Genomic DNA, 72,089 nt, shown 5'->3' on the forward strand with positions numbered 1-72,089 from the left:
AAATATGTAGGTGATACAGTTTATTTGGCTTTATTTCCACAAACTAAAGTGGCTTTGATATACAACTGGCACAGATATTTAATTATGGTCAGATAGAATGGCTTACGACTAACATTTCCCCTCCCACCCCAAATTTCATTTGGGGTAAATTTCATCTAATATTTAAATAATTTATATTTAACAGTATGGCAATAAACCTATTAATTAATGGACCATGGATTATATTTAACAGGTGTTCATAGTTTATGGGCATTTTTAGTTCATTTTCTCCTGCTTTTCCTCGTCCCATCCTTCTCTTCACCCCCGCATCACCCTTTCTCACTCTCTCCACTCCCCCCACCATTCACTATTAGACTTTAGAAATGACCAAATATTCCATGAAGTTATGGAATCATGTTTATATAGCATGACACTATCCATTCAATTCTTAGCATAAAGTATAGGTAATGAATAAATACTTGCTGCATGAGTGAAGGACATACTTCTTTGTGGGTATTTCTAAAAGTAAAAGAGCTTTGAATTGCTTACGAATATTTTCTCAGCTCCTCCCTACATGGGAAATTAATATTCTTGCATTTAGAAATATGTGCTTATCAGGTTTTTCAAATTTCAAAAGTCCTTATCATGCCTACTTCTAATTCAGTTTGTTTTTAAAGTACATTTTTGTTCCCTTAAATAAAGCATTGACTATTTGCATGCCACATCTTGCCAGGAAATGTGATTTCACTAATGCTCAGGGATTACAGAATTTCAGATATAAACCTCAGTGTTTAGGAAATGTTATCTAAAAATATGTGGTTATCCTTACCTTTCATCAGAGGGCAAGAGCCTGAAGTGTGAGCTGAGACTGATCAACAGACATTTGTGTACGCGTATTACAGTGTTTTAAAATTGCCGAGCTAACATTTAAAAATTGGGAAAGTTTACATAAAGGTCTAGATTTTTGTTTCCTATTAAATTACAGAAGAGCTGGCAATGCTGGGCTCACATTTCCAGGTTGGAAACTTTTATCTAACTTAAGCAATCATAATTCCTTCCTGGAACAAATCTAGGTAAAATGAGAGTGAGGGAGGAGGTGGAGATGAGAGAAGAGCCATTTTAATAAGCTAACCTTTTCTAATCTGCTAGTTTACTCTGTATTAATAGCTACTTACACTTCTTTCTTAATTTTCTGTGTTTGTATTTTCCTCTCTTTTATTAAAATTGCAGGTGTATTAGCCTGGGTTCAAGATAGAGGCAAGAGAAAGACAGAGACAGAAACAGAGAGATTATAAGGAATTGGTCCATGTGGATATGGAGACTGAGAAGTCCCAAGTACCTACAGCCTGAAAACTGGAGACCCAGGAAAGCCAATGGTATAGATACAGTCTGGATCTGAAGGCAGGAGAGGATCAATGTCCATTAGGCAGGTGACATGGGAGAGTATGGAAAAACATCAGGCAGAGATAGGAATTCCCTCTTATTTGTGGAAACTTTCAAGTCCTTGATGGTGTCACTAATCCCTGAAATCCCTCCAGAAATGCAGTATTGCTTTCAATTTATTGTTTTCCTAGGTAGAGGCAGTTTAATTGGATTCAAATCAGCCTCTCCCACCATAATAGCCCTCACTCCAAAGGTCAAGGAACTAATTAAGGAATTTTGCAAGCTGCTAAGTATATTTATTCCAATTATGTATTCTGGAAAAGGGGAAATAACCACAGGATAGGTTCAGGGAACCACTGGGCCCACTGTGAGATGGACCTGAGCTAAAACCCCATTGATCACTTGACCTCCATAAGCCCCTACTCTGACTGTTGGACCATAGTGATATTTTAGGTCTACTAGAATTAGTGTCAGTTCAGATCCAGTGTCAGGTAGTCCCTGAAATGTGTATTTCCAGTCCTGGAATACAAAGTTAACCTAGCAAAAGACTGTAGGTCCCTTTGGAGAAGACGGAGAGAAAGATTAATAGTATATATTTTTTGCAGTCCTCAAGGGGTCCTGGCCTCCCCTGAATTCAAGGAGATCTGGGTCTCTTTCAGTGCACTCACAGAAACCTCAGGTTATTTTTTTGGTGCTTGAGCTGGAAATTCAAACCTCTGAGCTCATCTTTTTATTTCTCCATTTTGTCCAGTGACAGAAGGAACAAACAGCCAATCTTATTATATTTGTTAGTTTTCCAAAAATGGTCAAAAGTATCACATACATAGTTACCAGTTCCTTGCTCCTTATAAGTGGTTCATTGGACGTATCCAGTTGAGATACTTTGCAAATCTCTATTGACAGATTACACAATGGACTGTCAGTGCTCTCTCCGCTACTGGAAATACAGTCATTAGTATTTTCAAATCTAATCAGATTACAGAGTCAATTCCAGAAACATAAAAACCAGAACACTCAGCCATAAAATCCTGTTCCTCTGGAACCACACTTGAGATAAAAATCTGTTTTAGTATGGTTCTCCAGAGATATAACATCTGTAATATATCTCATATATTATGTGTATATATAAATGTGTATAATATGTACATGTATAATATATATTTATATATATGAAAATAGGTAATACATACATTTATTTCTCCTTATATTTTTTTCTCCTTATATTTTAATTAATTTTATTTCTGACAAGTTTTACCTGCCCAAGATATTATAATCATTAAGAGAGAGTGACTGGAGCTAAACCACCAGGGTGTGAACTCACCTCTGAATTACTAGCTATTTTATTCCGACCAAGTTGCTTAACTCTGTATGTCTGTTTTCTCCTAAGTAAAAGAGAATGACACTAGTGGAGCTACCTTCATAGGGTTATTGATAGTATACAACGAGTGATACTTGTAAAGCACTAAGTACAATGTTTGGCATAGACTAAGTGCTCTCCATGTTTGTTAATGATTGATTCACATATACATATATACTCCACATCAATGCTTTATGGCTTTTCAGTATTGTTGAGTTTCATTTTGAACGAGACTGTGTGTGTATGTGTGTGTCTGTAAACCCATTGAAGATAACTGTGTTTCAGAAAATCAAGTTACAACAAAGAAACAAGATAGAAAGAGAGAGAAATAAAGAGGAGAAAGAGAGAGAGGCAGAAAGGCAACCTGCACTAAGTTGAGATGCCAGGAAAAGCAGAATCTAGAATAGAAACCTGTAAGTGTTTGAGGATATCATGTGGAAAGCTTTGAACATTTAAAGATTATGGAACTAGGAGTATTAGCCAAATTTACATATAAGGACGGAGTAGTGATGTGGTTTAAATGTAAATTCTGGAGCCAGATTACCTGCATTTGAATTTTGACTGTCATTTACTAGCTTTGCAAATTACTAAACATCTCTGTACCTGAGTTCCCTATTCGTAAAATGGGGATAATAATAATAGTTACCTCATTGTATTGATTTGAGGTTAAAATAAGTTACTGCATGTAAAGTTATTAGAATAGTGATTGGAACGTTACAAGTGATAGGTTAGCCATATTAGTAGTATTTTCAATTATTTATTGTTATATATGAGGGGAAGAGGAATTCCAACACAGACTAAGTTAAAAACCACTATTTTAATCATCATTGCCTACTTGCAGAATCATTAAATTTCCATTGTCCTTAATTACTTCATATTGATCTTTGTTTTAAAAAGAGTACTTCTTACTATATATCTTCCATATTAAAGACACTTTATTAATTTAAAAATATTTATTGGAGATTTATTACATCCTAGACATCTTTTGAGATACCATGGACTCAGGAAAAAAAGAAATAGAAAAAAATCTCTGACTTTATGGAGTGGAAGAGATGAAAAACAAACATAATAGATAAAATTTAGGATACATTAGACAATGATAAGTTTTTAAGTTTTAGCCACAGGAAAAAAAGAAATAGAAAAAAATCTCTGACTTTATGGAGTGGAAGAGATGAAAAACAAACATAATAGATAAAATTTAGGATACATTAGACAATGATAAGTTTTTAAGGAGAAAAAATAAAACAGAAGAGTGAAAGAAAGTGTTGAGAAGTTATGAAATTGTATATAAGATGGTCAGGGAAGTGCTTATTAAGTAGATAATTTTAAAATGAAAATTTAAATGAGGAGGTTCCATGTATGTTTTGGGGTAGAGCATTCCAGGTAAGAGGAACAGAAAATACAAAAGTCCTGAAAGGGAAAAAGTGTAGCTGTAGTATAATGAAAATGAGTGGGAATTGGAGGAGATAAGGTAAGAGAAGTAAAGGAAGTCTAAATGACCTTGTAGGTTATTGTAGAGTTTGACTTTTACTCAGAATGAAATGGGAATCACTCAAATCATTCTGAACAGAGGATGGCTATGACCCAACTTAAATTTTTAAAAGATCATTTTGCCTACTCATTTGAGAATAGACAGTCATGTGACATAACCAAGAAAGTAAGAGTTTAGCTCAAAGGCAATAAAATACACTGGGAAAGTACAATGGCTGCCTGGATCAGGGTGGTAGCTTTGGAAATGATGAAACACCAAGTGAAGGAGTTGAAGTATATGTTTGTTTCTTGTCAATTAACCGTGTTGCCAAATGTTCACATCAAATATATATGGAGAACAGGGAATTACGTAGCAACATCCAAAACCAAAATTCTAATGGATATTTTGAAAGTCATTTGGCACGTGAATCCACTTATGTCCTAACCCTCACCTCACCAAAAAATTTGTGTTCTGTAGGTATAACAATATTCAAATCTTTCTTGAGGCATATGTTTGTACATACTATACCCTATGCTTACAATACATTTCCTTATATACTTTGCTTCTATATTAACTTTAAGCACCTTGATACCCTCTAGTCGTAGCCTTTTTCTTACACTATCTGGATCCAATTGTCCTCTGGTGTGCTACAAAGTCAACTTATATATATTTCCATTTTAACTTTCTTTATAGACTCGAGAAATTCTTTCTTTACCTACTAATAGGAAATTTCCTGGGAAGTAAGATTAAGACATTGTGCAGCCTTAACCTAGCATAGTTCTTGGCAAAAACTATTAATTACATTTAAGTTATTGTAATAAATATTAACACTAAATACGGCAGAGAAGTGTGTGAAGGGGTCATATTATTTCAGCAAATACTTTTGGTTTTCCGCCATCTCTTTCCAGTCACCCTTTCCATGCATGACAGTGAGGCTTCTTCCCTAAGATTGGACCCAAGGGTTTTCTCTATTATCAGGAATATGCTTTCTTTTTTTTTTTAACTATGGTGTACTCTGATAATTTCATTTTTTAAAATTTTATTGGTAATTGGTATCTAGTCTCATAGTGTAGTGGTCAGAAAAGATACTTGATACAATTTCAATTTTATTAAATTTACCAAGGCTTGATTTGTGACATGAGATATGATCTATCCTGGAGGATGTTCCATGAACAATTGAGAAGAAAGTGTATTCTATTGTTTTTGCATGGAATGTCCTATAAATATCAATTAAGTCCATCTTCTTTAATGTGTCATTTAAAGCCTGTGTTTCCTTATTTATTTTTATTTTGGTTGATCTGTCCATTGGTGAAAGTGGGGTGTGGAGACTAAACAATATGCTACTAAATAACCAAGAGATCACTGAAAAAATCAAAGAGGAAATCAAAAAATACCTAGACACAAATGACAAAACATGGCAACCCAAAACCTATGGGAGTCAGCAAAAGCAGTTCTAGAGGGAAGTTTATAGCAATACAGTCCAACCTCAAGAAACAAGAAAAATCTCAAATAAACAACTTAACCTTATACCTAAAGTAATTAGAGAAAGGAGAACAAAAAAAACCCCAAAGTTAGCAGAAGGAAAGAATCAGATCAGAAATAAAAAGAAATGAAGGAAACGATGGCAAATATCAACAAAACTAAAAGCTGGTTCTTTGAGAAGATAAACAAAATTGATAAACCATTAGCCAGCTTCATCAAGAAAAAAAAAGACTCAAATCAACAAACTTAGAAATGAAAAAGGAGAAGTAACAACTGACACTGCAGAAATACAAAGGATCATGAGAGATTACTACAAGCAACTATATACCAATAAAATGAACAACCTGGAAGAAATGGACAAATTCTTAGAAAAGCACAACCTTCTGAGAATGAACCAGGAAGAAGTAGAAAATATAAACAGACCAATCACAAGAACTGAAAGAGAAACTGTGATTAAAAATCTTCCAACAAACAAAAGCCCAGGACCAGATGGCTTCACAGGTGAGTTCTATCAAACATTTAGAGAAGTACTAACACCTGTCCTTCTCAAACTCTTCCAAAATATAGCAGAGGGAGGAACACTCTCAAACTCATTCTACGAGGCACCATCACCCTGACACCAAAACCAGACAAAGATGTCACAAAAAAAGAAAATTACAGTCCAATATCCCTGATGAAAATGGATGCAAAAATCCTCAACAAAATACTAGCAAACAGAATCCAACAGCACATTAAAAGGATCATACACCTTGATGAAACAGGGTTTATACCAGGAGTGCAAGGATTCTTCAATATATGCAAATCAAACAATGTGATACACCATATTAACAAATTGAAGGATAAAAACCATACGATAATCTCAATAGATGTACAAAAAGCTTTCAACAAAGTTCAACACCCATTTATGATAAAAACTCTCCGGAAAGTGGGCATAGAGGGAACTTACCTCAACATAATAAAGGCAACATATGACAAACACACAGCAAACATTGTTCTCAATGGTGAAAAACTGAACGCATTTCCACTAAGATCACGAACAAGACAAGGATGCCCACTCTTGCCACTGTTATTCAACATAGTTTTGGAAGTTTTAGCCACAGCAATTCGAGAAGAAAAATAAAATGAATCTAATCAGAAAAGAAGAAGTAAAACTGTCACTGTTTGCAGATGACATGATACTCTACATAGAGAATCCTAAAGATGCCACCAGAAAACTACTAGAGCTAATCAATGAATTTGGTAAAGTAGCAAATTACAAAATTAAGACACAGAAACCCCTTGCATTCCTATACACAAATGATGAAAAATCTGAAAGAGAAATTAAGGAAACACTGCCATTTACCATTACAGCAATAAGAATAAAATACCTAGGAATATACCTACCTAAGGAGACAAAAGACCAGTTTGCAGAAAACTATAAGACACTGATGAAAGAAATTAAAGATGATACAAACAGATGAGATATATACCATGTGCTTGGATTGGAAGAATGAATATTGTGGAAATGACTCTACTACCCAAAGCAATCTAAGATTCAGTGCAATCCCTATCAAACTACCAATGGCATTTTTCACAGAATTAGAACAAAAAATTTCACAATTTGTACGGAAACACAAAAGATCCTGAATAGCCAAAGCAATCTTGAGAAACAAAAACAGAGCTGGAGGAATCAGGCTCCCTGACTTCAGACTATACCAGAAAGCTACAGTAATCAAGACAGTATGGTCCTGGTACAAAAACAGAAATATAGATCCATGGAACAGTATAGAAAGCCCAGAGATAAACTCATGCACATATGGTCACCTTATCCTTGATAAAAGAGGCGAGAATATGCAATGGAGAAAAGACAGCCACTTCAATAAGTGGTGCTGGGAAAACTGGACAACTACATGTAAAAGAATGAAATTAGAACACTCCCTAACACCATACACAAACATAAGCTCAAAATGGATTAAAGACCTAAATATAAGGCCAGACACTATAAAACTGTTAGAGGAAAACATAGGCAGAACACTCTATGACATAAATCACAGCAAGATCCTTTTTGACCCACCTCCTAGAGAAATGGAAATAAAAACAAAAATAAACAGTTGGGACCTAATGAAACTTAAACGCTTTTGCACAGCAAAGGAAACCATAAACAAGACGAAAAGACAGCCCTCAAAATGGGAGAAAATATTTGCAAACAAAGCAACTGACAAAGGATTAATATCCAAGATATACAAGCAGCTCATGCAGCTCAATATCAAAGAAACAAACAACCCATTCCAAAAATGGGCTGAAGACCTAAATAGACATTTCTCCAGAGAAGTTATACAGATTGCCAGCAAACATATGAAAGGATGCTCAACATCTCTAATCATTAGAGAAATGCAAATCAGAGCTACATGAGTTATCACCTCACACCAGTCAGAATGGCCATCATCAAAAAATGTACAAACAACAAATGCTGGAGAGAGTGCAAAGAAAAGGGAGCCCTGTTGCACTGTTGATGGGAATGTAAATTGATACAGCCACTATGGAGAACAGTGTGGAGGTTCCTTAAAAAACTAAAAATAGAATTACCATATGACCCAGCAATCCCACTACTGGGCATATACCCTGAGAAAACCATAATTCAAAAAGAGTCATGTACCACAATGTTCAATACAGTTCTATTTACAATAGCCGGGACATGGAAGCAACCTAAGTGTCCATTGACAGATGAATGGATAAAGATGTGGCACATATATACAATGGAATATTACTCAGCCATAAAAAGAAACGAAATTGAGTTATTTGTAGTGAGGTGGATGGAACTAGAGTCTGTCATACAGAATGAAGTTAGTCAGAAAGAGAAAAACAAATACCATATGCTAACACATATATATGGAATCAAAAAAAAAAATGGTTGTGAAGAACCTAGGGACAGGACAGGAATAAAGACCCAGACATAGGGAATGGAGTTGAGGACACAGGGAGGTGGAAGGGTAAGCTGGGATGAATTGAGAGAGTAGCATTGACATATATACACTACCAAATGTAAAATAGATAGCTAGTGGGAAGCAGCCACTTAGTACATGGAGATCAGCTCGGTGCTTTGTGACCACCTAGAGGGGTGGGATAGGGAGGGTGGGAGGGAGACGCAGAGAGAGGGGATATGGGGATATATGTATACGTTTAGCTGATTCACTTCGTTATACAGCAGAAACTAACACAACAATGTAAAGCAACTATGCTCCAATAAAGATGTTAACAAAAAATTTTTATTGGAGTACAGTTTGATTTACAGTATTATGTTAGTCTCTGCTGTACAGCAGGGTGAATCAGTTATACATATATCCACTCTTTTTTATATTCTTTTCCCATATAGGTCATTAGAGAGAGTATTTGAGTTCCCTGTGCTATGGAGTATGTTCTTATTAGTTATCTATTTTATATATAGTAATATGTATATGTGAATCCCAATCCCCCAGTTTATCCCTCCCCACCCCTTCCCCCTTGGTAACCAGAAGTTTTGTGACTCTGTTTCTGTTTTATAAATAAGTTCATTTGTACCAGTTTTTTAGATCACATATAAGTGATATCATATGATACTTCTCTTTCTCTGTCTGACTTACTTCACTCAGTATGACAGTCTCTCTCTGTGTGCAGAGTAGGTCGATGATGCTACAGACAGCCATTGCCAGGAGAACGACCAAAGACTAGCAAGAATTGTTGAATGAGTGCACCATCCTTCTTGAGTGAGGCAATTCTGGAAGAAGCTTTACACAATTTCCGGTCCCCAGCATGATTGAGGTCCATTTGCTAATAATGATAATACATTCTTTAATTCACCTGTTTTAGTTTCTTACTGATGCTCAAACAAATTGTTCCCAAGCTTAGTGGCTTAAAACAGCACAGATTTATTATGGTACAGGCTGGTGGTCTAAAGTCCAAAGTAGTTCTCAAGGGCTAAAATCAAGGTGTCAGCAGGGCTGCATTCCTTCTTGAGGCTCTAGGAGAGAGTCCATTTCCTCACTTTTGCCAGCTTCTAGAGGCCACTTGCATTCCTTGACAGGTGTTTCCTTCTTCAGTCTTTAAAGTCAGTAAGGTATTACCTTCAAGTATCTCTTTGACTCTAATACTCCTGCCACCTTGTGGTATATTATACCTACCCAGATGAACCAGGATAATCTTCCCATTTCAAGATCCTTAACTTAATCACACCTGCAGAGTTCCTTTTTCCTGTGAATATGAGCTGACATATTCACAGATTCACGGATTAGAACTCAGACCTCTTTAGGGAACTATTATTTTTCCCAATACCACATTTTAAATTGACTTCTTTTTTCTCCCTGAATTCTCTACTTTCCTAATAGTTCTGCCTGAGATCATCTCCCCAAAATCTCTTTCACTCAAATTTTAGTCTTATCATCTGCTTTGCAGAAACTAACCAGACAAATGTCACTAAAAAATTAAGTCATTCAATATTGAGTCAATACATATTTATCGAGCAACTGTTAAAACTTCTGGGGACAGATCACAAACAAGATATAAAAATCTCTATATTTTTGTAGTTTATACTCTAGTGAGGCATAAGTAATAAACAGATATATAACTTCATGAAATAATCAAGAAAAAATCAAATAGTCACATGTGCTTTCTAGAAAATTTAAAGTAAGTGAATGTGATTGTAATGCAAATAATGGTTAGGTAGCCATTTTAGATGGGGTGGTTAGAGAAGAGCTGTCCGGGAGGTGGCATTTAAGGTAAGATCAAACAACATGAGGGTGTTAGCATTGTAAGATTTAAAAGGAAGACTCTTCCAGGCAAATTAGAAAGCTAGGTTAAAAGCTTTAAAGTAAGAATTATATTGGCTTCATCAAGGACCAGAAATGTACTGCTAATGGGACTAGATTATAGTGGTAAAGGAGTATTAGAAAGAGATGCAGTCAGAGGAGTAAGTAACAGCCAGGTAATGTAATGTTATGTGTTTTAAATGTGCTGGGCAAGTGTCAGAAAGTTTAAATAATAGATGAGTCTGTTTAAAAAATTTGTTTTGAAACAAATCACTTTGGCTCTGCAGAAGCAATGGATTTTCGGGTTTAAGAGTGTAAACAGGGAGACCAGATAGCAGCCTATTATAAAGAATGAGGAGAGAGATTTGGGGAGCTTGAATTAAGCATGCAGTGGTTAAGATAAATGGACAATGGAATAAGGGAAGGCCAGAGAATTCAATGTAATGATCCAAAAGAGGAGATACAATTAATTGGGTAAAATGGAAAGGAATAAGCCTTGGTGATACTACTAAAGATTAGAACAGGTTTAGAAGGCGTATGAGAGTAAAATAAAAGTAACTTGTCATAGGGAGTTTGTTCAAAATTGAAGATCAAAACTATCAAAATAGTAAAGAGAAAACTTTTAGCTATGAAATGAAATGAATATATTTTCACTCAACAGTGAAAATCTGAAAGATTTTACACTAAGATCAAGACAAGGATGCCCGATCTTACCACTTTTATTCAACATAATACTGGAAGTCCTAGTCAAATCAGTTAGGCAAGAATAAGAAATAAAAGCCATCCAAATTGGAAAGAAGTAAAACAACCTCTATTGGCAGATGCTATAATATAGTATATAGAACACCTGCAGACTCCACCAAAAAAACTATTGGAATTAAGAAGTGAATTCAATAAAATTGCAGGATACAAAATCAAAATAGAAAAATCTATTGCCTATCTATACACTAATAACAAATTATCTGAAAGAGGAATTAAGGGGAAAAAAACATTTACAGTTCATCAAAAATAAGAAAATATCTAGGAATAAATCTAACCAAGGAGGTGAAGGACCTGTACTCTGAAAACTATAAGACATTGATGAAAGAAAGTAAAAATGAAACAAACAAATGGAAAGATACACTGTGCTGATGGATGGGAAGAATTAATATTGTTAAAATGCCATACTACCACAGGCAGTCTACAGATTCAGTGTAATCTTATCAAAATACCAATGGCATTTTTCACAGAAATAGAACAAATAATTCTAAAATTGTTATGGAAACACAAAACACCCTGAACAGCCAAAACAATCTTCAGAAAGAAGAAGAAAGCTGGAGGTATCGTGCTTCCTGATTTCAAACTATACTACATAGCTACAGTAATCAAAGCAACATGATAACTGGCACAAAAACTGACATATAGATCAATGGAACAGAGTAGAGAGCCCAGAAATAAACCCACATTTATATGAGCAAAAAATCTATGCTATGATAATGGAGACAAGAATATAGAATGGGGAAAAGACAGCCTCTTCAATTAATGGTGTTATGAAAACTAGAGAGGTACATGCAAAAGAATCAAACTGAATGTAAGATCTGAAACCACAAAAGTCCTAGAAGAAAACATAGGTGTTTACAAGCTCCTTGACATCAGTCTTGGTGATAATTTTTTGGATTTGACACCAAAAACAAAGCCAAGAGAAGCAAAGATAAACAAGTGAGACTACATCAAACTAATAAGCTTCTGCACAGCAAAGAACACCATCATCAAAATGAAAAGACAACTTACTGAATGGGAGAAAATATTTGCAAATCATAGATACGGGTAGTTAATATCCAAAATCTATAAACAACTCATACAACTCAACAATAACAACAACAAAAATCAAACAACCTGATTTTAAAATGAGCAGAGGATCTGACTAGACATTTTTCCAAAGAAACCACACAGATGACCAACAGGTACATGAAAAGATGCTCAACATTACTAATCATCAGGGAAATGTAAATCAAAACCACACTGAGGGCTTCCCTGGTGGCACAGTGGTTGAGAGTCCACCTGCTGATGCAGGGGACACAGGTTTGTGCCCCGGTCTGGGAGGATCCCACATGCAGCGGAGCGGCTGGGCCCGTGAGCCATGGCCACTGGGCCTGCACGTCTGGACCCTGTGCTCCACAACGGAAGAGGCCACAACAGTGAGAGGCCAACGTACAGCAAAAAAAAAAAAGAAAAAAGAAAAAAAAAACCCACAATGAGATATCACCTCATACCTGTTAGAATGGCTGTTATCAAAAGACATGAAATAATAAGTGTTAGTGAGAATGTGAAAAAAAGGGAACCCTCGTGTACTATTAGTGGGAATGTAAATTGTTGCAGCCACTATGGAAAACAATATAGAAGTTCCTCAAAAAATTAAAAATAGAACTATCATGTTATCCATCAGTTCTCCTTCTGGGTATTTATCTAAAAGAAATGAAATCACTAACCTGAAAAGATATCTGTACTCCCATGTTCATTGCAGCAGTATTTACAGTAGCCAAGACATCAAGACCATCTACATGTCCACCAGCAGTTAAATTGATAAAGATGTGGTATACACACACACACACACAAGAATATTATTCAGACATAAAAAAGAAAGAAAGCCTGCCATTTTTGACACCATGGGTGGATCTTGAGGGCATTATTCTAAATGAAATAATCAGAGAAAGACAAACACCATATGATCTCATTTATATGTGGAATCTTTAAAAAAAATCTCATAGATGCAGACAACAGTTTGGTGGTTGCTAGAGGCTGGAGATGGGGAATGGGCAAAATGAGTGAAGAGGGTCAAATGGTATAAACTTCCAGTATAATATAAATAAGTCATGGGGATGTAATGTTCAGCATGGTGGCTATAGTTAAAATACTGTGTTATACATTTGAAAGTTGCTAAGAGGGTAGATCTTAAAAGTTCTCATCAGGAGAGAAAAAATTGTAACTGTGTGTGATGATAGATATTAACTAGATGTATTGTGGTGATTATTTTGCAACATATGCATATATTGAATTATTACATGCACCTGAAACAAATATATGTCAATTATATCTTATTAGAAAATATAGTAAGAGTGATATTATTATAATAAAACAATATATCTAGTGTTATATTAATAGTATTACAATAAAATAATGTATCTCAGAAAAATAGTATTATAGTGTTATATTAATATTATAGTATTATAATATTTATTATGATAAATTATAGTATTATAGTAAAGCAATATATCTACAGAAAAATGGTTCAAAAACGATTTGAGGGCTTCCCTGGTGGCACAGTGGTCGAGAGTCCGTCTACCGATGCAGGGTATATGGGTTCGTGCCCTGGTCTGGGAAGATCCCACATGCCGCGGAGCGGCTGGGCCCGTGAGCCATGGCTGCTGGGTCTGCGCGTCCGGAGGCTGTGCTCCTCAACGGGAGAGGCCGCGACAGTTAGAGGCCCGCGTGCCGCAAAAAAAAAAAAACAAAAAAAAAACTATTTGATTTTTAACTATTTTATTTGTATTATAATAGTATTAATATTAGTATTGATTAATAGCATTATTATAAAACAATATATCTACAGAATAGTCATTAGTATTAATAGTATTATAATAAAATGTTAATAGTATTATAATAAAACAGTATACAGAAAAAAGTTCAATAACTTTACCTACTGATTAATTTTCAAAATATTTTAGTTCAGATTCTTAAGTACTAAGAGAAAATGAAACATCCTTCATGATAAAAGCTCATGTATGTGATAGCAAGAGTGCATTATTTTAGGCATCATAGATATAGTGAGCAAGGCATTGATTTTTTTCAGAGTCCCTTTAAAACTGTTAAGATAGTCTCAAATTGATTATTTTTTAAATTTATTTACTTATATTTAGTATAGTAATTAAATAATGTTTTTATGTGCCTAAGCACATTTTATGTGCCTGTTCTAGAAAATTTATAAATCTTAATATTCATAAGAAGCCTATGATATAGTCATTGTTACTATTCTTACTTTAGTAATGAGGAAACTGAGATACAGAGAGTTGGAGTGATGTCTCCCAAAGTCAGAGAGCAAGGACATGACACACCTGGGATTTGAATTCAGTCTCCAGAACTTGTTTCTTAATAACATATTTATATGTTAAAGAAAACAGCAAAATGAAAACTGATAGGTGATAATTTTCTTATCAAATAACATCATTAGATTTTTATACAATAAAATTTCATTTTGTGTAAGGAAATATGTGGATTAAATTTTTCCCTTTCTATGCATTCCCATAGCTGAAAAGTCATATAAGGTTAAATTAAATTAGATCATCATGCTCAAATAATTTCAAAGACAATATTATAAAAACATTTTCAAAATTTATAACAGAAGTATTATAATGTTTGTTATGAGTTGGAATGGAGTCTCTAGAATAAGTCTTCTAGGGCAATGAATGTATTAAAGTACTATATTTGAGAATTAAATAAAATGAATTTCAATACATCTGGCATCAGCTATTTAACAAGGCACTTAAAGTTTTAAAACATTGCTACTTTTGTTTGAACTATCCATTATTTCTATGAATATTTATATGTGTTGCTGATTTAATATCATACTGAAATAACAATAAGAAATTAAAGTAATGTTAAAATATTCAATGTATGCAAATGATTTGCATTCTTTGGAAACAGTATTAAAACAAGAAGCATTTATAATAAAATGTATTTTATTTAAATGTATTTTATTTAAAAATTAAAATATAAGACTAATAAAAGAAGATAATACTTTACATATTTTAGGGAGGTAAAATAATAGATTACGATTTACAGTATTATAAAAACCAGAATTAAATCATATAAAATGCCAGTTGCAAAATCTTAAATCGCATATTAAAGTGTCAAGTCCTTGAAATAAGATGTGAAGCAGCCGTCAAACCATTATAGAAAACAAGACAAAATAGTCATTTTACACAAGATATTGCCTCACAAACACATATACATAAAATCGACTAGAAATTTATTAGAATTCAACTTTTTTGTTATTAGTGTTTTTAGGATATGTAAATTAAAAAGTATTTCAAAGTATTAGTAGATTTTCTACATACCAGTTACATGATTTAAAATAAAATGAAAACAAATAAGAAGGCTTGTTCACAATAAAAATACACATATATAAAACACATAAAATGTTAAAACATTATACATTTACATATAAAGAAAAGTCTACAGTTTTATCAAGAAGCAAAAAAGGCCTGAATAAATAGAAAGTATTTGAAATATATTCTTAATTTCATTTTGGATATTAGTATCAGAAATTATTTTAATACCTCTTAAGCATCTTAAATATTATTTAATAAGAAAATATAAGAATATAATACATTGAGTCATCAATTCTTATTATTTTTAAAAGCATCATAAAACAATGTAGTTTTTAGGTGTTAACTTGACACACTCAGTTTTCCTACGCTTCTAAAAAAGTATGAGATCAGTTTGTAGCATCTGGCTCTCAGGGAGTTATATCACCGTGCAAAAGAATTGAGTGATGAATGAAATTCATTATTTCATAATGATGAAATTAATTTTTCATCATTATACATGTTTTTTGTTTTTTTTTTTTTTTTTTGTGGTACGCAGGCCTCTCACTGTTGTGGCCTCTCCTGTTGCGGAGCACAGGCTCCAGAAGCACAGGCTCAGCAGCCATGACTCACGGGCCCAGCCGCTCCATGGCATGTGGGATCTTCCTGAACCGGGGCACGAACCTGTGTCCCCTGCATTGGCGGGTGGACTCTCAACCACTGCGCCACCAGGGAAGCCCTATACATACTGCTTAAATTTTTCAGAATAACTATCTTCACAAATTAACACATTCCAAATTACTAAAAAACATTTTTAAACATCTTACATTTTTATTTTTTCCAAATTTGCAAAAACTTCCACATATAATTCTGATTTCCATATACAAAGGAATAGTTATTAACTTGATTAAATAATGTAGATTTCTATTAGTTTTCTAAATCATGCCTATCAATAGTTTTCCTTAAAACATCCTCCATAGGGAAGAACTGAACTATTTCTGGAAATTTGAATTCCAAAATTAAGTTACAGTTTTGTTTTATTTTTATGGAAGCTTCATAATACTGTTTTCTAAATCACTATGGGTGAGTCTTGAAGAAAATAAGGTAATTGTTTTTGTTGGTGAACGTTCTTGTCTGTCTCCTTCTTCTGCTATGGAGGTCAATAAGAATGTGCCCTGTTGGGAAGGAAATGATTAATAGCAGGGCTGTTACTCACTTCTTCCACACAAAGATACCCAGAAGAATGAATTGCTCCAGCAGACTACCTGGTAAAAGTGCTGATAACCAGACCTTCCTGATAAACAAGTTAATGATGTTTGCTAAAAGAAAGATACCAAGGAATCCCTAACTCTGGAATATTATTTTAGCAGATGTACTTAGTCTTTCTAGATTGCTTATCACCTTTAAAATAGGAGGAATGTATACATTTATGGGGCATGACTGGCTGGAGAATGGGAGGCGTCACATAGCATTTTCCTATCTATGTAATTAATGGAGTATAAAATAGAGCAGTTACAAAACAGAAATGGCTTTGTTTGCGAACAGTATTTTCACATGTGCTGCTCAAAATTTTCCTTTAATCTGAAACCAAATCATGTCTTAGGCAGGAGAAAAGAGAATCTTGGAAACTGCGTCTGATGGTTTGGGGCTCTTCCAGGAAAGGATTGTTTAATCTGTGCCTGGTGCTTACCTGTACCCTTTAAATCACTGTTAAAGTTTGAAGTTGGAAGAGATCTGTCACCGTAATCTGATTTGACATTTAAACCTTTGTGGTAAAAAACATTGGTAGTAGCTATAGGCCCATGAATTATAATGGCTAAGGTGCTACTTGACAAGAAAAATGATGAGTTTGGAAACATGATGTAGTTTTGATGTTATAAGTGGCTCTCTATGCATCTTTGGAATGAAGTGGTAAAAGTCTCAACAATATTACAGTGGACAAGTCTTACCAATGGAATCAGGAGTAAATGATGTTAGACACAGAGGAATTGGCCAAGAAGATAGATAATGCTAAGCAAAAAAAAGTTAGCAAACACTGCTATTATTTCATGTTCTTATAGTATCCATGCTGAAAACCAGATTTCTATAGGAGGGGACTAGGACCATGCAGTAGCTACATGGAGAGAGAATATAATCACTTGCAAAGTAACTTACCTACCACCTTTAATCACCCCAAATATAAGTGCCTGGGGCCATGACTAGGAGACCCTGAAAAACAAAGTGTATTCTGTTAAAGAGCTGAGCCATTCTGCAGAGAAACTAGCAGATGTCTGATAAATCCTCGCTAGCATGGAGTCTAAGAATAAATGATCGGGAGGGCATAGCACTAATTTTAAACACTGCCAAATAGGATGATATTTGTGTAGGGTCCTGCAGAGAGACAAAACCAACAGGATGTTAGAGAGAGAGAGAAAAGATATATTTTAAGGAAGTTGGTTCATGGAATTGTGGAAGCTTGGTAAGCTTAAAATCTGCTGGGTAGAACAGCAGGCTAGAGACCCTGCTAGTAGGAAGTTTCAGAATTCTGCTGTCAAATTCCTTCTTGCTCAGAGGAGTTTAGTCTTTGTTCTATCAGGTCCTTCAACTGGTTGGTTGAGGCCCACCTGCATTATAGAGCATAATCTTCTGTCTGCACGTGGAACAAGAGGGAATCATGGTGTCTCTTTCTCTTCTTATAAGGACACCAGCCCTGTTGGATTAAAGCCCCACTCCTTTGACCTCACTTAACCTTTATTACTTCCTTGTAGGGCCTCCCACCAAATATAATCATAATGGGAGTTAGGACTTAAACTCCCAGTTGTAAGGAACATAGTTCAGTCCATAACAGTAGATATCAAGGATTAAATAAGGTAGTTCTTTGATTGCTTCATCATACCTTGTATAGTAAAACTCTTCAAGAATTACAACACACTAAGGGTGTTTAGTATACTATAATACATTTGGCAGCTGTGTCCTTTTTCTTTTCTATCTCATAGTCCACTAAGGCACAATTTGCATTTTCATGGAAAAATATTCAACACACATTTATGGTTTTTTCATGAGTATGTTTGACCTTATCACTGTACTATCATAATCTGGTACTGCAGGGTTCCAAATGAATAACCTTTAAGAGAACTTAGTGCAGGGGACTCCCCTGGTCGCACAGTGGTTAAGAATCTGCCTGCCAATGCAGGGGACACAGGTTCAATCCCCAGTCCTGGAAGATCCCATATGCCGCAGAGCAACTAAGCCCGTGCGCCGCAACTACTGAGCCTGCGCTCTAGAGCCCACGAGCCATAACTACTGAGCCTGCATGCCACAACTACTGAAGCCTGCACGCCTAGCGCCTGTGTTCCACAACAGAGAAACCACTGCAATGAGGCAGTGAGAAGCCCGCGCACCACAATGAAGAGTAGCCCACACTCGCTGCAACTAGAGAAGAGCCCGTGCGCAGCAACAAAGACGCAATGTAACCAAAAAATTAATTAATTAAAAGAAAAAGAGTAACTTAGTGTAAGAGTAACTTAGTATAATACATTGATGATTACCTCCTTGGGAAGTAGGATAAAAGAAGTTGAGAACTCTAGACACCCATGTGGCCATGTGACAAATAGAGGCTGCTGAACTTAATTGCAAGTACTTGTCCAGTCCCATGGGTTCTTCACTAGAATGGAGCAAACGGAAAGCTCTGGCCATACTGATGTTACTGTATACCCTATTAATAAGCAATATAGCCAACCCAGAGAATCCCACCAGAGGAGGAAGGGTATGAATGAAAATGGGTAATAAATGAAAACAGGAGCTCCGTGCAGACAAGAAGGCAGTGGGTTATTGTTCCAGGAAAGGATGCAGTAAAATCATTCCCAAAAGACAATCCCCAATTAAGAGATTAAGATTAAGACCCTTAGCTATCTCCCTTAGATCTGGAGCTAATTGTTGATATTGGGAAAAGCCATCAGATATTTTTGCTTCAGTTAAGGGAACTTTTACTCATGCTGATTTATGGATTTTGCCTTAAAGAATCCATCTAGATAGCTGGAGAAAAGTAACACAATACCCACTAATATCTTAACTGACCCATATGTAGCCCAAACTACCATATAGCTTATAAGTTGTAGACTGTTTTACCATTTTGTTCATCATGCAACAAAAATACTTCTCCTTTACACAGCTTCCCAGAAGGAGTCTGACCTTTGCTTCTCTTTGTTAAGGAAAAGCGTGATTGCTTTTCACAGAAGGATTCCCCATCATCTCCCAATGCCAGAGACTCTACCTGGTGACTGCCCCTCAGTACCTTACCAGGGACCCCTAAGTGATAAACACTGACCTGTGATCAGCTCGTCTTCTGGGAATTCCAGGGCTGTGTGCGTCTTTGTGATGAGCATGTGTCTGTGAACCCAGATGACAGGCATGCAGAAATCACACCTCATAAAAATACTTTCAATATTAAAAAAAAATACTTTTTTTTACTCTGGGCAGTTTACTCCTGAACTGTCTAAAGTGAAGTTTCTTGAACATCAAAGCACATTATGTGGTCATGAATCAAGTTGATTCATCAAGACAGCTGCTTTGTTATTTTAAGAAGCAGATTGCTGGGACCTGCCATATCTGCTAGAGCTTGGTGTGTTCTGTGAGTGTGGATGGAATTTCTTTAATAGCAGTATTAGAACCTGTGGAATTTTATGGGAAATGGTCTTACAGACAGTGTGGTAGCCATGTATCATTTATGATTCTCTTTGGAGCTTCAGAGGCACAGTGATGGGGCAACTCTTTGGCACACACAGTGTGAACTACAGAATAAAACCAAATGATATTTTCATGTAGGTCACAATATTCTTGAGTGCATATGCACACCTAAGTGTACCCATATAATGAGTCATCAAAGATAACAACAAATATTGCAGTATGACTTCCAAAGACCAAACCAGGCCACATTACCTTTTCTTTTTTTTTCTCTCTCTTTTTTTCCCCAAATTCTTGTCTTTAATACTCGATGTGATATCTAATCAAATAGAAGGGATTGTAAAACTATACTGGAGGGAGACATTTCAAATTCATGTGGGTCAGTTCCATATGATAGATGAATCAGTTAACTGAGTCTTAAAGAGAAAAGGTTATACTTTTAGAGTTAAACAAATACATGTACTCACCTCTTCTTTCATTTAACAATTGTTGAGGACTGATAGTATGCTAGATGCTGGGAATGCAATGGTGCAAAAGCAGACATGGTATTTCTGTTAGTTTTCATGTCTACTGTAACATTTTACCACAAATTAGTGGCTTAAAACAACACGACTTTATTATGTTACAGTTCTGAATGTCAGAAGTCTGAAATAGGTCCTACTGGGCTAAAGTCAATGAGTCAGCAAGGCTGTGTTCCTTTCTGGATGTTCTAGGCAAGACTCTGGCTTGTTTTTGTTTGTTTGTTTCTTTTCCAGCTTCTAGCCACCTACTTTCCTTGGCTCACACCACTCTTCCATCTTCAAAGCCAGCAATGGCTAGTTGAGTCTTTCACATCACATCCCCCTAACACAGACTCTTCTGTCTCCCTCATCTGCATTTAAGGACCCTTGTGATCACACTGAACATGCCCATATAATCCAGGAAAAGGTCATGAAGTTCAGCCGATTAGCAACTTTAATTTCATCTGCAACTCCAATTCCCCGTTGTCATGTAAAATAACATATTCCTAGATTCTGGGGATTAAAACATCTTGGGGAACCGTAATTCTGCCTATTACAGTATAATCCGTAAATTCCAAAGGCACCCCGATTTTATATTCATCTTTCTGACTCTAGTGGCTTTGTTTTATTTAATAACCACATAATTGGTTTTGTTGTTTCAAACATAATGTATTATACAAATGAAGTTAATAATCTTAATTTTATTGGCAATCTATAAATTATCATTTGTATGTCTTACAAATTGTGTGTTGCCAACAACATCATAGTACTAAGTAACCTTCCTATAGCACCAGCAATGCAAGTCAGGATGGTATTATTTTTGTCTCTATTTTAAGAAGGAGAAACTAGCACAGAAGAGTTTTACCATAGTTTTCTGTTTTTAAAGCCTTTGTATTCCAATCTAGCTTCAGATGTTCTGTATATTTTCATAGACTGACTTTCATTAATCTTTATATGGTAGCTAGGATAAATCCATGGCTACTAAGGAAACCCAAAGTTACCTTCAAATTTTTGCTCAAAGGTTATCTCCTCCAGATAAACTTCTTAGATCCTACCCATACAAAACTAGTGTTTCCTTTCTGTAAAACCCCATAGTTTTGGTATTTATATAAGGGTACATCTGATTAATGTTGATCGTACTGTTTCCAAGGTTTAACTTAAAACTCCTTGAACCACGTACAGTGCTATGCAGTAATAGCAACTGATTAAATACAGTGTTTATAAGTTTTGATAATAGCTGCAAAACTTTTACCTGTCTTATTTAAATGGCATAGTCCTGCTCAACTTTGAAAATCAGTAAAGTTGAGAAGAATTATTTTTACTTACCATATGAAGTCAGGAAGTCAAGACAGACTTACTAATTCTTGTTATCCTCACCCATTTTTTTACTCTGTGCCTTCTACTTGAAAAAGACCAAGCATACAAACATTTACAGAAGAAGAAAAAAAAAATAGGCCTTTTCAAAGAATAATGTAGGCAATTGTGTTGCCTGTCACATGCTTATGTCTTTTGTATTACTTATGTCTTTGGTGATTATTTGAGAAAATAGGGGAATTGGGATACCACATTTTAACTTATCATCTTGCAAGCAACCTAGAAAAAAGATATTGATAATGTAACACTTAAATAAGTTTCAACAAAATCAGCAATAGTCTACTATCCAAAAGAGAATACTGTTTGTCTTGAATTATTTTTGAGATTGTTAAGAAATAGAAATATTTTAAAGCTCATGTTTAGTTGTCGGCAATATTGATTTAACAGGAATTTTGCCCTCACATTATTTCTTGTATGAAAGATTGCACTCTTAGGTCTTTTCAAGTGGATTATTCTTAAATATCAGGGCAACTAAGTGTGATTATAATGTAGCTTCATGGTGCTAGATAAATTAATCCAGTTCAATACAAAAACAAAAAAATAGCATGTAGATTTTCCCTTTTCCATTTATATAAAAGTTGGTTTCTCAACCTGGAAGAGGATTTTGATAGATGTATATAGTTAATATAAGATTTAAAAAAAGGAAATAGAAAATAGATTTTACTGTCCAGAACTCCAACTGTGAGATATCAGAAACCCAGCACAATTTATCCCTCCTCCTCTTTTGTAGAGTCCTAAGTTGTTCATACATTATCCTAAATAAGTTTTACATTTCTTCTTTATTGGTGCTGATGACTGCTCTGTTGCATCACGGAAAACCTTATAACATGACCACTGATGTCACCATGATTTCTGCCTCTGGGAAGTGCTACATTACTGTTGTTATTGTTACTCTGAGGCTTGCATGGTCACCAGCGACCCAGACTCCAGTAATCCTTCCTGATGTTATATAGAGATTCAGGTTGTTACTAACGTAGGTCACGTTCACTCCTCATACCCAATCTCTTAGATCAGCTAATGTTAAACTGTTTAATCTCATAGCTGCCTTTGCTGCTCTTACTGAATTAAGGGAGCGCCCTCTCCCAATTGACTTAATCATGTGGTCAAACTCCCCCAAATGATACTCTTTGTTGTATTAAAGTGATTATATTATTATGCTATTTTTATGTACTTTCATTTAATCCCCTTCCTTAAACAAGATAGCTTTCCTCAGAAAATGACTGGCATTGCACATTTTAATGCCCCAAATTATACACCCAAATACCTACACACAAATATAAGACTCATAGTCCAAGAAACAGCTCTGGGACATTAATTCTCCCTTATCTGAGGTTCATATGAGTATTTTACTTCTCAAGTATTCATCCCAATGTTTAGACATCTCTCCGTTGACAAGCATACCAAAATGGTTAGAAGGCATAATGGTGGAACGATTAATAGCCCAGGTTCAGAGACAGGTCCTTTCAGTTCAAATCCATGGTATATTCTTTGCTGGATATTTGGGGCACATTCCTTGAACCCCCTGTGCCTAAGCTTCCTTATCAGAAAACCTATGTAATAATAAACTAAGGGAATAAAAAGAAGCTGTGAAATACAGTATGCTTAAAATATCTGACATAGTTAGTGCTCAATAAACGTCAGTTACTTTTATGATTTCCAAGTTCAAGACAAAATCTTTTGTAACCTGAATTTTACCATTTTGTTATATAAATTATCAGTGAAACCAAATTTTTAATTAAATATTCACAGTGAGATCAGCACTTTATTAGGCATCATGAGACCATAAGAAGTTCATAAATTAGCACATGCCACATTCCAAGTTTGGCATTATGAACTTGCAGGATCGGCTAGAATGGTTTCTTAGAATGAATTCAGCTCAACCATATTGCAACTCCACAGGCTGTAGCACAGATCCTCCGGGCAGGACATGTGTGCACGTTCAATACCAGCAAGATATCCATTCACTTCTTGTATGCTGGACTAAAGTAGAATCAGTCAGCAGGGAAGATTGATGAAACATTCTTAAGATTCGCTGTGGAAGAATTTCAGACAGACGTAGACATCGACTGCTAGGAAACTGTGTCTTCTGGCAGCCCATTGCAGCAGGGAGTTGCCATTTGGAGCCAAGTGTCTCAAAGCTGATGGAAGAAGAAACAGAGCCTACAACAATAATAGGTTGTATCAGGCATGACTCTCCAGGGGCCAGTGGATGGATGAACACAGCCAGTGTGGAGACCACTGAGAGATGCTGCCAGGCACAAGTTCATACGGACAGAATCACTATTAAACATATTACTTGCAATCACGTGGCAAGTTATAATTAACAAAGCAAGTTCCTAACACTTATAATAACCTTACAATAATACTGAGAGCTAGATTGACAGTTCTCATTTTGTAAACTGAGAAGGTGAAGCTAAGAGAGTTCAAGTTAGGTGCAGAGTCCAAGAGCTAGTAAGCCGCCAAACTATATCTAAAGCCAGGTTTTTAAAATTCTTAGAAATTATTTTTATTACACCAACTTTTATTTCATTTGAGAAAACAACTATGAATGCATCAATAAGAAATGACACAGATAAGGAAAATTAATAAAAATAAACATTATAAAGTATAGAAGAAATCAAGGTGTCAGGGAAAGTATGATTATTGACAGTACTTCAGACTGAATCTTTAGATGTATTCTTCTCAGTTAATGAAAGTATTTTTATTCTAGCAAATAAAGGAAATTGATCCATACTCAAAGTTCCTCTCCAGCTATCACACTGACATTATTACTTACCTTTGACAAATTCAATTTTAAGAGTTGTCATTAAATAGTAATTAGAACGGTTCAATAGAGTTTACCTGTGCAATTTTTACATCCGTTAGTTAGTACAGAAGGAACCTTTTTTAAAGCCTCTATGTGTAATGCGAGGAATATTTTTTTCTCTTGCCTGAGACATCATTTATAGCTGCTCTGTTTGCAAGCTCTTTGGATTGCACGTGGGGCTATGTACCTACCCCTAAACCTTCACCAAAATAAAGACATGGTCCCTAAAGTATTCTGTATTGCTGATTTGCCTTGCTTTTAGGATCAAAGTTTTCAGTAGTTCTCTGAACTATACCAACTAACCACTGGAAAGAAAAATGACAATTTTGGTCCAGCTAAGATATAGCTTAAAGAAATAAACTTAATTGGGTTAATAATATATCTTTCCAGGAATCAAAGAGCAGTTTTTCTTTTACCTCTTAGCATGGATAGAGCTACAGCTCGTTTAGCAGAATTTTTCCCCCTCCCCTTGTTCCACCTGGTAATAGGACCTTCACTTACTCCTTCACCTAATAGAGCTGCAGTTTACCATCCTGAGAAATGTGAAGGATTCTTTAAACGTAAAGTTTAGGCTTTTGAATATAGGTTTACAAATTTAGTCATCTTTAACATTTTGTAAAATTTAAATCTACTTTAACAGAGATTTTTTGATAAATTAAGATTTTAATATCAGTTAAATTAAATGAATTGACATTGCACTTCTTCCTGTTTTCTTAACAGCCATGACATTACTCATCGCTACAAAACTCTCACAGGACAGACCTACAGATTCCTAAACATCTTTACAAAGCTAAACCTTGACTGCTTTTGAGTATTAAATGGATATATTTTCCCTAACGTCTTTGTAGAAAGTAATTCTCAGCTTCATTTTTAGCAACATCTCCCTTTTACACATCATTCTTTCCATGTCATATGCCAGAACTTCTGTTATTGCATATATCTCTATATAATTGCTGCTGCTTGGGTTTTAAGGAGTTTTATTGCAGAATAATAACTATTTAAATGTCTATATAATTTTTTTCATTGCTTTCTTTCCACAACTTATGGAAATAAATACTTTACATTCATATTTTCCTGTACTAAATTGTAAGATATGTTCCGTATCTTCTATTTTATTCCATTTTATTATTTATTTATTTTTAAATTTATTACTTTTTTTTTTTTTTTTGCAGTACGTGGGTCTCTCACTGTTGTGGCCTCTCCCGCTGCAAAGCACAGGCTCCGGACGCGCAGGCTCAGCGGTCACGGCTCACAGGCCCAGCCGCTCCGCGGTATGTGGGATCCTACCAGACCGGGGCACGAACCTGTGTCCCCTGCATCGGCAGGCGGACTCTCAACCACTGCACCACCAGGTAAGCCCTCCATTTTATTTTTTTAAATCTGCTTGATACCCAAAATTGTAGACTGACGTGACACCAGTTGCATTTATTTTATAAATTAATTTATGGAAAACAAGCATTACTCATTAGTCCTCTCATATAGGAATACAATGCATCTCTGACTTTATTACAATTTCTTCTGCTCTTAAGGTTTTTTTTTTTTAACATTTTTTTTTTCTTTTTTTTCTTTTTTTTTTGGCGGTACGCGGGCCTCTCACTGTTGTGGCCTCTCCCGCTGCGGAGCACAGGCTGCGGACGCGCAGGCTCGGTGGCCATGGCTCACGGGCCCAGCCGCTCCGCTGCATGTGGGATCTTCCCGGACAGGGGCACGAACCCGTGTCCCCTGCATCGGCAGGCGGACTCTCAACCACTGCGCCACCAGGGAAGCCCTTTTTAACATCTTTATTGGAGTATAATTGCTTTAAATTGTTGTGTTAGTTGCTGCTGTATAACAAGGTGAATCAGCTATAGGTATACATATATCCCCATATCCCCTCCCTCTTGCGTCTCCCTCCCACCCTCCCTCTCCCACCCCTCTAGGTGGTCACAAAGCACCGAGCTGATCTCCTTAGGCTATGCGGCTGCTTCCCACTAGCTATCTATTTCACATATGGTAGTGTATATATGTCAGTGCCACTCTCTCACTTCGCTCCAGCTTACCCTTCCCCCTCCCCATGTCCTCAAGTCCATTCTCTACGTCTGCGTCTTTTTTCCTGTCCTGCCCCTAGGTCCTTTAGAACCATTTTTCTTTTCTTTAGATTCCATATATAAGTGTTAGCATACAGTATTTGTCTTTCTCTTTCTGACTTACTTCACTCTGTATGACAGACTCTAGGTCCATCCACCTCAATATAAATAACCCAATTTCGTTTCTCTCTATGGCTGAGTAATATTCCATTTTATATATGTGCCACATCTTCTTTATCCATTCATCTGTCGATGGACACTTAAGTTGCTTCCATATTTTGGCTATTGTAAATAGTGCTGGAGTGAACGTTGTGGAACGTGACTCTTTTTGAATTATGGTTTTCTCAGGGTATATGCCCAGTAGTGGGATTGCTGGGTCATATGGTAGTTCTATTTGTAGTTTTTTAAGGAACCTCCATACTGTTCTCCTTAGTGGCTGTATCAATTTACATTCCCACCAACAGTGCAAGAGGGTTCCCTTTTCGCCACACCCTCTCCAGCATTTATCATTTGTAGATTTTTTTGATGATGGCCATTATGATCGGTATACGATGATACTTCATTGTACTTTTGATTTGCATTTCTCTAATGATTAGTGATGTTGCGAATCCTTTCATGTGTTTGTTTGCAATCTGTGTATCTTCTCTGGAGAAATGTCTGTTCAGGTCTTCTGTCCATTTTTGGATTGCATTGTTATTTTAATATTGAGCTGCGTGAGCTGCTTTTATATTTTGGAGATTAATCCGTTGTCAGTTGCTTTGTTTGCAAATATTTTCTCCCATTTTTTTAACATCTTCATTGGAGTATAATTGCTTTACAATGGTGTGTTACTTTCTGTTTTATAACAAAGTAAATTAGATATACATATACATATATCCCCATATCTCCTCCCTCCTGCATCTCCCTCCCACTCTCCCTAGCCCACCCCTCCAGGTGGTCAAAAAGCACGGAGCTGATAGTATATATAAGTATATATAAGTCCATGCCACTCTCTCACTGCGTCCCAGCTTACCCTTCCCCCTCCCCGTGTCCTCAACTCCATTCTCTATGTCTGCGTCTTTATTCCTGTCCTGCGCCTAGGTTCTTCAGAACCTTTTTTTTTTTACATTCCATATATATGTGTTAGCATATGGTATTTGTTTTTCTCTTTCTGACGTACTTCACTCTGTGTGACAGACTCTAGGAGCATCCACCTCATTACAAATAACTCAATTTCATTTGTTTTTATGGCTGAGTAATATTCCATTGTATATATGTGTCATATCTTCATTATCCATTCATCTGTCGAAGGACACTTAGGTTACTTCCATGTCCTGGCTATTGTAAATAGAGCTGCAGTGAACATTGTGGTACATGACTCATTTTGAACTACAGTTTTCCCAGGGTATATGCCCAGTAATGGGATTGCTGGGTCATATGGTAGTTCTATTTTTAGTTTTCTAAGGAACATCTATACTGTTCTCCATAGTGGCTGTATCAATTTACATTCCCACCAACAGTACAAAAGGGTTCCCTTTTCTCCACACCCTCTCCAGCATTTATTGTTTGTAGATTTTTGATGATGGCCATTCTGACTGGTGTGAGGTGATACCTCATTGTAGTTTTGATGTGCATTTCTCTAATCGTTAATGATTTTGAGCATCCTTCCATGTGTTTGTTGGCAATCTGTATTTCTTCTGCCCATTTTTGGATTGGGTTGTTTGGTTTCTTGATATTGAGCTGCGTGAGCTGCTTGTATATTTTAATCCTTTGTCAGTTGCTTTGTTTGAAAATATTTTCTCCCCTTCTGAGGGTTGTCTTTTCATCTTGTTTATGGTTTCCTTTGCTGTGCAGAAGCTTTTAAGTTTCATTAGGTCCCATTTGTTCATTTTTGATTTTATTTCCATTTCTCTAGTAGGTGGGTCAAAAAGGATCTTGCTGTGATTTATGTCATAGAGTGTTCTGCCTATGTTTCCCTCCAAGTGTTTTATACTGTCTGGCCTTACACTTAGTTCTTTAATCCATTTGAGTTTATTTTTGTGTATGGTGATAGGGAGTGTTCTGATTTCGTTCTTTTACATGTAGCTGTCCAGTTTTCCCAGCAGCATTTGTTGAAGCGGCTGTCTTTTCTCCATTGCATATTCTTGCCTCCTTTATCAAAGATAAGGTGACCATATGTGCGTGGGTTTATCTCTGGGATTTCCATCTTGTTCCATTGATCTATATTTCTGTTTTTGTGCCACTACCACACTGCCTTCATTTACTGTAGCTTTGTAGTATAGTCTGAAGTCAGGGAGCCTGATTCTTCCAGCTGTGTGTTTCTTTCTCAAGACTGCTTTGGGTATTCGGGGTCTTTTATGTTTCCATACAAATTGTGAAATTTTTTGTTCTAGTTCTTTGAAAAATTCCATTGGTAGTTTGATGGGGATTGCATTGAATCTGTAGATTGCTTTGAGTAGTATAGTCATTTTCACAATGTTGATTCTTCCAATCCAAGAGCATGGTATATCTCTCCATCTGTTTGTATCATCTTTAATTTCTTTCAGCAGTGTCTTATAGTTTTCTGCATACAGGTCTTTTGTCTCCTTAGGTAGGTTTATTCCAAGTTTTTATTCTTTTTGTTGCATTGGTAAATTGGAGTGTTTTCTTGATTTCTCTTTCAGATTTTTCGTCATTAGTGTATAGGAATGCAAGAGTTTTCTGTGCATTAACTTTGTATCCTGCTACTCTACCATATTCTTTGATTAGCTCCAGTAGTTTTCTGATAGCCTCTTTAGGATTCTCTATGTATAGCGTCATGTCACCTGCAAACAGTGACATTTTTGCTTCTTTTTTTCCAATTTGGATTCCTTTTATTTCTTTTCCTTCTCTGATTGCTGTGGCTAAAATTTCCACAAGTCTGTTGAATAATAGTGCTAAGAGTGGGCAACCTTGTCTTTTTTCTGATTTTAGAGGAAGTGGTTTCAGTTTTTCACTGAGAATGATGTTGGCTGTGGCTTTGTCTATATGGACTTTATTATGTTGAGGTAGGTTCCCTCTGTGCCTACTTTCTGGAGAGTTTTTATCATAAATCACTGTTGAATTTTGTGAACAGCTTTTTCTGCATCTATTGAGATTATCATATGGTTTTTATCCTTCAGTTTGTTAATATGGTGTATCACATTGATTGTTTTGCATATATTGAAGAATCCTTGCATTCCTGAGATAAAGCCCACTTGATCTGGATGGATGATCCTTTTAATGTGCTGTTGGATTGTTTGCTAGTATTTTGGTGAAGATTTTTGTATTTTTGTAATATTGGCCTGTAGTTTTCCTTTTTTTTTAATATCTTTGTCTCATTTTGGTATCAGGGTGATGGTGGCCCTGTAGAATGAGTTTGGGAGTGTTCCTCCATCTGCTGTATTTTGGAAGAGTTTGAGAAGGATGGGTGTTAGCTCTTCTCTAAATGTTTGATAGTATTCACCTGTGAATCCATCTGGTCCTGGGCTTTGTTTGTTGGAAGAATTTTAATCACAGTTTCAATTTTGGTGCTTATGAGTGGTCTGTTTATATTTTCTATTTCTTCCTGGTACAGTCTTGGAAAGTTGTGCATTTCTAAGAATTTGTCCATTTCTTCCAGGTTGTCCATTTTATTGGCCTATAGTTGCTTGTAGTAATCTCTCATGATCCTTTGTATTTCTGCAGTCAGTTACTTTTTCATTTCTAATTCTATTGATTTGAGTCTTCTCCCTTTTTTTCTTGATGAGTCTGGCTAATGGTTTATCAATTTTATCTTCTCAAAGTACCAGCTTTTACTTTTATTGATCTTCTCTGTTGTTTACATCATTTCTTTTTCATTTATTCTGATCTGATCATTATGATTTCTTTCCTTCTTCTAACTTGTTTTTTTTGTTGTTGTTCTTCTTTCTCTAATTGCTTTAGATGTAAGGTTAACTTGTTTATTTGAGGCGTTTCTTGTTTTTTAAGGTAGGATTGTATTGCTATAGTCTTCCTTCTTAGAACTGCTTTTGCTGCATCCCATAGATTTTGGGTCATCATGTTTTCTTTGTCATTTGTTTCTAGGTATTTTTTTATTTCCTCTTTGATTTCTTCAGTGATCTCTTCATTATTTAGTAGCGTATTGTTTAGCCTCCATGTGTTTGTATTTTTTACAGTTTTTTTCCTGTAATTGATATCTAGTCTCATAGCATTGTGGTTGGAAAAGATACTTGACACGATTTCAATTTTCTTAAATTTACCAAGGCTTGATTTGTTACCCAAGATATGACCTGTCCTAGAGAATGTTCCACAAGCACTTGAGAAGAAAGTGTATTCTGCTGTTTTTGGATGGCATATCCTATAAATATCAATTAAATCCATCTTATTTAATGTGTCATTTAAAGCTTGTGTTTCCTTATTTATTTTCATTTTGGATGATCTGTCCATTGGTGAAAGTGGGGTGTTAAAATCCCCTACTATGATTGTGTTACTGTTGATTTCCGTTTTATGCCTGTTAGTATTTGCCTTATGTATTGAGGTGCTCCTATGTTGTGTGCATAAGTATTTACAATTATTGTATCTTTTTCTTGGATTGATCCCTTGATCATTCTGTTGTGTCCTTCTTTGTCTCTTCTAATAGTCGTTATTTTAACGTCTATTTTGTCTGATATGAGAATTGCTACTCCAGCTTTGTTTTGGTTTCCATTTGCATGGAAGAACTTTTTCCATCCCCTGAATTTCAGTCTGTATGTGCCCCTATGTCTGAAGTGGGTCTCTTTTAGACAGCGTATATACACCTATTTTTTTTGTATCCATTCAGCCAGTCTGTGTTTTTGTTGGAGCATTCAATCCATTTACATTTAAGGTAATTATCAATATGTATGTTCCTATTACCATTTTCTTAATTGTTTGGGTTTGTAATCATAGGTCATTTCCATCTCTTGTGTTTCCTGCCTAGAGAAGTTCCTTTAATATTTGTTGTAATGCTTGTTTGGTGGTGCTGAATTCTCTTAACCTTTGCTTGTCTGTAAAAGTTTTAAGTTCTCCATCAAATCTGAATGAGATCCTTGCTGGGTAGAGTAATCTTGGATGTAGGTTTTTCCCTTTCATCACTTTAAATATGTCCTGTCACTCCCTTTTGGCTTGCAGAGTTTCTGCTGAAACATCAGCTGTTAACCTTATGGGGATTCCCTTGAATGTTTTTGTTGGTTTTCCCTTGCTGCTTTTAATATATTTTATTTGTATTTAATTTTTGATAGTTTGATTAGTGTGTGTCTTGGTGTGTTTCTCCTTGGATTTATCCTGCATGGGTCTCTCTGTGCTTCCTGGACTTGACTATTTCCTACCCCATGTTAGGGAAGTTTTCAACTATAATCTCCTCAAATATTTTCTCAGTCTCTTTCTTCTAGTCTTTTTCTTTTGGGACCCCTATAATTCAAATGTTGTTGCATTAAATGTTGTCCCAGAGGTCTCTGAGACTGTCCTCAATTCCTTTCATTCTTTTTTCTTTATTCTGCTCTATAGTAGTTATTTCCACTGTTTTATCTTCCAGGTCAATTATCCGTTCTTCTGCCTCAGTTATTCTGCTATTGATTCCTTCTAGAGAATTTTTAATTTCATTTATTGTATTGTTCATTATTTATTGTTTGCTCTTTAGTTCTTGTAGATCCTTGTTAAACGTTTCTTGTATTTTCTCCATTCTATTTCTAAGATTTAGGATCGTCTTTACTATCATTACTCTGAATTTTTTTTCAGGTAGACTGCCTATTTCTTCTTCATTTGTTTGGTCTGGTGGGTTATTACCTTGCTCCTTCATCTGCTTCCTATTTCTTCCTATTTCTTTCTTCCTATTTCTCTTCTCATTTTGTTTAACTTAGTGTGTTTGTGGTCTCCTTTTCACAGGCTGTGGGTTCATAGTTCCCGTTGATTTTTGTGTCTGCCCCCAGTGGGTGTGGTTGGTTCAGTGGGTTTTGTCAGCTTACTGGTGGAGGGTTCTGGTGCCTATGCTCTGGTGGGTGTGGCTGGATCTTGTCTTTCTGGTGGGCAGAACCGCATCTGGTGGTGTGTTTTGGGGTGTCTGTGAACTTAGTATGATTATAGGCAGCCCCTCTGCTAATGGGTGTTGTTGTGTTCCTGTCTTGCTAGTTTGTTGGCATTGGGTGTCCAGCACTGCAGCTTGCTTGCCGTTGGGTGGAGCTGGGTCTTAGCATTGAGATGGCGATCTCTGGGAGAGCTCTCGCTGATTGATATTACATGGGGCCGGGAGGTCTCTGTTGGTCCAGTGTCCTGAACTCGGCTATCCCTCCTCTGGCACACCAGGCCAGAGTATCAAGACCCTGTCAGCCACATGGCTGGTTTGTAGGCTACATCCACTGTGGAGGTGACCCTGAGTCTTCAAAGAGGAACTGGAGTTCTTATCCTGGTGTGGTTCTTTGAACTTTTACTCCTGGATACTCCAAGAAAAACAACACGACAGCCAAGGCCAAGAAAAAGTTTCCCTGTGGGGCATTTCACTGTTTTACTGCACAAAACATGCATGATACTTTAAAATCCCTCAGGCTTTGGGATGAAACAGTCAAAATGAGAACACCAAAGTGACCGAGACAATAAACAAGTTTCAGGAGGAGTTTAAGATTTTGAAAATTATCTTTTAACATGTGCTTTTTACTGTTTTGATATATACTAAAATATGCTCTGGATACTATTTTTCCAAAATTTTAAAGACCTATTATTATTAAAGTCTATTCTTAGATATTTATTTTTTTCATTTTTAGTGTGAATAAAATGTTTAATTTATATTTTCTATATTTCCATATTTGTAGAATAACTATCAAATTTTGATAATTATACTTAAAAGCAGTCTCACTGTACTCTTAGTTTTATTTGTTCCTTCCACTGATTTTTCTAAATAATCCTATTATACACTTATAATATGTTTTGTCCTTTTTTCTTTTCAATAACTATATATTTTATTTTTAATAGCATTTGTTAGAACATTCAGAACAATTTTAAGTAATACTGTCAAAATATGTCACTTTTGTTATATGTGCAACTATAGTAGGAATGTCCATGGATTGTAATTGTTATGTATAATGTTGACAATTGCATGAAAGGTATTTATTCACTCTAAAATTCAGTTAGCCCCAACTCATTATCAATTACTCTGCAGGCTATGTTTGATAGAGTAACTGCCGTAAAAATAGATCAAAAAATGTACAGTGGATCAGACAGAAGTTCGTTTCTGCTTCTCATAACAATACTGGGTGAGCTTCATAGTGTGGTTGTCCTTCTCAGTGCAGCTATTGAGGGTCCAAAGCTGTTGGAGAGTCAGCCATCATTCTCATGTAATTTCAAAGTCACCCTGAAGGTTTAATATATTCCAGGTTGTACAAGTTATAGTGATCATAAGTGTTTTAATGGCTAAGTCTTCAAAAGGTGTACGTATCTTTTACTCATAGTCCATTAGCAATACTTCAGTCACAGGGTTCACATCTTACTGGAGGGAGGTTAGAATGCCCAGGGAAAAATAGGAGAACATGAACTAAGAGAGAAACTAGCAGTCTCTGCCATAGAGGCCAAGGAAGAGACTTACAAAAGTGATGCTGTGGGAATTTGAGGCTAAGTCATAAAGGAAATAGTTTAGTATCTTGGTTTCTCTGTCTCTCTCTGTCCCCTTCTTTCTGTCTCTGTCTCTGTCTCTCTCTAGAACCTAGACTCCATGCTAAGAGGAAAGAGCCAGCCCACCTGGAGGGAATAGATGTTCTGGCTAACAGCTCCAACTAAAGTCTCAGCTAACTACCAGTATCAACTTATATACCTGTGACTTAATGAGCTTTCATATGATTCATGCCCCCAGCATTCATGTCCTCCAACTGAAGTTCCTGACAGCAACAAAGAAAAACTGTCTTTACTATGCCCTGTTTGAATTCTTAACCACAGTAATAATTAAATATCTACACATATTTTCTTTGGAAAACTTACCTCAATTGTTCACCTCACCTATAACTTTTTTTTCTTTACATCTTTATTGGAGTATAATTGCTTTACAATGCTGTGTTAGTTTCTGCTTTATAACAAAGTGAATCAGTTATACATATACATATGTTCCCATATCTCTTCCCTCTTGTGTCTCCCTCCCTCCTACCCCTCTAGGTGGTCACAAAGCACTGAGCTGATCTCCCTGTGCTATGCAGCTGCTTCACACTAGCTATCTATTTTACTTTTGGTAGTGTATATATGTCCATGCCTCTCTCTCGATTTGTCACAGCTTACCCTTCTGCCACCCCATATCCTCAGGTCCATTCTCTAGTAGGTCTGTGTCTTTATTCCTGTCTCACTCCTGGGTTCTTCATGACATTTTATTTTTCTTAAATTCCATATATATGTGTTAGCATACGGTATTTGTCTTTCTCTTTCTGACTTACTTCACTCTGTATGATACACTCTAGGTCTATCCACCTCATTACAGATAGCTCAATTCCATTTCTTTTTATGGCTGAGTGATATTCCATTGTATATATGTGCCACATCTTCTTTATCCATTCATCCGATGATGGACACTTAGGTTGTTTCCACCTCCGGGCTATTGTAAACAGAGCTGCAATGAACATTTTGGTACATGACTCTTTTTGAATTATGGTTTTCTCAGGATATATGCCCACTAGTGGGATTGCTGGGTCATATGGTAGTTCTATTTGTAGTTTTTTAAGGAACCTCCATAGTCTCCTCCATAGTGGCTGTACCAATTCACATTCCCACCAGCAGTGCAAGAGTGTTCCCTTTTCTCCACACCCTCTCCAGCATTTATTATTTCTAGATTTCTTGATGATGGCCATTCTAACTGGTGTGAGATGATATCTCATTGTAGTTTTGATTTGCATTTCTCTAATGATTAATGATGTTGAGCATTCTTTCATGTGTTTGTTGACAGTCTGTATATCTTCTTTGGAGAAATGTCTATTTAGGTCTTCTGCCCATTTTTGGTTTCGGTTGTTTGTTTTTTTGTTATTGAGCGGCATGAGCTGCTTAAAAATTTTGGAGATTAATCCTTTGTCAGTTGCTTCATTTGCAAATATTTTCTCCCATTCTGAGGGTTCTCTTTTGCTCTGCTTTATGGTTTCCATTGCCGTGCAAAATCTTTGAAGTTTCATTAGGTCCCATTTGTTTATTTTTGTTTTTATTTCCATTTCTCTAGGAGGTGAGTCAAAAAGGATCTTGCTGTGATTTATGTCAGAGTGTTCTGCCTATGTTTTCCTCTAAGAGTTTGATAGTTTCTGGCCTTACATTTAGGTCTTTAATCCATTTTGAGCTTATTTTTGTATATGGTGTTAGGGAGTGATCTAATCTCATACTTTTGCATGTACCTGTCCAGTTTTCCGAGCACCACTTATTGAAGAGGCTGTCCTTTCTCCACTGTACATTCCTGCCTCCTTTATCAAAGATAAGGTGACCATATGTGCGTGAGTTTATCTCTGGGCTTTCTATCCTGTTCCATTGATCTATCTTTCTGTTTTTGTGCCAGTACCATACTGTTGATTACTGTAGCTTTGTAACATCGTCTGATGTCAGGGAGCCTGATTCCTCCAGCTCCGTTTTTCGTTCTCAAGATTGCTTTGGCTATTCGGGGTCTTTTGTGTTTCCATACAAATTGTGAAATTTTTTGTTCTAGTTCTGTGAAAAATGCCACTGGTAGTTTGATAGGGATTCCATTGAATCTGTAGATTGCTTTGGATAGTAGAGTCATTTTCACAGTATTGATTCTTCCAATCCAAGAACATGGTATATCTCTCCATCTATTTGTATCATCTTTCATTTCTTTCATCAGTGTCTTATAATTTTCTGCGTACAGGTCTTTTGTCTCCTTAGGTAGGTTTATTCCTAGGTAGTTTATTCTTTTTCTTGCAATGGTAAATGGCAGTATTTTCTTCATTTTACTTTGAGATTTTTCATCATTAGTGTACAGGAATGCCTGAGATTTCTGTGCATTAATTTTGTATGCTGCTACTTTACCAGATTCATTGATTAGCTCTAGTAGTTTTCTGGTAGCATCTTTAGGATTCTCTATGTATAGTGTCATGTCATCTGCAAACAGTGATAGCTTTACTTCTTCTTTTCCAATTTGGATTCCTTTTATTTCATTTTCTTCTCTGATTGCTGTGGCTAAAACTCCAAAACCATGTTGAATAAAAGTGGTGAGAGTGGGCAACCTTGTCTTGTTCCTGATCTTAGTGGAAATGCTTTCAATTTTTCACCATTGAGGACGATGTTGGCTGTGGGTTTTTCATATATGGCCTTTATTATGTTGAGGATAGTTCCCTCTATGCCTACTTCCTGCAGGGTGTTTATCATAAATGGGTGTTGAATTTTGTTGAAAGCTTTCTCTGCATCTATTGACATGATCATATGGTTTTTCTCCTTCAATTTGTTAATATGGTGTATCACATTGATTGATTTGCATATATTAAAGAATCCTTGCATTCCTTGAATAAACCCCACTTGATTATGGTGTATGATCCTTTAGTGTGCTGTTGGATTTTGTTTGCTAGTATTTTGTTGAGGATTTTTGCATCTATGTTCATCAGTGATATTGGCCTGTAGTTTTCTTTCTTTGTGACATCCTTGTCTGTTTTTGGTATGAAGGTGATGGTGGCCTCGTAGAATGAGTTTGGGAGTGTTCCATCCTCTGCTATATTTTGGAAGAGTTTGAGAAGGATAGGTGTTAGCTCTTCTCTAAATGTTTGATAGAATTCGCCTGTGAAGCCATCTGGTCCTGGGCTTTTGTTTGTTGAAAGATTTTTAATCACAGTTTCAATTTCACTGCTTCTGATTGGTCTGTTCATATTTTCTACTTCTTCCTGATTCAGTCTTGGCAGGTTGTGCATTTCTAAGAATTTGTCCATTTCTTCCAGGTTGTCCATTTTATTGGCATAGAGTTGCTTTTAGTAATCTCACATAATCTTTTGTATTTCCGCAGTGTCAGTTGTTACTTCTCCTTTTTCATTTCTAATTCTATTGATTTGAGTCTTCTCCCTTTTTTTCTTGATGAGTCTGGCTAGTGGCTTATCAATTTTGTTTATCTTCTCAAAGAACCAGCTTTTAGTTTTATTGATCTTTGCTATTGTTTCCTTCATTTCTTTTTCGTTTATTTCTGATCTGATTTTTATGATTTCTTTCCTTCTGCTAACTTTGGGGGTTTTTTGTTCTTATTTCTCTAATTGCTTAGGTGCAAGGTTAGGTTGTTTATTCGAGATGTTTCCTGTTTCTTAAGGTAGGATTGCTATAAACTTCCCTCTTAGAACTGCTTTTGCTGCATCCCATAGGTTTGGTGTCGTGTCTCTATTGTCATTTGTTTCTAGGTATTTTTTTATTTCCTCTTTGATTTCTTCAGTGATCACTACATTATTAAGTAGTGTATTGTTTAGCCTCCATGTGTTTGTATTTTTTACAGATCTTTTCCTATTATTGATATCTAGTCTTATAGCATTGTGGTAGGAAAAGATACTTGATACGATTTCAATTTTCTTAAATTTCCCAAGGCTTGATTTGTGACCCAAGATATGATCTATCCTGGAGAATGTTCCATGAGCACTTGAGAAAAATGTGTATTCTGTTGTTTTTGGATGGAATGTCCTGTAAATATGAATTAAGTCCATCATGATTTATGTATCATTTAAAGCTTGTGTTTCCTTTTTTATTTTCATTTTGGATGATCTGTCCATTGTTGAAAGTAAGGTGTTCATGTCCCCTACTATTAATGTGTTACTGTCGATTTCCCCTTTTATAGCTGTTAGTATTTGCCTTATGTATTGCCATGCTCCTATGTTGGGTGCATAAATATTTACAATTGTTTTATCTTCTTCTTGGATTGATCCCTTGATCATTATGTAGTGTCCTTCTTTGTCTCTTCTAATAGTTTTTATTTTAAAGTGTATTTTGTCTAATATGAGAATTGCTACTCAGGCTTTCTTTTGGTTTCCATTTGCATGTAATATCTTTTTCCATCCCCTTACTTTCAGTCTGTATGTGTCTCTAGGTCTGAAGTGGGTCTCTTGTAGACAGCATATATATGAGTCTTGTTTTTGTATCCAGTCAGCCAATCTGTGTTTTTTGGTGGGAACATTTAGTTCATTTACATTTAAGGTAGTTATCGATATGTATGTTTCTATTCCCATTTTCTAAATTGTTTGGGGTTCATTATTGTAGGTCTTTTCCTTCTCTTGTGTTTCTTGCCTAGAGAATTTCCTTTAGCATTTGTTGTAAAGTTGGTTTGGTGGTGCTGAACTCTCTCAGCTTTTGCTTTTTTGTAAAGGTTTTAATTTCTCCATCAAATCTGAATGAGATCCTTGCTGGGTAGAGTAGTCTTGGCTGCAGGTTTTTCTCCTTTATCACTTTAAATATGTCCTGCTAGTCCCTTCTGGCTTGCAGAGTTTCTGCTGAAAGATCAGCTGTTAACCTTATGGGGATTCCCTTGACTGTTATTTGTTGCTTTTCCCTTGCTGCTTTTAATATGTTTTCTTTGTTTAATTTTTGACAGTTTGATTAATATATGTCTTGGCATATTTCTCCTTGGATTTATCCTGTATGGGACTCTCTGTGCTTCCTGGACTTGATTAATTATTTCCTTTCCAATATTAGGGATGTTTTCAACTATAATCTCTTCAACTATTTTCTCAGTTCCTTTCTTTTTCTCTTCTTCTTCTAGAACCCCTATAATTCGAATGTTGGTGCTTTTAATGTTGTCCCAGAGGTCTCTGAGACTGTCCTCAGTTCTTTTCACTCTTTTTTCTTTATTCTGCTCTGCAGTAGTTATTTCCACTATTTTATCTTCCAGGTCACTTATCCGTTCTTCTGCCTCAGTTATTCTGCTACTGATCCCATCTAGAGTATTTTTAATTTCATTTATTGTGTTGTTCATCATTGTTTGTTTCATCTTTAGTCCTTCTAGGTTCTTGTTAAATGTTTCTTGTGCTTTGTCTATTCTATTTCCAAGATTTTGGATTATCTTTACTATCATTTTTCTGAATTCTTTTTCAGGTAGACTGCCTATTTCCTCTTCATTTGTTAGGTCTTGTGCGTTTTTATCTTGCTCCTTCATCTGCTGTGTGTTTTTCTGTCTTCTCATTTCACTTATCTTACTGTGTTTGGGGTCTCCTTTTTGCAGGCTGCAGGTTCTTCGTTCCTGTTGTTTTTGGCGTCTGTCCCCAGTGACTAAGGTTGGTTCAGTGGGTTATGTAGGCTTCCTGGTGGAGGGGACTAGTGCCTGTGTTCTGGTGGGCAGGTCCACATCTGGTGGTGTGTTTTAGGGTGTCTGTGGACTTATTATGATTTTAGGCAGCCTCTCTGATAATGGGTGGGTTTGTGTTCCTGTCTTGCTACTTGTTTGGCATAGATTGTCCAGCACTGTAGCTTGCTGGTCGTTGAGTGAAGCTGGGTGATGGTGTTGAGATGGAGATCTCTGGGAGATTTTCGCCGTTTGACATTATGTGTAGCTGGGAGGTCTCTTGTGGACCAGTGTCCTGAAGTTGGCTCTCCCACCTCAGAAGCACAGCAATGACTCCTGGCTGCAGCACCAAGAGCCTTTCGTCCACACAGCTCAGAATAAAAGAAGATAAAGTAGAAAGAAAGAATTAGTGGAAGTAGAAAGAAAGAAGGGAAGAAAGAATGAAAGAAGGGAGGGAGGGAGGAAGGAGGGAAGGAAGGAAATAAAGAAAGAAGATAAAGTAAAATAAAAGTTATTAAAATAAAAAATAATTATTAAGAAAAAAATTATTTTAAAAGGACAGATAGAACCCTAGGACAAATGGTGGAAGCAGAGCTATACAGACAAAATCTCACACAGAAGCATACACATACACACTCACAAAAAGAGGAAATGGGGAAAAAAATCATAAATATTGCCCTCAAAGTCCACCTCCTTAATTTGGGATGATTTGTTGTCTATTCAGGTATTCCACAGATGCAGGGTACATCAAGTTGATTGTGGAGCTTTAAACCACTGCTTCTGAGGCTGCTGGGAGAGATTTCCCTTTCTCTTCTTTGTTCTCACAGCTCCCAGGGGCTCAGCTTTGGATTTGGCCCCGCCTCTGCCCTGTAGGTTGCTGGAGGGCGTCTGTTCTTCGCTCAGACATGACAGGGTTAAAGGAGCAGCTGCTTCGGGGACTCTGGCTCACTCAGGCGGGGGGAGGGAGGGGCACGGAGTGTGGGCCTGGCCTGCAGCTGCAGAGGCCAGTGTGACGTTGCACCAGCCTGAGGCTCTCCATGCGTTCTCCTGGGGAAGGTGTCCCTGGATCCCGGGACCCTGGCAGTGGCGGGCTGCACAGGCTCCCCGGAAGGGGGGTGTGGATGGTAACCTGTGCTCGCACGCAGGCTTCTTGGTGGCGGCAGCAGCAGCTTTAGCATCTCATGCCCGTCTCTGGGGTCCGCGCTTTTAGCCTTGGCTCGTGCCCATCTCTGGAGCTCCTTTAAACAGCACTCTGAATCCCCTCTCCTCGCGCGCCAGGAAACAAAGAGGGAAGAAAAAGTCTCTTGCTTCTTCGGCAGGTCCAGACATTTCCCTGGACTCCCCCCCGCCCGGGTAGCCGCGGTGCACCAACTCCCTGCAGGCTGTGTTCACGCCGCCAACCCCAGTCCTCTCCCTGCGCTCTGAAGGAAGCCTGAGCCTCAGCTCTCAGCCCCTTCCGCCGCAGCGGGTGAGCGGACAAGCCTCTCGGGCTGGTGAGTGCCAGTCGGCACCGATCCTCTGTGCGGGAATCTCTCCGCTTTGCCCTCTGAACACCTGTGGCTATGCTCTGCTCCGCAGCTCTGAAGCTTCCCCTACTCCTCCACCCGCAGTCTCGCCCGCGAAGGGGCTTCCTAGTGTGTGGAAACCTTTCCTCCTTCACAGCTCCCTCCAACTGCTGCAGGTCCCATCCCTATCCTTTTGTCTCTGTTTATTCTTTTTTTTTTTTTCTTTTGCCCTACCCAGGTATGCAGGGAGTTTCTTGCCTTTTGGGAGGTCTGAGGTCTTCTGCCACCGTTCAGTAGGTGTTTTGTAGGAGTTGTTCCACGTGTAGATGTATTTCTGGTGTATCTGTGGGGAGGAAGGTGATCTCCGCGTCTTACTCTTCTGTCTTCTTCCCCTCTCTCTCCTCACCTATAACTTCTTAAAATTATTATTGAAATATTTTATATAAAAATCATTAATTTCACAACTACTTAATACTTTGTGAGCCTATGAAAAATCTTGAGCAAGAAGTTCTCTTATTATAAAATGAGTTTCTAAGCAAGGTTTTTGCAAGGATTTCGTAATATGAGATCCATAAAGAGTTTAGGCTCCTTGACTTTAACATAGTAGGCTTTTAATGGTAGGTATCATCAGTATTAAAAAATGGATGATTTTCATCACATGTGTAGACTTAACCTTAGGATCTTTTCCTGTTAGCGAACTGCATTCCACAACAATATTTAAACTCCTCAAACACCCACTCCATTTAGTAACAACAGAAGTTATTGTAGACTGAAAACATGAGCCTCTAAGGCTGAGAGGGGTTTGTGTGGCTGGGCAGGAGCGCCAGCATGGGCGACTCTTCCTGTGGCTGTGCAAGATTGAGGAAATGGCTCGCAAGGGTGAGGTGTTTAGGTGCATGGCCTCCCCACCCTCATTTGGTGACATAACACAGACCTTGGGGCAAGATTTGCTGGGTTTGTAATGTAGCCCCAACATTTAAGCAGTCTATGGCTTTGGGCAACTCGGGTAGCATGAATCTCATCAGCACAGAGAGAAAGCTTCATGGAAAACTCACTGTAGAGCAGTGGGGAAGCCAGATTCCACAACGGCAGCAGCAGGGTTCATGGCAAGAATCAGCTTGCAGGCCACCCTGGGCAGTCTCGTCTTCTGCAGCTCGTAGACCCTCAGGCTTAGGAGCTGTTTCAACCACAGAACCTTGACAGTAAGGTGTTTTTGAGACCATCTGTACCAAATCTGTGACTGAACCCAGTGAAGACCTCTATATAAACGTTAAAGATTCTGGCAGCACATGCGAGACCTACTCTTTTAGCCACCAGATGCTGAAGATAGCCTCGTAGACAAATTGCTCCCAAGTCAACCTGTTCTAGCTGAACTATTATAGACCCTCGTAATATGACTGCATAATGGAGTCTGCCATATTCACTGCTGTGTGACAGAAAGGGTCTTGGTGCTCTGGCCGGGTGTCAGGCCTGAGCCTCTGAGATGGGAAAGTCAAGTTCAGGACATTGGACCACCAGAGACCTCCCAGCCCCATGTAATATCAATTGGTGAGAGCTCTGCCAGAAAGCTCCATCTCAGTGCTAAGACCCAGCTCCACTCAATGACCAGTAAGCTTCAGGATGGGCACCCCATGCCAAACAACTAGCAAGAGAGGAACACAACTCACCCATTAGCAGAGAGGCTGCCTAAAATCATACTAAGTTCACAGACACCCCAAAACACACCACGAGACATGGATCTGCCCACCAGAAAGGCAAGATCCAGCTTCATCCACCAGAAAACAGGCACCAGACCTGCCACCAGGAAGCCCACACAACCCACTAAACCAACCTTACCCACTGGGGGCAGACACCAAAAACAACGGTAACTATGAACATGCAGCCTGCGAAAAGGAGACCCTAAATGCAGTAAGTTAAGCAAAATGAGATGACAGAGAAATACGCAACAGATGAAGGGGTAAGGTAAAAGCCCACCAGACCAAACAAATGAAGAGGAAATAGGCAGTCTACTTGAAAAAGAATTTAGAGTAACAATAGTAAAGATGACCCAAAATCTAAGAAATAGAATGGAGAAAATACAAGAAACATTTAACAAGGAACTAGAAGAACTAAACAGCAAACAAACAATGATGAACAACACAATAAATGAAATTAAAAATTCTCTACAAGGAAGCAATAGCAGAAGAACTGAGGCAAGAGAACAGGTAATTGACCTGGAAGATAAAATAGTGGAAATAACTACCACAGAACAGAATAAAGGAAAAAGAATGAAAAGAATTGAGGACAGTCTCAGAGACCTCTGGGACAACATGAAATGCACCAACATTCGTATTATAGGGGTCCCAGAAGAAGAAGAGAAAAAGAAAGGGGCTGAGAAAATATTTGAAGAGATTATAATTGAAAACTTCCCTAATATGAGAAAGGAAATAGTCAATCAAGTCCAGGAAGCGCAGACAGTCCCATACAGGATAAATCCAAGGAGAAAGACACCAAGACACATATTAAACAATCAAATATTAAATACAAATAAAAAATATTAAAAGCAGCAAGGGAAAAACAACAAATAACATTCAAGGGAATGCCCATAAAGTTAACAGCTGATCTTTCAGCAGAAATGCTGCAAGCCACAAGGGAATGGCAGGACATATTTAAAGTGATGAATAGGAAAAACCTACAACCAAGATTACTCTACCCAGCAAGGATCTCATTCAGATTCAATGGAGAAAGTAAAATCTTTACAGACAAGCAAAAGTTAAGAGACTTCAGCAACATCAAACCAGCTTTACAACAAATGTTAAAGGAACTTCTCTAGGCAAGAAACACAAGAGAAGGAAAAGACCTACAACAACAAACCCAAAACAATTAAGAAAATGGTAATAGGAATATACATATTAATAATTACCTTACATGTAAATGGTTAAATGCTGCAACCAAAAGACATAGACTGGGTGAATGGATACAAAAACAATACACATATATATGCTTTCTACAAGAGACCCATTTCAGACATAGGGACACATACAGACTGAAAGTGAGGGGATGGAAAAAGATATTCCATGCAAATGGAAATAAAAAGAAAGCTGGAGTAGCAATTCTCATATCAGATAAAATAGAGTTTAAAATAAAGACTATTACAAGAGACAAAGAAGGACACTACATAATGATCAAGGGATTAATCCAAGAAGAAGATATAACAATTGTAAATATTTATGCACCCAACATAGGAGCACCTCAATATGTAAAGCAAATGCTAACTGCCAAAAAAGGGGAAATCAACAGTGAAACAATCAGAACGGGACTTTAACACCCCACTTTCACCAATGGACAGATCATCCAAAATGAAAATGAATAAGGAAACACAAGCTTTAAATGACACATTAAATAAGATGGACTTAATTGATATTTATAGGACATTCCATCCAAAAACAACACAATACACTTTCTTCTCAAGTGCTTATGGAATATTCTCCAGGATAGATCATATCTTGGCTCACAAATCAAGCCTTGGTAAATTTAAGAAAAGATACATCCAACCACAATGCTATGAGACTCAATATCAATTACAGGAAAAAAACTAAAAAATACAAACAAACACATGGAGGCTAAACAATATGCTACTAAATAACCAAGGGATCACTGAAGAAATCAAAGAGGAAATCAAAAAATACCTAGAAACAAATGATAATTAAACATGATGACCCAAAACCTATGGGATGCAGCAAAAGCAGTTCTAAGAGGGAAGTTTATAGCAATATAATCCTATGTCAAGAAACAAGAAAAATCTCAAATAAACAACTTTACGTCTAAAGCAATTAGAGAAAGAAGAACAACAACAAAACCCAAAGTTAGCAGAAGGAAAGAAATCATAAAAATCAGATCAGAAATAAATGAAAAAGAAATGAAGGAAATGATAGCAAAAAACAATAAAAGTAAAAGCTGGTTCTTTGAGAAGATAAACAAAATTGATAAACCATGAGCCATACTCATCAAGAAAAAAAGGGAGAAGACTCAAATCAACAGAATTAGAAATGAAAAAGAAGTAACAATTGACACTGCATAAATACAAAGGATCATGAGAGATTACTACAAGCAACTATATGCGAATAAAATGGACAACCTGGAAGAAATCGAGAAATTCTTAGAAAAGCACAACCTTCCGAGACTGAACCAGGAAGATATAGATGATATAAGCAGACAAATCACAAGCACTGAAATTGAAACTCTTATTAAAAATCTTCCAACAAACAAAAGCCCAGGACCAGATGGATTCACAGGTGCATACTATCAAACATTTAGAGAATATCTAACACCTATCCTTCTCAAACTCTTCCAAAATATAGCAGAGGGAGGAACTCATTCTACAAGGCCACCATCACCCTGATACCTAAACCAGACCATCATATTACAAAAAAGGAATACTACAGGCCAGGCCAATATCACTGATGAACACTGATGCAGAAATCCTCGACAAAATACTAGCAAACAGAATCCAGGAGCATATTAAAAGGATCATAAACCATGATCAAGTGGGGTTTATCCCAGGAATGCAAAGATTCTTACGTGTATGCAAATGAATCAATGTGATACACCATATTAATAAATTGAAGGATAAAAACTGTGATAATCTCAATAGATGCAGAAAAAGCTAGTCACAAAATTCAACACCCATTTATGATAAAATCTCTCCAGAAAGTAGGCATCGAGGCAACTTACCTGAACATAATGAAGGCCATATATGACACACCCACAGCTAACATCGTTCTCAGTGGTGAAAAACTGAAACCATTTTCTCTAAGATCAGGTATAAGCCAGGGTTGCCCACTATCACCACTATTATTCAACATAGTTTTGGAAGTTTTAACCACAGCAATCAGAGAAGAAAAAGGAATAAAAGGAATGCAAATAAGAAAAGAAGAAGTAAAACTGTCACTGTTTGCAGATGACATGATACTCTGCATAGAGAATCCTATAGATCCTACCAGAAAATTACTGGAGATAATCAATGATTTTGATAAAGTAGCAGGATACAAAGTTAAAGCCCAGAAATTTCTTGCATTCCTATACACTAATGATGAAAAATCTGAAAGAGAAATTAAGGAAACACCCCCATTTACCACTGCAACCAAAAGGATAAAATTCCTAGGATAAAGCTACCTAAGGAGACAAAAGACGTATGCAGAAAACTATAAGACACTGCAGAAAGAAATTAAAGATGATACAAACAGATGGAGAGATATACCATGCTCTTGGATTGGAAGAATCAACATTGTGAAAATGACTATACTACTCAAAGCAATCTACAGATTCAATGCAATCCCCATCAAACTACCAATGGAATTTTTCAAAGAACTAGAACAAAAAATTTCACAATTTGTATGGAAACACAAAAGACCCCAAATAGCCAAAGCAATCTTGAGAAAGAAACACGGAGCTAGAGGAATCAGCCTTTCTGACTTCAGACTATACTACAAAGCTACAGTGATCAAAACAGTATGGTACTGGCACAAAAACAGAAATATAGATCAATGGAACAGGATAGAAACCCCAGAGATAAACCCATGCACATATTGTCACCTTATTTTTTATAAAGGAGGCAAGAATATGCAATGAAAAAAGACAGCCTCTTCAATCAGTGGTGCTGGGAAAACTGGACAGCTACATGTAAAAGAATGAAATTAGGAGAGGACTAGGGTTGGCGGCTTGAACATAGCCTGAAGGGGTTAGTGCACCACGGCTAGCCAGGAGGGAGTCCGGGGAAAAGTCTGCACCTGCCGAAGAGGCGAGAGACTTTTTCTTCCCTCTTTGTTTCCTGGTGCACGAGGAGAGGGGTTTAAGAGCGCTGCTTAAGAAACTCCAGAGACGAGTGCAAGCCACGGCTAAAAGCGCGAACCCAAGACAGGCACAAGCCGCGGCTAAAAGCGCGGACCCCAGAGACAGGCGCGAGCCGCGGCTAAAAGCACGGACCCCAGGGATGGGCGGGAGACGCTAAGGCTGCTGCTGCCGCCACCAAGAGGCCTGTGTGCGAGCACAGGTCACTATCCACACCCCTCTTCCAGGGAGCCTGTGCAGCCCACCGCTGCCAGGTTCCCGGGATCCAGGGATAACTTCCCCGGGAGAACGCACGGTGGGCCTAAGGCTGGTGCAACGTCACGCGGCCTCTGCCGCCGCAGGCCCGCTCCGCACGCAGTGCCCCTCCCTCCCCCTGGCCTGAGTGAGCCAGAGCCCCCGAAACAGCCGCTCCTTTAACCCCGTCCTGTCTGAGCAAAAAACAGATGCCCTCCAGTGACCTACACGCAGCAGGGCCAAATCCAAAGCTGAGCCCCTGTGAGCTGTGAGAACAAAGAAGAGAAAGGGAAATCTCTCCCAGCAGCCTCAGAAATAGCAGATTAAAGCTCCACAATCAACTTGATGTACCCTGCCTCTGTGGAATACATGAATAGACAACAAATCATCCCAAATTGAGGAGGTGAGCTTTGAGAGCAAGATCTATGATTTTTTCCCCTTTTCCTCTTTTTGTGAATGTGTCTGTGTATGCTTCTGTGTGAGATCTTGTCTGTATAGCTTTGCTTCCACCATTTGTCCTAGGGTTCTATCCATCCCTTTTTTTCCCTAAATAATTATTTTTTAATTCAATAACTTTATTATACTTTATTTTATTTTACTCTATCTTCTTTCTTTCTTTTTTCCTTCCTTCCCTCTTTCCTTCCTTCCTCCCTCACTCCTTTCTTTCCTTCTTGCCTTCTTTCCTTCTTTCTTTATTTCTTTCTTTCTTCCTTCCTTCCCTCCTTCCCTCCTTTCTTTCTTTCTTTCTTTCTTTCTTCATACTTCTACTAATTCTCTCTACTTTTTCTCCCTTTTATTCTAGCCGTGTGGTTGAAAGGCTCTTGGTGCTCCAGCCGGGAGTCAGGGCTCTGCCTCTGAGGTGGGAGAGCCAGCTTCAGGACACTGGTCAACAAGAGACGTCCCAGCTCCACATAATATCAAACGGTGAAAATCTCGCAGAGATCTCCATTTCAACACCAGCACCCAGCTTCACTCAACGACCAGCAAGCTACAGTGCTGGACATCCTATGCCAAACAACAAGCAAGACAGTAACACAACCCTACCCATTAGCAGAGAAGCTGCCCAAAATCATAATAAGTCCACAGACACCCCAAAACATACCACCAGACGTGGACCTGCCCACCAGAAAGACAAGATCCAGCCTCATCCACCAGAATACAGGCACTAGTCCCCTCCACCCGGAAGCCTACACAACCCACTGAACCAACCTCAGCCAGTGGGGACAGACACCAAAAACAACGGGAACTACAAACCTGCAGCCTGCAAAAAGGAGACCCCAAACACAGTAAGATAAGCAAAATGAGAAGACAGAAAAACACACAGCAGATGAAGGAGCAAGATAAAAACCCACCAGACCTAACAAATGAAGAGGAAATAGGCAGTCTACCTGAAAAAGAATTCAGAATAATGATGGTAAAGATGATCCCAAATCTTGGAAATAGAATAAATGCAAGAAACATGTAACAAGGACCTAGAAGAACTAAATATGAAACAAACAATGATGAACACAATAAATGAAATTAAAAATACTCTAGATGGGATCAATAGCAGAATAACTGAGGCAGAAGAATGGATAAGTGACCTGGAAGATAAAATAGTGGAAATAACTACTGCAGAGCAGAATAAAGAAAAAAGAATGAAAAGAACTGAGGACAGTCTCAGAGACCTCTGGGACAACACTAAACGCACCAACGTTCGAATTATAGGGGTTCCAGAAGAAGAAGAAAAAAAGAAAGGGACCGAGAAAATACTTGAAGAGCTTATAGTTGAAAAATTCCCGAATATGGGAAAGGAAATAGTTAATCAAGTCCAGGAAGCACAGAGAGTCCCATACAGGACAAATCTAAGGAGAAATACGCCAAGACACATATTAATCAAACTATCAAAAATTAAATACAAAGAAAACATATTAAAAGCAGCAAGGGAAAAACAAGAAATAACACACAAGGGAATCCCCATAAGGTTAACAGCTGATCTCTCAGCAGAAACCCTACAACCAGAAAGGAGAGGCAGGACATACTGAAAGTGATGAAGGAGAAAAACCTGCAGCCAAGACTACTCTACCCAGCAAGGATCTCATTCAGATTTGATGGAGAAATTAAAACCTTTATAGAGAAGCAAAAGCTGAGAGTTCAGCACCACCAAACCAGCTTTACAACAAATGCTAAAGGAACTTGTCTAGACAAGAAATACAAGAGAAGGAAAAGACCTATAATAACGAACCCAAAACAATTTAGAAAATGGGAATAGGAACATACATATCAATAATTACCTTAAATGTAAATGGACTAAATGCTCCCACCAAAAGGCACAGATTGGCTGAATGGATACAAAAACAAGACCCTTATATATGATGTCTACAGGAGACCCACTTCAGACCTAGAGGCACATACAGACTGAAAGTGAGGAAATGGAAAAAGATATTCCATGCAAATGGAAACCAAAAGAAAGCTGGAGTAGCAATTCTCGTATCAGACAAAATAGACTTTAAAATAAAGACTATTAGAAGAGACAAAGAAGGACACTACATAATGATCAAGGGATCAATCCAAGAAGAAGATATAACCATTGTAAATATTTATGCACCCAACATAGGAGCACCTCAATACAGAAGGCAACTGCTAACAGCTATAAAATGGGAAATCGAAAGTAACACATTCATAGTAGGGGACTGTAACACCCCACTTTCACCCATGGACAGATCATCCAAAATGAAAATAAATAAGGAAACACAAGCTTTAAATGATACATTAAACAAGATGGACTTAATTGGTATTTATAGGACACTCCATCCAAAAGCAACAGAATACACATTTTTCTCAAATGCTCATGGATCATTCTCCAGGATAGATCATATCTTGGGTCACAAATCAAGCCTTGGGAAATTTAAGAAAATTGAAATTGTATCAAGTATCCTTTCCGACCACAACGCCATGAGAATAAATATCAATTACAGGAAAAGATCTGTACAAAATACAAACACACGGAGGCTAAACAATACACTACTTAATAATGAAGTGATCACTGAAGAAATCAAAGAGGAAATAAAAAAATACCTAGAAACAAATGAAAATGGAGACACAACGACCCAAAACCTATTGGATGCAGCAAAAGCAGTTCTAAGGGGGAAGTTTATAGCAATACAAGCCCACCTTAAGAAGCAGGAAACATCTCAAATAAACAACCTAACCTTGCCCCTCAAGCAATTAGAGAAAGAAGAACAAAAAAAAAAAAACCCAAAGCTAGCAAAAAGAAAGAAATCATAAAAATCAGAACAGAAATAAATGAAAAAGAAATGAAGGAAACAATAGCAAAGATCAATAAAACTAAAAGCTGGTTCTTTGAGAAGATAAACAAAATAGATAAGCCACTAGCCAGACTCATCAAGAAAAAAAGGGAGAAGACTCAAATCAATAGAATTAGAAATGAAAAAGGAGAAGTAACAACTGACACTGCAGAAATAAAAAAGATCATGAGAGATTACTACAAGCAACTCTATGCCAATAAAATGGACAATCTGGAAGAAATGGACAAATTCTTAGAAATTCACAACCTGCCAAGACTGAATCAGGAAGAAGTAGAAAATATGAACAGACCTATCAGAAGCAGTGAAATTGAAGCTGTGATTAAAAATCTTTCAACAAACAAAAGCCCAGGACCAGATGGCTTCACAGGCAAATTCTATCAAACATTTAGAGAAGAGCTAACACCCATCCTTCTCAAACTCTTCCAAGATATAGCAGAGGGAGGAACACTCCCAAATTCCTTCTACGAGGCCACCATCACCTTGATACCAAAACCAGACAAGGATGTCACGAAGAAAACTACAGGCCAGTATCACTGATGAACATAGATGCAAAAATCCTCAACAAAATACTAGCAAACAGAATCCAACAGCACATTAAAAGGATCATACACCATGATCAGGTGGGGTTTATTCCAGGAATGCAAGGATTCTTCAATATACGCAAATCTATCAATGTGATACACCATATTAACAAATTGAAGGAGAAAAACCATATGATCATCTCAATAGATGCAGAGAAAGCTTTAGACAAAATTCAACACCCATTTATGATAAAAACCCTGCAGAAAATAGGCATAGAGGGAACTTTCCTCAACATAATAAAGGCCATATATGACAAGTCCACAGCCAACATCATCCTCAATGGTGAAAAACTGAAAGTATTTCCACTAAGATCAGGAAAAAGACAAGGTTGCCCACTCTCACCACTCTTATTCAACATAGTTTTGGAAGTTTTAGCCACAGCAATCAGAGAAGAAAATGAAATAAAAGGAATCCAAATCAGAAAAGAAGAAGTAAAGCTGTCACTGTTTCCAGATGATATGATACTATACATAGAGAATCCTAAAGATGCTACCAGTAAACTACTAGAGAAAATCAATGAATTTGGTAAAGTAGCAGGATACAAAATTAATGCACAGAAATCTCTGACATTCCTATACATTAATGATGAAAAATCTGAAAGTGAAATCAGGAAAACTCTCCCATTTACCATTGCAACAAAAAGAATAAACTACCTAGGAATAAACCTACCTAAGGAGACAAAAGACCTGTATGCAGAAAATTATAAGGCACTGTTGAAAGAAATGAAAGATAATACAAATAGATGGAGAGATATACCATGTCCTTGGATTGGAAGAATCAACATTGTGAAAATGACTCTACTACCCAACACAATCTATAGATTCAATGCAATCTCTGTCAAACTACCACTGGCATTTTTCACAGAACTAGAATAAAAAATTTCGCAATTTGTATGGAAACACAAAAGACCCCGAATAGCCAAAGCAATCTTGAGAACGAAAAACGGAGCTGGAGGAATCAGGCTCCCTGACTTCAGACTATACTACAAAGCTACAGTAATCAAGACAGTATGGTACTGGCACAAAAACAGAAAGATCAATGGAACAGGACAGAAAGCCCAGAGATCAACCCACGCACATATGGACACCTAATTTTTGATAAAGGTGGCAGGAATATACAATGGAGAAAGGACAGCCTCTTCAATAAGTAGTGCTGTGAAAACTGGACAGATACATGTAAAAGTATGAGATTAGATCACTCCCTAACACCATACACAAAAATAAGCTCAAAATGGATTAAAGACCTAAATGTAAGGCCAGAAACTATCAAACTCTTAGAGGAAAACATAGGCAGAACACTCTATGACATAAATCACAGCAAGAGCCTTTCTGACACACCTCCTAGAGAAATGGAAATAAAAACAAAAATAAACAAATGGGACCTAATGAAACTTCAAAGCTTTTGCACAGCAAAGGAAACCATAAACAAGACCAAAAGACAACCCTCAGAATGGGAGAAAATATTTGCAAATGAAGCAATCGACAAAGGATTAATCTCCAAAATTTACAAGCCGCTCATGCAGCTCAATAACAAAAAAACAAACAACCGAAACCAAAAATGGGCAGAAGACCTAAATAGACATTTCTCCAAAGAAGATATACAGACTGCCAACAAACACACGAAAGAATACTCAACATCATTAATCATTAGAGAAATGCAAGTCAAAACTACAATGAGATATCATCTCACACCAGTCAGAATGGCCATCATCAAAAAATCTAGAAACAATAAATGCTGGAGAGGGTGTGGAGAAAAGGGAACACTCTTGCACTGCTGGTGGGAATGTGAATTGGTACAGCCACTATGGAGGAGACTATGGAGGTTCCTTAAAAAACTACAAATAGAACTACCATATGACCCAGCAATCCCACTAGTGAGCATATATCCTGAGAAAACCAAAATTCAAAAAGAGTCATGTACCAAAATGTTCATTGCAGCTCTATTTACAATAGCCCAGAGATGGAAACAACCTAAGTGCCCATCATCGAATGAATGGATAAAGAAGATGTGGCACATATATACAATGGAATATTACTCAGCCATAAAAAGAAATGAAATTGAGCTATTTGTAATGAGGTGGATAGACCTAGAGTCTGTCATACAGAGTGAAGTAAGTCAGAAAGAAAAAGACAAATACCGTATGCTAACACATATATATGGAATTTAAGGGGAAAAAAATGTCATAAGAACCTAAGGGTAAGACAGGAATAAAGACACAGACCTACTGGAGAACGGACTTGAGGATATGGGGAGGAGGAAGGGTGAGCTGTGACAGGGTGAGAGAGAGTCATGGACATATATACACTAACAAACATAAGGTAGATAGCTAGTGGGAAGCAGCCGCCTGGCACAGGGATATCGGCTCAGTGCTTTGTGACCGCCTGGAGGGTTGGGAGAGGGAGGGTGGGAGGGAGGGAGACGCAAGAGGGAAGAGATATGGGAACATATGTATATGTATAACTGATTCCCTTTATTATAAACCAGAAACTAACACACCATTGTAAAGCAATTATACCCCAATAAAGATGTTAAAAAGAAAAAAAAAGAATGAAATTAGAACACTCCCTAACACCACACACAAAAATAAACTCAAATGGATTAAAGAACTAAATATAAGGCCAGACACTATAAAACACTTGGAGGGAATTATAGGCAGGACACTCTGTGACAGAAATCACAGCAAGATCCTTTTGACCCATCTCCTAGAGAAATGGAAATAAAAAGAAAAATAAACAAATGGGACCTATTGAAGCTTAAATAGCTTTCTCACAGCCAAGGAAACCATAAAGAAGTCAAAAAGACAACCCTCAGAATGGGAGAAAATATTTGCAAACGAAGCAACTGACAAAGGATTCTTCTCCAAAATATACAAGCAGCTCATGCAGCTCACTATCAAAAACACAAAAAACCCAATCCAAAAATGGGCAGAAGACCTAAATAGACAGTTTTCCAAAGAAGATATACAGATTGCCAACAAATACATGAAAGGATGCCCAACATCTCTAATCACTAGAGAAATGCAAATCAAAACTACAATGAGGTATCTCCTCACACCAGTCAGAATGGCCATCATCAAAAAATCTACAAACAATATATGCTGGAGAGGGTGTGGAGAAAAGGGAACCCTCTTGCACTGTTGATGGGAATGTAAATTGATATAGCCACTATGGAGAACAGTATAGAGGTTCCTTAAAAAACTAAAAACAGAACTACCCTACGACCCAGCAATCCCACTACTGGGCATATACTCTGAGAAAACCATAATTCAAAAAGAGTCATGTACCACAGTGTTCATTGCAGCTCTATTTACAATAGCCGGGACATGGAAGCAACCTAAGTGTCCATCGACAGATGAATGGATAATGAAGATGTGGCACATATATACAATGGAATATTACTCAACCATAAAAAGACACAAAATTGAGTTATTTGTAGTGAGGTGGATGGACCTAGAGATTGTCATACAGAGTGAAGTAAGTCAGAAATAGAAAAACAAAATACCATACGCTAACATGTATATGGAATCTATGGAATCTAAAAAAAAAAAAATGGTGCTGAAGAACCTGGGGACAGGACAGGAATAAAGTCGCAGACATAGAGAATGGATTGAGGACACGGGGAGGGGGAAGGGTAAGCTGGGACGAAGTGAGAGAGTGGCAGGGACATATATACACTACCAAACGTAAAATAGAAAGCTAGTGGGAAGCAGCTGCATAGCACAGGGAGATCAGCTTGGTGCTTTGTGACCACCTAGAGGGGTGGAATAGGGAGGGTGGGAGGGAAACGCAAGAGGGAGGAGATATGAGGATGTATGTATATGTATAGCTGATTCACTTTGTTATACAGCAGAAACTAACACAACATCGTAAAGCAATTATACTCCAATAAACATGTTAAAAAAAAGTATGGTGGAAAGCTATTGGAGAATTTTAAACAGGAAAATGACATAATTTATATTTTCAAGATTAATATGGCTATTGTGGTGATACTGTAACACCAAATTTGAACCACCTTCTTTTTATGCAAAGAAGATGTGATGATGGTTTAGAGTACACCAGATTGCTAGCTTCGGAGGTAGCAAGAAACATTTAGATTTGGGCTATATTTTGCTGGTAATTTCACATGGGGTATAATTTCAATGAAGAAGTTCCTAAGGCTAGGTAATATTCTCCTCTTTTGACCTCTTATAATCCTCAGTGAAATCACTATTATTGCATTTTAAAACTTTTTTTATTATCTGTTTATGTGGCTGTTTCTCCTACTACATATTGAACTCTCTAAGGATAGACTGTATTTTCATAACCCTGGGTTTTAGTACACTGCCTGATGAATTGGAGCACACAATTATTTTTTATTGAATCGAATGAGGAAACTTGCCTATAGACACAAAACAGTTACAATGTCAGAGATGGTACTGGAATCCTTATGTGGGTTATTACAAAACCAAGGCTCTTTCTACTACTTTATTATCTAGCAATTTATGTACAGCAAAGGAACAAGGTAAATTTGTATTTAATTCTAGCTAGTTGATTCCCCTAGGTATCTACTCTGGAGGTTAAAATGTGACAATGGAGTTTGCAAACTCATAGCCACATTTTATATTAGATAGAAATTTTTGTGCTGTTTATTCCGTCTGCAACAAAACTTCAGACAGAATTCAGGGGAGACAAATGGGATCTAGATCCCTAAAAGTCAGCACTGACCTGAGTTTAATAAATAGAGTATCAGATCTCAGTTCAAAACTGTAAAGGCACAGAGGAGTAATATTGGTATTCACTGGTTGATTCATTCAACTAATATTTATTGTTGTTTACTATGAATGAAGCATTGCCATATCTGCTGGAGTATAGCAGTGGAAAAAAAGGTTAAAATATCCTACCATCATGAAATTTGCTTTCTTAACTGAATTTGATCTTGAATGTCTAACAGAACTCCAGACAAATGATATGAGCAAACACAACAGACAATAGGACAGTTTATCTCAGTGGGAAGAAAGGTACAGATTTACTCCAAATGTGCACTATACAAAGATTAATATGAATGTAGGAAAAAACCCTCCTGCTTTTTTCCAGTCTTGGTCAGGGACTATGCTAGTCTAGTCGAAGGTATTCAGTGTTTAAATCTGAGTGGGACTAGAGAAGGGGAATGTGACAATTGTGTTCTTTTCATTCAGTGCTTGCTAAAATGGGAAAGATGTACAGGAGCAAATATCAAAGAGTTGTAAGGAAAGTTGCAGGTTGTGATGGGGTTTCTGCTCATGAAAAGAAACCAGGAAAAACATTATTTCATTTACCATACCTCATTTTCACCATCACGTATTCGGAGTATCTTTGGCTAGATGTTATAACTGATGTGCAATAAACCGTGGATGCACTGCTCCTGTGTCTCCAATCAGAAGCTAGAATAGTAAACCTGAACTTCAACCTTCCTCTTCCAAAACTCTTCCCATTTGGAGTCTTAAATTTGTCCCCTACAGATGTTTAAGGTGTTCATTTTATTCATCTTAATTCTAGCATTGACTTATTTGATCTTCTAGGTATTCTTTAAGGCTAAATAACAAATATTTTCCTGTGATTATATATAATATTGTTTTTATTCCTCTTTATAAATACTTTACCTAATTATTTAACTTTGATATTTTAATCAAGAAGAGGAAGGACCAGCCAGGTTGACAATCCTAGATATAACCCTTACCCAAAAGAAGCAACGGTTGTCTTTTCCAGTTAACTTCAAAGAAACAGTTCATCTCTATGTCTGATCTAGAACACCTGGGGTATTGTCCAAAAAGAGTTTGTGTTTTCCAAAAAAGGAGGTTAGGTTTTTAAACTATTCAAATTATGATAAAATGTTATATCTAAAATAAGAAAATTCTGTATCAAAAATAATTTACCAATTGTTTGAATATAAAATATAGATCAAGGATAAATATTTTCCTCTGTTGGATCTGTCATATATACATTTCTTTATTAAGGGAATGCATCTCTCTTATCATTATACAATTACATACTTTTCCTGCAGCAACTATGGTTTATTAATGAAGCTGAAAACAAGAACTTAAGGAATCTAGTATATTATATAATATTTAATATGAAAATATATATCACATCTGTATATTAATAATCCTGGTGTAGACAGTGTGATATAACTCACCTCACCTCATGTAATTCCTAACCACCTACAATAGAATCACCTGGAGTGCTGGTTAAAAATTCAGATTATGGAATTCCTCTTTAGACATGCTTCCTTTGTCAAAAAAATTGGGTAATAATAACAAGTAACTCATGGGATTTTTGCAATCATCATGTGAGAAAATCCATGTAAATTACTTAGCGCAGTGTGTAATATCTAGTTATTATTATGTTGTGTTGGGCCTAAGAATCTACCTTTCTGTTTACAACTAAATTGTAAGAACCACAGGTAATGGATAGTACATATTTATTATGCTATCTTTAGCCAAAAGAATCTTGGCTAGAATTATTAGCTGGGATGCAGCTATTCTTTATCTGTAACATGAGAGTTCCCAGCTGAATTATTTAACAGAGAACTTTACAATGAGAACAAATTATTAGAACCTCACTTAAAATAGTATACAGGGAGCCATATAAAGAGTTTAGTATAACTGTATTATCATAAATTATAAGTAAACATTTCTAAACATAGCAGAAAATATTGATAAAATAAACTTTATAAAATTCACAACTTTTATCAAAATGTAACATTAACAGAATGAAAATTATAGTAACAGAATTGGATAAGAGAAAAGGATAGTTAGATGATAGATAGATACACAGGTGCATAGATGCATGCATACACACGTATATACATAGAAGAGGTCTCTTGCATGAATCAGGAGTAACATCGTGCCCTAAGAAGTATGATTAACGTAATCCCTTGTAACTAAGGCTAAAAATGTAAAGATAGTTATATGGCTATGAATATAGATACAAACTGTCTAAAGATTTCTGTCTGAAAAACTTTTCTTCAAAAGAATTATTAAGATGATCCTAAGAAAACTGTGGGTTTTTTCCTTTATTTTCTATCATAAAATTGATCCTCTTCTATGTCCCATATTATCCTTGCATTTTACCTTACTGTGGTGATATTCACTAATTACTAAATTCCAAAATTTTTGAAGCTCAGTATATGCCTCTGTTTACATTTAAAATTTTAATTAAAGATGTGTCATCAGTCAAATACTTAAGGGCTGCTTCATTTTTACACTAAATTAGAAAATGCCTCTGAACGACTCCCACTTCTTGTAGGAAGCACATGCTACACTTTCATATTGATGCCTCTCTATAATGACATGGGCTAAACTGGTGGAATTGGTTTTATATCCTGCCACATTTACTGGAAAGAACTATATTCAAAATGAATGTGGTGTACAAAAGGTACCCCATGCCCAACTCTATTTACAAGAACTTCACTTCAAATATAATAAAATATGTTGGAAGTAAAAAGATGATAAGGTATACCATGCAAAAGTGAATTATAAAAAGCACGGAAGTGACTACATTAATATCAGAAAAACTAGTCTTCAGAGCAAAGAAAATTATCAAGAACAAAAAGAAATAATAATCACATAACTATAACTCCTGTATCTATTAAAAGGAAAATAAGGGAATACTACCAACAATTCTACACACATAAGTTAGAAGAGTTAGGGAAAATGGCTCAATTCCTTAAAAACACAAACTGCCAACCCTCCCTCAACATGTAATAGATTAACTGAATAGTTCTATAAATATTAAAGAAATTGAATCTGAAATGTAAAAGCTTCTAAAACAAGAAATCTCTAGGCCCAGATAGTTTCAGTGGATAATTTGTAGAAAAAACTTTGGAAAACTTTCTGGCTGTTTATTTGTAGTTTCTATGAAAGTTGAACATATGATTATGATCCAGCGATTCTATTTCCACATATATTATCAACATAAATATATATGAAATATATATATGTATATGAACATATAAATATATATCTACCAATGTTCCTAGCAGTTCTATTTGCAATAATTAAGACCCCAGGAAGAAGTTCAGAACTAAGTTCAGAACAGCAACACTCCCTTGCCCCAAACATGCACATACACACACACACACACACACACACACACACAGACACACACACAGTGATTCCTCAGGCTTCTCTTCAAAATGATATCGCTGCACAACAGAATTTGAAAACCTGTGATATTAGGTATCTTAAGGAAATCAACATTCACTTCAAATTTAACTAAGCTTTTTGAAAAATGTTATTGTTTGCTTGTTTTCTTTTTAAAATATCCTTCTTTAGTGAAATAGGATTAACACAAGTTTATATAAACATAATTCTGTTCCTAAATTCATGTCTTCTCCATTAAACTACATTGTGAAATTGCAAATTTATTTACATTTCTGAAACAAAAATGAATTACTTAAGAAAGAAGCAAAACTTAAAAAAATCTTTCAACCAAATAACTTTATGAAGAAATTAAAAAGAATAGAATCGATATTTAAAATAACACATGTGGTTTTTGAAGCCAGAATTACGTTTCCTACATAAGCTGTGTGGCAGATGATTTATTGTTCCACAGAAATATAGATTTCTCCCTTAGTGAAAAAATTTTAACTGTATCTACCCAGACAGAATGTTCCTCAACCTCTCTGGAACTAGTGATGATTAACAGACACATACAGTGGGTAATTCTGAGTCACTCCATTAAAATGAAATCTGTTTTCTTGGACTTAAATTCTTACCTCCATACACAGGACCTGAACATCATGACAATAACTCAGCTTTGACCACATAATGAAACAAAAGGGAGGCTGAATGAAAAAAATATAAGAAATTACTATTCCTGGATGATTCTGTGGAGTAGAGCCATCCCACCACCTGCCCCACCTACACCTGGAAGTAGGTAGGAAGGAAATGTATGTTTTTATTCATTATATTCTGTGGTTCTTTGTTGTAGCCACTTGATTTACACCTTAATGTGGACTGTAGATGGCAAATATTGATAATGACTTAATATATAATGAAACCAATTTCAGTCACCACCATAAGACTTTGCTTCTGGTTCATCAAAGTGCTCTCACAGGCAAAATCAGTACACTGGCAGACGAGTATTCCCTTATAATTTACTTTCAAACAGTTTAATTTCACATTTCACTCCATAATTTGACATTCCTTGTTTTCCTTAAATCCAATTTCATTTACCAGTTATTTTATACAGATTGCTTTTAGATACTTCATCTACCTTCCAAATATTTCTCACCTGTACAATTATGAATATACCTCTTTAAAATATTGAAAATATTTAAAAATATTTAAAATACTAGCTTATGTACATTCTGTATACATTCTACACACTTTTGTATGTGTAAATAATGTATCAATATAATGAATACACAATATATATTATGTGTATATTTGTACATTTTATGTACTTTGGCATATATGTAGACATGTGGATGTGTGTGTGTTTCTGTGTGTATATATATATAGAGAGAGAGAGAGAGAGAAACAGCTCCACTATGCAAGACACAAAGAATAGATGGTGGGGCGTCCCTGGTGACACACTGGTTGAGAGTGTGCCTGCCGATGCAGGGGACACGGGTTCAGTGCCCCGGTCCGGGAAGATCCCACATGTCGTGGAGTGGCTGGGCCCGTGAGCTATGGCTGCTGAGCCTGCGCGTCCGGAGCCTGTGCTCTGCAACAGGAGAGGCCACAGCAGTGAGGGGCCCGCGTACCACAAAAAAAAAAAAAAGAATAGATGATGGATAAAACAGGCATAATATTATTCCTGGGATACAGGCATTAATAAAATTAATTACACAACAAATATAAAATTACAAACGTGGTTAATACATAAGAGATAAACAATACAATAAAAAAGCTTTTAATAAAGAAAACTGATCCAGTTAAGGAAGCAGAGAAGGTATAACTGGGGAAATAGCTATTGAGTTGAGATTTGAATGATGAATAAGAGAATAGATGAGTGTTTAATTCAAAGGAAATAACATGTTCATATGCCTTCAAGATTAAATACAGGAATGCAATGTGTAGCTGGAGCAGAAGGTAGGGACCAGATGGAGTCTTTGCAGGGCAACAAGCAAACAAGTCTTCTTCCCCATCCTGTTTATTTACAAGTAGGGGTGCTGGTACATTCCTGGCCTTTCTGCCCTTTATCCTCTTAATGTCGGGGAGGTGAAATAACTTTACCTAATTAGAAAATCTGGTACCAGTAAAACTGGTCATGTTCAACTGGTTTCCTCTCCTCTCCTTTTTGGTAGTGAATCTGCCAGCAAGGTCCAATATTTCTCACCATCTCCCCATTCCTTAATCCTTTCTTGAGAAGGTATTCCAGGTAGGGATTTCAGCTTTACATGTGGCTTGGAAGGAGGAAGGAGTTTGCCTATTTTTGAGGTTACTTACTAGTTCCATTTTCTTCCCCATACTTAAGCTTAGATTTTATCCCTCACTTTAGAGTTTACTAATAAAATAAGTTGATATTTTAAAATCACTTGTCTTGTTTCTCAAATTTTTGAGGATTTAGAGGTTCAACCAAGGTAGGCTTAATTATATTGCCATAACAACATCACCGAGAGATCAGAACCTTTTATTTAATTTTTATTTTATATTCGAGCGCAGTTGATTATCAGTGTTGTGTTAGTTTCAGACTGACATGTATGGAAACTTTTAAGTAAAGTTTCTTTCTCAGTCATGCAGTCTACTGTGTGTCTAGATGACTCCCTAGAGCAGCCGTCTTCTAAGTTTTCACTCATCATCCCAGGTTGCTTTGACTTCATGGCATTACATATTAACATGTGCTTTCACTATTGCTGCATCAGAGGAAGTGTGCACAGTTAATCATTCATAACTCTTAAATTCTTCCACTCGGAAAATATATATGTCATTTCACGTTCACATTTCATTGGCCAACACAGATCATATGGCCATTGTCATCTCCAAGGGACATGTTCCCCCAAACAGAATAAAATCAGATCCCTCAGTGAGCTCTAGTAATGTCTTCCGTTATCTTCCCTTTCAGATCATTTTTGCCTAGTCAAGTTTAATATGAGTAGCCTAAGGCAAAAGCTAAATCGAAAAGTCTACTCTAAATATATCCATGCCAGATCCTAAATCTAAATCCCTTATCTGTGTCTTAATATTCTAGCATCTTACCATTCCATTCAACAGTAAAAGTGAGAAGGCAGGAGCAATAGTTTGGTAGTTGTTGTTTCTACAGTGCTAAGACTGGAAGATCTTTCTCACGAGTTTAAATGTAAGGATGTGCATTTTCTAAGAGCATATCTAGGCCTATCATACTAAATAATATAGGGGATATGTGAGCATCTAAAAGTATCCAATCCTCATTCATCTTTTCCTTATACCTTTGTAGCGACTCCCCTTTAGGATTTTAGTGCAAAAACATTATCCCTAATATTTTAATCAGTACAGCCTATCCCTCCATGTCCTGGAGCTGGAATTAAATTGGGCAGGTTCACACCACAGTTACGTGGAAAGAGCAGAAATTAATCTCAAACTGTCTGTGAAGGCCAGAAATAGCTAATGCCTATTAAGTGTATTTTGAGTAGCAAGAAAAGATGGGGTGAAATGACAAGAGTAAGTATCTCCAAAAATCTAATTTCAAATGTATTATTTTAGTGTAAATATAAAATATTACTCATATATTTCTAAAGTTCCTAATATTATTAGCTAAATTATGTTAATCATTTGATGGCTATAGTAAATAAAATTTCTCCTCCAAACCACCTTGAGTAATTATTTCTGGATATTTTAAGAGTGGTTAAAATATTAATTTAATTGATCAGTGTTACTAATACTCTGAGCAATGCTGTATTCTGGAAGAAAGACAAAAATGAATAAGTGGTGATTTTTTTTTCTGAGAAACTAAAAATTTACTTATTTTGATTCTATAACAGACATAAGGCTTCAAAATGAAGAACAAGCAAATCTAAGCAAATATATGGTTTGCTACCATATCTAGGAATAAGATAAAAACAATTTTTCTATATCTACTAGGGAGCAAGTTTCATTTTACTCTAGTGCTCAATTATGTTCTGAAAGTGACTCATTCTCTTCTAATTAAAAGGATAGCATTTTACTTAATAAACTATGGAACACATTGGGTGGACTTCTCAAAAGCTATGTTCAAATTAATTTCCCTTTTCTTCCTCTATTAACCAAACAGTAAAACTAAAATGCATATTGTGCAAGACTCCCTTGCAGCTATTATCAACCACATGAAGCACTCCACGGAGAACCTATCTTCCTTTGGTACTTTCCCTTTTTCTTAATTTAACTGAGACATGCTCTTCAATGTATACCAATAATCCTGTGATCATGGAAACCAAAATCACAGGTTCAAATTAGTGAAACAGGAAGATAAAGGATACCAAGTTGGCAATGCACTGTCAAGTCACACTAATGGCTCTGAATAACCTCCTCTGAATTTCCTTAATATGAGAAATGTAAGCCTATATGTAGTATAAGTCACAATAGTAGGATTTTCTATAAGTTAGAGCCAAATGGAAACATTTAATGTACAGAGAAGGTTGGTACCCCAAAGCAATTTTGCACAGCATATGGGAAATTAATGAGACTTCTTTTGAAATAAGATGCACAACACATCTTCTCAAAGAGAATTTTCTAAAAGACAGTATTAGATCAAGGATATTCACTCATAGTCCAGCTGCTGAGGGATTATATCCAAATCTTAGTATTTGACCTCTTGTTATCCTTCTGAAACATTACAGATTACTTCCTCTTATGGATTTACTGAAAGCAAATTTGCCAATCTAAACCATCTGTCACTTATCCAAGAAAAGATTTATTATTTTCACTGAAAAATGATTTGTAACAAAAGACATACAGTCACTAAAGATAGGTTCCCAATATGATGTGCTTTTCAGACTCTGCATCTCACTAACTGCACTTTTTTGTCCTTGCTGCAGTTATCCAAGGTCTAGCAACTTCCTGAAAAATTGCATCTAGGAAAGTCAAATTAGAGGCTAATTCTTTAATGATGGGAAGACAAAGATATCTGTAATAATTGACCGAGGATATTATAACAAAGCCTTTTCTGAATGTTCCACAGAATGTTGCACAATCTCTGACTTCCTGTTAACCTAAAAGGTCCCTCACCACTTATTCACTGAGGAGTTCCAGAAAGGGATGCTATTGATTTACAGTCACTAGTGAGAAAGGAAGGTGCTGAGGAAATAAGCAATTGGCTGGAATTGGAGCAGCAGAGAAACTTTGTCAGTGATAATTACCACTGTCACAAGTGTGATGTTACAGACTTGCATTCACAGTCAAAATGAAGGATATCATCCAAACAGCAAAATCCCTTTCAATTATGAACTTGTTCCATGTCCTGGTTTATAAAGGTCCACTATTTGAAAGGCTGGATATTGTGTAATTGAATGTTGTGTTATCCCGATGTTCTTATTGGCTTATATCAAATGTGTGTGTGCCTGTATGCGCACATTATCTATTTTAAACAGAATTTGCAGACCATAACATAGGGAAGTATGGACTGTAGAAACCTCAACCATATTTCTGCAAACCTATTTATTACCATGAATGATTTGCAGAACAGTAACTCAAAAATAAGTTCTCAAGGGTAGGTCTATGCTCCATCTTGTCAGACAAAAAAAAATTACACTGAAAGGATACGAAGAAGGATCAGTCACGGAAAAAGCCCCATCAGGCAGAGTCTGGGGTTATCAGGAACAGACGTACAGGCTTCCCCTCTCGTGTTAGGGCGTGTTGGCGCTGTAAAGCACACGTCACTGCAGTGGCATGCAGCAGCATTTGTAAAGTGTTCTTGCCCAGGGAAGCCAACTTGAGGCTCACAATATAGAACTTCTAATGGGGGCTGACCATTCTCTGCCAGAGTTATAATTACAAAATTTACAGACTCCCAGAAGGAAAAGGCGTTTACCACAAATCAAATTTTTGCACAAATAATCTAGTCATCTTGGTACAGCAGGATTCAGTGCCCAGGCATACAAAACAACCTTATCAATTAGTAACATAGGGAATACTCCAAAGCCAAGTTCCCAAATATCAGCCAAGGCCAGCTCCACAAATGTTCCCTTATAAAGAGCAACATCAGGCCTGCTATGTTAATTCTTTGCCACACAGAGAAAACTTCCTAAATATTTACACGTCTAAGATATCTGATGTTTTGTCTGAGTGTATAATTCTAGGTTAGAAAGAAAATTCCTTTGAAAGAATTTTTATAGGCGAAATTCTAAGATGGTCCCCAAGATGGAATTAAGGCCCCTGATCAGTAGACTTTGAATTAATCAAATGTGAGAGTATCCTGGGTGACCCTGACCTTATCAGGTAAGGCCTTTAAAAGAAGTCTGAGTCATCCTTTGAAGGTAGAGATTTGAAGCAGTGAGATATACTCGTGCTGACCTTGAAGAAGCAAACTGCCGTGTCCTAGAGAGGTCCCCCTGGCAGCAAACAGAAGATGCTTTCTATCAGCTGAGGGTCTCAGTCCTACAGCTATAAGAAACTAATTTCTGGCAGCAACAGTGAGAAGAAAACCTCAAGTCTCAGATGAGACCACAGCCCTGGCCAACTCTTTGATTGCAGTCTTGTGAACCTTCAGCATAGCACCCAGCATACTACCCTTCAGGCCCTCAGAAATTTTGAGATAAAATAGTGTGCTGCTCTAAGCCACTAAATCCATGGTAATCTGTTATCCAGCCATATAAAATAGTGTTACTCCTTTGTCTTGTAGTATTCTGCATGTCTGATGAGAAGTGAGTCAGAGTCTTGTTCATTAATAAAAGTCTGTTAATTTTTTTTCCTCCCTGGAAACTTCTGTAATACTCTATTTTTGGTGTTCTGTAATTACACTATGATGTATCTATATATTCAAAAACTATGTGCTGGAAGTTTATTATATGCCATGTTCCATTTTAATTGCTGGGAATCAAGTAGTGAACAAATAGCAAAGACTCTACCACCATGGAGCTCATATGAGCAAAATGAAAATATATAAGGTGTTGGGTATTACATTTTATTAAGTAATAGAAAATGCTCTAACAAACCTCAAAATCTTAGTGGTTTAACTCAACACTTTGTGTGAGGTGTTTAATATAATTTTTTTTCATTTTCCTGCTCTTTCTTTTCATGTTTAGGAGTCACTTGCTTTTCATAATCTTGATAATACTTTCATTCCACTAGCTTTCAATGAGAAGTGAATATTGTTCACCTAATTTTACTTCTCTCATAACAGGAATAACTTTCCATAGACTACCTCTGAAACCATGCGTTTCAAACCTGATTTTTTCTTCATCCACGTAAGTCTGATGCTGAGTGCCATGGGACATAGTCATATCATGATAAGAACTCTGTCCTCTTATCTCTGTATTATGATTCTGGGTGAATGGGCACAGCTGGTGATTAAAGAACTTACGAAAGCCATTTATACTTCTGGATGGCTATGAATTAAATATAGTTGGGAAGAAAAGCAAAACATGCATACATCTTCCCAAAGCCCATCCACATTTAACATTAATTCAACTTTCCCCTTTACAGATCCCAAAATACCTGCTATCACTCCAGCTTCGCACAACAAAAGATGAAATGTGACAGATGGAGTCAGAGTAGAAAGAGACCAGTTTCTTAAAGGGTTGAAAATAATCTAAAATGTCTTTCACAAGAACATTTAGGTACATTTCTAAGGCCCTCCAGATGTCTTCAAAGAAGGTGGATCAAGTGAGATCCCTGAGTATTAAGCTTCATTAGGTTCACAGTAAATCCATCTCTGAGCATCTGGAGGTTATCATATGCCAGGCTTATAAGTGATTCACATCATTTATGACCATGTGCCATTGGACAGAAGTCAATTCCATGGCCAACTAACTGCAAACAAGATTAGGAAATGTAGTTGAGTTGTGCACTTAAGAAGAAACAAAAACAAGTTTTTAGGAGACACTTGACATTCTCTGCCATGTATGATAATAAAGGCTATGCAGGGACACAAAGTTGTGGAGGAGAGACAGGGTAAGGGGTGATGTTAGTTAATTAGTACAGGGAGTCTGGGAAACCCATACAGCCAGTATGGTTTAGGGCTTAAGGTCATATAATACAGTTTGGGTTTGATTTGTGGTGTGGCACCACTCTTACTGACAGTGTGACTTTGGAAGAATTAATATACCTCTCTGTGCCTCAGTTTCTCCATCTTAAAAATTGGGCTAATATTAGTACCTGAAGTATGTAAAATCATGTTTGGTAGATAATAGTCTATCATAGTATTTGCTATTAACATTAAGCTATATTAATAATGTTATATTTGAGCAGAGATATGAAGATGAAAGGGAGTGACTCATATGGAAATATGGCAGATATTCTAGATAACAGAAAGAGAATATAAAGAGGCCTGAATCAACTTGTAAAACTGATTACAAGTGATAACATGAGGACTAAAAATTGATATATTCGCTATATTTAGCAAGGTGGAGAACACTGGTTTCCTTCACAAGAGCTGTCTTGTAGAATGGTACAGAGAAAGCCTAATTAAGGTAGGTTAGAGAGAGTGGGAGGAAAGGAATTAGAGATATTGAGTATATATTCTCTTTTTAGCTGTTTTGCTGTAAATTGGATCACTGAAATAGAGAGGTTGCTAGAGATCAAGGTCAAGGTGCTATTAATTGTTGTTGGAGACATTACAACATATTTGAATGCTGATGGAAATGATTCAGTGGAAAGAGAACTGATGATGTTGAAGAGAAAGTGAGACAGATACTTAGGGAGGATAAAATCCAGGGCACAAATGGGTCATAGCAAAAAGGAGCACAGGCAGATAATATATGGGCACAAGTTAGAAGTGTGGGCAAAAGGGAGCTTAGGGAAGTTCTTTCTAATTACTCCTGTATTCTCAGTGAAATAAAAAGCAAGGCCACTGACTGAGAAGAAAGATGGGAGCAGTGTTACTAATGATTTGAGTAGAAGAAGGGAACATGTAAAGTAGATATCTAAAAGATTGTGAGGATGAATAGTCAAGAACAGTCTCTCACACTTTGACATGCATCAGAATCACCCAAAGAGCTTGTTAAAGCATGGATATACAGGTCCTCCTCCAGAGTTTCTGAATCAGTCGATTTGTAGTTAGATCTGAAAGCTTACATTTCTAATAAGTTCCCAGATGGTGCTGATCCTACGGGTTCAGTGACCACAGTTTGAAAACCAATAAACTAAGGAATTTTAGTAGAATTTCTGGGCAGCAGATACAGGTGCATTGGTCATGAACTTAGTGTGAGGTTTGTGTATTTTTTTTTTTCTTATCATACACAATTGAAAGAACTGAAGACTTGGATTTGGATTTAATCATGATTTGTTCCCCCAGTGTCACATAAGTAGATAACAGGAAGGGGATCTAGTGTATATACAAGAGTGCTTATATTGATAGACCATTAACTATGATTTCAGGAAGACAGAATATGAGAATGTGACAGGGTGAAGGACATGAAAATGTTTTAGTGTTTTCAGAATATAGTTAACATAGTTCACCTGACACTGCTATCCTCTGAAAGTCTTACAAGACTGACTTTTGGTTGGCATCTGGGAGCTCAGATTGGGGGAGACTTTGCATCATTCCCTGATGGAAGTACTATGGTATATCCTCTTCTACACCCGTGCAGTTAGTGTGGAGGTGTGGGGATGAGATGGTAGTTGAATAAAGGATCATTCATTCTTTCCAGGTTAATTGAGGACTAATCCAACAGACCTATTCATAGAAATTGAAGGGACCTGAAATAATGGAAATCTGGTGTCTCTAGCTGAAGCAGCCATGGAGGTTTTAGCTCCAATTTCCTTCCAGAAATGAACTCCTCATTCAACTTCAAGGAGTGTTTTTAGCTGACAGCCTTCAACTGTTAATGCCTTCAGAGTTTACCTCATCTTTCAGAATGAATCCATGTGCTTTTCTGTCCAGGCACAACAACCAATGACTGAACATGCTGTATTACCAGAGTCTAGCCATTGTGACATATATGGTATTCTTTTAACTGGAAACCTCTGCTCTAGTGCTCTCCGTGGGACTAACACTTTTGCAGATCTGAACAGGTGTCTGATCTTTTCCCTGTCAATTCTACTTCCTCAGGTCTTTCCTTTCACAGATGTCAGACCTGCATCTCTATCAGAAGGCTTTTTGGCCCAGCCCTGCTTCCTTTCCCTTTGAACTTGTGTAAGAATTTACATACCTATGAATATATGTATACACACACACACACACACACACAAAGATGCCCACTGTCTCTTTCCCACTTGGAAATGATTTTAAGATTCCCTTGGGCAAAGCAGAAAAGGTAACCAAGCTTGTGTTATATTTAATACGCTTTGCCTAAGAGTAGCCTGTTGCAAGAGGAAGGTAACACCACCCTCAGCAATAAGAGGCTATGGGATGCAACTGACGTGGGAAACTGCTGCGGGGTATATGGCATAGACAAGTAGCTGACCAAACGTGTTACGCGTGACTTTCAATGGTGTAGGACTGTCAGTGAAAATTTGCTGACCAGCCTGGGACTACATTTCTCAGCTTCACTTACAGTAACGTCTGCCTATTTAAATGAGTCCAGGTCCATGAAATACCTTGTGGTGGCACATTCCACTTCCAGGCCTGATCCATAAAACTCTCCCATACTGCACGCCACCATGTTTTTCCCTCTTCCACTGGCTGTACAGCAATGCCCAAGAAATTTTATGAAGTTACATGTTGAAGAGGTCAGAGCCTTTGACAGTGTGGGTTTAAATGAATGCAAACCAAAAGCCTTCACACTCATTCCTAATCCCCACCACTAGGGATATTTGCATTGGCAAGAAATAAGATGATATTTTATTACACCACTTATATTCCAGAGTTTGTTTGTTACAGCACCTAGTGTTACTCTGTGGAGTACAGAAGGCAACCTGAAGGAAGTGAGTTAATTGCCCATGTTGAGTAATGAGACAGCCAGAGTTTTAATGGCTGTGACAGCAGGGCAATGATTTGCAAACTCCAGTAAGAACTCTATCAGATTTCATCAAAATTCATCAGATATGGCCAAATTTCTTTCCCATTATTTTAACAAATGTAAACTCCAGGAAGAGTATATAAATTTCCTTGAAAAGCTCATAAGACTTTTCTTTTTATTTAATCCTTTATTTCCCTGCCTCAATTTTAGAGGAACTAGCGGCAAGTGGGATGAGGTAAAGGGAAAATGAATAAATGGATCTTACTCTTACTCTCTTGCCTACTATAAGTCCTCAAGCTGCTGCTCAGATCTGAACTAGAGGAAGGGGTGAAGCTTTGAATTAGATATGAATGAAAATTTAAATTGAATTAGGTAGGATTTATTTGATTTTTAAAAATGAATAATGTATGAATACAGTAAAAAATTCAAAAGGAATAAATAAGTATACAGTAATAAATAAGTTGTTTTTACATCCTCATCATAGAAATAATCAACTTCCCACCCATGAGGAAGCCACTTTTAATATTAATGAGTTTCTTGAGCATTGTTTCAGAGATTCTTCATAAACAGAGGTTAAAAAAAAAATGGTAGTGTGCCATATACATTGTTCAGTACCTTGCTTTTTTCACTTAAAATATATTTTGTGTATCATTTCATATCAGTAGCTAAAGATCCATATCATTCTTTCTAAAAGTCTTTATCCTTTGAATAGCATTATTTAACAATCCCATTGTTAAATCATTTGTCAATCTGTTAATTATAAACAAAGCAGTACTTAATAATTTTTTACATATGTCATTTTTCTCAAATGCAAAATTATCTGTAGGATAATTCTAAGGAAAGAAATTGCTAGGACAAATGGCATAAACATTTGATACTTTGAGAGAGATTGATAAATTGACTGTCATAGATATTTTTCCCATTTACAGTCCAGCAATAGGTATGTGAGTCTGTTTCTCATTCTACCACAGACTTTTTGTTCTTTGATAATCTGAAAGATAAACATAGTATCAAAGTATGATTTCAATTTGCATTTCGCTTCTTATGAGGCTTGAAATCTTTTCACGTTTAAGAGCCATTTGTAATTTTAGCACTCTGTTTATATCATTCACCTCTTTTTCTATGGGGCTAGATGTCTTTGTAAGACATGAAAGTGCCAGAGTATAGGAAATGAACTCTGTAATGATTCAGATGCATAAGACATTGGTGAAGTTTTGGGGAGTCCAGAGGTCTTAGTCATGCTGGGGCATCCCCAACAAGTCAAAAGACAAGTTGTTGCTCTCCAACCCCATTCTCTGCCCAGTACCTCCTACCACTGTGAAACAGTCAAAGATCTTAGTGAACTTAGGAACACAGACTGCACTTGCAAACATTCCTCTAACCTATTTATTGGACGCCACAGAAGGCTGCCAATTTCAAGTAGGATCCAAAGCAAGAGAGAGCTCTGTAGCAGGTCCATGCTCTAGTGAAAGCTGTCCTGTAACTTTTGACACAAGGCCTAGCAAATAAAATGCTACTTTATGTATCTAAATTGGTTAAGAATCATGAATGAAATTTTTTGAAAGCCTTAACATGA

This window comes from Grampus griseus (assembly GCF_964374135.1).
Source record: "Grampus griseus genome assembly, chromosome: 4".
In the NCBI taxonomy this organism is placed as follows: Eukaryota; Metazoa; Chordata; class Mammalia; order Artiodactyla; family Delphinidae; genus Grampus; species Grampus griseus.